We start from the raw sequence: 72089 nt of genomic DNA on the forward strand, positions 1-72089 counted from the left end.
GAGATAGTTTTTGTGTTTAATATTTGTATAGTGGTAATTTGTGGCGAGTGTAGGTAATCTGTAATGCCAACTAGTTGCTGAAGTAGTTAAAATGTAGTTAGAAAGTAAGCAATTTTTTCAAGGATTTAATAATTGTGCAATATTAGAGGAGCACAAATTAGCAATTAAGGGAAAAGAGAGAAATAACTCTAAATTTTTAAAATTTCTTTGAATCCAAATGCCATTAGAACTAAGCATTAGAGTGTTCCAAAAACTGAAAAAATAATGGTGACTCCATTGAAATTATTTAAAGCACAAATTCAATTTTAATGTAGCATACCTTACGATCCAAAATTTTGGACTTATATTATATTTAAATCAATTCAAAGAAAAAAAACTAAAAATAAACAAAAATGGTTAACATCAACCCCAAGCAGAATATGTGAAAAAAAATTTTATGCTACACAACTGTATATTACCAGGAGATCCCAGGCTTTGCTTACCTCAAAATCATTACATCAGAACTAAAAAAAAACCAAAAAAAAAATGGCAACCCAAATCAAATTGTTTGAAACATGAAATAATTTTAATGCAATATATATTAACATTTATAGGCATATTATAGTCCCTAATTCCTTTGAAATTATAAATTATAAACAAACAAAAAAATGGTAACTTTATTGAAACATTTTTAAATATAAAATAATTCTTAATGGAATATATCTTTGAAAGGAATATTCTAGACCCTAATTCCTTTCGAATTATAAATTTATAAATAAACAGAAAGATTAAGGGGCAACCCTATTAAACATATTTTGGATTAAAAAAAATATCTGTATACCTATTTTAATGTTTACAAAAGCCTTCTGGATCCTGATTTTCCTAAAACCATAAAATAGTATATGAAATGAAAAATTAAGAGGTAAACCTAGTAAAAATATTTGAAATGTGAAGTAATTTTCAATGCAATATAACATTTATAGGAATATTCTCAACCCTGGTTCCTTTCAAATTGTAAATTTAAAAACAAACCCACAAATTGAATGGCAACTCTATTGAAAATATTTGAAGCACACAATAATTATTAATGCAATATGATATTCAAAGGAATGTTGTAGATCCTAATTTTTTTCAAATTGATTTTTTTTTTAATTAAGAGGTAACCCTATTAAAAATATTTAAGATATAAAAATTGTTCAATGCTTTATAACTAATGCTATAGGATTCTTCTTATGGATCCTCTACTTTAATTAATTCTTCCAAAATCATAAAATAATATATAAAATGAAAAATTAAGAGGCGACCCTATTGATAATATTTTAGATATAAAAAATGTTAATGCGATAAAATCAGTTGTCGAGTAACAGAAAGCGATTTTTAATCTAATCCCTTGGAAATTTTAAATTTACAAATAAAGAAAAATTTTAAAGGCAACTCTATAAAAAATATTTTGGTCATAAAAGATATGTGCTCATTTTAATGTTTATTACAAGATTCTAGCTCCTGTTTCCCCCAAAACCATAAAATAGTATATAAAATGATCAAATAAGAGGCAACCCTATTCATAAAATTTTGTATATAAAAAAATGTTAGTGCGATATAAGCACAAGCAAAGTAGTAGAAAGCAATTTTTAATGCAATATAACAATTACAACAATATTATACCATAGACATTGGTCCTTTGAAAATTTTAAATTTGTAAATAAAGAAAAAAATTAATAGGCAATCCTATTGAAAGTATTTTGGGCACACAAAATATGTACCCATTTGAATGTTCACTACAAATTTCTAGATTCTGATTCTTCCAAAACCATAAAATAGTATATAAAATGAAAAATTAGGAGTTAACCCTAATGATAATATTTTTTGTATAAAAAATGCTAATGCATAATAACCAGTAGTAAAGTAACAGAAAGTAGTTTTTAATGCAAATTTGAATCTAAATTTTAAATTTATAAATAAAGACAAAAATAAGAGGCAACCCTATTAATAATATCATAAAATATTTTATATATTGTATAAATATATTAATATTTTAGTAAAATATATTATATTTAATAATAAGTTCTTTTTTTAAAGAAAGTTTAATAAAATCTATATAGATGGCAACCCTATTAATACTATCAACCCATACATTTACTTTTACTATAATATATCCAATACTACGCCTTTAAAAGCAATAAAATATAAAACTTAGTTAGATGGCAACCCTACTAGAAATATAAATCATAGTATACGTTTAAAAACTACTAATTTTGGAGATTTCTATGAATAGCAATATTAATCGATGAAAAATATCTAGAGATTTTACATTTCTTTTGCATTGCAATAAAAAATATTTTAGTCAAAAATTTATTTAGTTCTAAATACTAGAATTTTCACTGAACCACCTGATTGTCGGGTACCCAATGCATTTATTGTTTGAAGTGAAATTTTGAGTGGTTGCTAATTTTTTTTAATCTCTCTTCCGCCAAAGAGTTACGTTTGCGATCTTTTGCAGATTGAAGTTGAGGTTATGAACTGGGATAATCGGTTTCACACCCATAAGATTTTGACGATGTTAATTGACAGCTTTGAAGGTATGATGTGTTGTGGTGTTATGCAGTAAATGAATAATCCAGCAGCGATTCATTTAAGACAAACAGAGTTCCAACCAACCACTCCTTAGATAGAGTCAAAATTTGCCATCCGAAACTCGATTTAACATTAGACATAGCGACTATTCCAATGCCAGTGCGACAACACATTGCTCGAAATACCGAAAAAGTTGCAGCCGTAATTGCTTTCGTTCAGAATGAACCAAAACTCAGTCGATTCCTCTCTGCTCATAAAAATAGTGAAGGCTTCAGTCTTTTTTGAGCCAAATTTTGCGTGATGGACAAACTAGACGGCCAAGGAAGTAAGAGCGGCACAGTGGCAGAGGAAGTGTTAAATGCTCTCCATCACCCCTTCGTACGGGCAGCTGCGACCCCATACACTTCTCATGTGTTCACTTGAGAAGCGCCCGGTGATGATAGCAGTCTCTATACTAAAAGAAGGAAGGTGTAGATTGATGGGATTAAAGAGATCTAGGCTCTGTTCTCATTACTTCTAGTCTAGACTTATCTAATTACCTCACAAGTGGTTTCAATGGACCGTCTATTGTTGGCTTGCGCAATGTCGACCGATCTGATTCAGAGCTTGCTTGAGGCTAAAGGGATGCCAAATACTGGGCAAAATCGACTGATTTAAGATCACTTAATTTCATAGCCAGGTCATTTCTCAAGTAGTTTCCAGGAATGTCTCTGTGTCCAGCAACGCAGAAAACGTTTATTGGGCATCGCTTCACCAGCTCATCTAGAATAGCTCTACATTCGATTGACATTTTAGATGAAGTACCCTGGCACTGTACAGATTTTAGGCAGTTTTACTCTCTGAGTAAATAGTGATGAGTTTTACTGCGCTAAACAAGTCCCTAACCCACAACTCAGCCCATTTTATAGCTATTAACTCAGTCTGAAAGTCGATGCAGTGGTCAGGTAGCCGTAGACTTTGGTTCAGCTGCAGTACTACTGAGTGGACGCCATTCACGATCCTTTACTTAGTCTTGAGTCGTGAGTGAAGATAGCCACATACTCTGGTGTAAGGCCCTTAACGTTATCACGACTATAATTTGTTTTGCATTAATGGCGCTTATTCTACCTGCTCAGCATTTTTACTCTTATGAAGAAGTCAAAAAGTATTCTATTATTTTGTGAATTGATTTACAGATCTGCTCGAAAGGCGCGACGGAGCTTAGGGTGCACCATTCGTAGATTATACGAAAGATGAGAAAACGATGGACAGTAGGTGAAATGGTTGAACTGCCAGTCTGGCACTCCTCAAGTAGCGCTGAAGCGCCGTTTTGATACCAATATGAGACCTCCAACTGGCAGATATCTACAGCCAGCTGGAACTGTTGATATAATGAAAACAGGTTGATGGGGTTTAGGTTGGCGCACTGCCCCAGGCTGTCGAAGAAAGGAGCACCCAGTGACCTTAATCGTCTTGCTGTCAAGCCCGGACATTTACAGAGAAAGTGCTCAACAGTCTCCTTCCCTGAAAGGTCCCCACAGCTGTCCCCATGATGGACAGTGTTTCGAATGATTTGTGAATTTGTTATATTTTTGTTATATAATAAATGAAATATGACAGATTTAAAAACTTTTTAAAAAATTGTTTGCTGTACAATTTACTTAAAATTTTATAACCCGCTCCTACTCGGCCTCCATTGTGAGTCAGGAATTACGCTGTTCTAGTTTTATTTTCACGTAGCCACATTAATAATATATAGCATTTATGCCATGATTTTACGCAGAAAAATGTGCATTTTTTTGTAAAAATTAAACTAATACACACTCACATACACACAAGCACGCATGCACATACCTACATATTTCCATGTGTCACATTACATACCTTCACGAGCATATCGAGTATTATTTGTATATCCGTCCGCAGCATTACAATCAATTTCGCCTTGCTCCCATTTACAGTTATTGTTTTCTTGGTTTGATTTTATTTTATTTTTTATTTTTTTTCATTTTCATTCTTTATTTTCATACATTCTTTGGCGCAGTGTTTTTGTTATGTCGTGCGCTTTTGTTTTCTCAGTTGATGCTGGAAAAACATTTTATCCTTTAAAAATTTATTCAAACCCCACCGCTCCCCAGCGCTTTTTCGCTCACCCATTGAGAGTCCCATTTCATGTTATATTCCATTGCATTTCTTACTCGTATATCTTTAGTTATTTATTTACTGTGTGTAGCATTTTTGCTTTTATATTTTTCTTTTTAATTTTGAAAAATTCTTATTCCTCCGCTTCATCGGCGTTGTTTTCCTACTTCGTTCGGCACATCTATAGCCAGCAATACAATATCTTGGAGCACATACACACAAACACACATGCATACATACATACAAGCATACACTCACAATCGTAAATAAAAATTGTACATTCTTCTGTTTCTTTTCTTCCTATGCCCTCCATTGCCACTGCAGTTATACAACATAAATTCAACTATTACATTGCATTTGTTTTTTATTTTTCCTTTTTCTTCTTCTTCTTCTTATTTGTATTATATTTTTAGTGCTCGTATTTCCCTTATTCGCCTTATGGTTAGTTTGTTTGCACTCTGTTGGCGCTGTTGTTGGTTCCTTTGGCAACCATCAGTAGTGGCTACACGTATGTAACTTGGCAGCACTGACACTTAGGGGCGATGGCTGCCTGTGCTTGCTCTCGCTTGACTCGCTTTGACTGGGAATTATGTTGGACGTCAAGGCAAATGTTATTGATATATGTAAGTGCAAATTTGTATGCACATATGAATCGTAAGTGTGTGTTCGTGTGTGTGTGCTTACGTGCATAGTGTTTTTTCTTTTTATTATGATTTAGCAGAAATGACGCAAATATTATTTTTCCAGCGCAAATAGATTACTCCGAATGTTGTGTGTGGCGTGTGATGCATTTGTAAATGCAATTAAAATTTTAATTGTGTCAACGTGCGTGAAATTCTAGGAATTTTTCAGCTGTGATTTCGTTTTAATACAATCAACGTTGGTGACTTAAACTAGCAGTGAGTTGAAAATCATAATTTTTTGAGTTAAAAAAAAAAAATAGTCAGCGCTTGTGATAAGGATTATTAAAATTGTTAGAATTTGCAAAATGGATGACGAAATGGACGTTGATGATTGACAGATTTTCCAATAAAATTTTTCTAGCTTTTTGATAGTTCGTCAATAATTTTTATTTAACTGCTTGACAGTAGTAGTTGGCGTTTATTTTCAATCAATTTTGAAAAATCATTTAACTTTAGTCATTCATGGATCTTTCAAAAGAGACGCCTAGGAATTAGTAGTGAATAATTTCGGACGGCACCTTTTTTTAATGTCAACTTCAACATTTTTCAAGTAGGCAGGTGAACAATTTTACACGATAGAGCAACGCCATAAAATTATTGAGACTTATTATATAATTGGTCGAACTTTAGCAACAGAATAACGCAAAATTCCTGAATTTTTTGGTGGAAATAATAGTCTAAATGTTTTGAAAATTCAAAGGTTGGTGAAAAAATTCCAACAAACTGATTCTGTCGAGTATTGAAAAAGGACTGACGGACCATAAGCTGGACGTGCTCTCGATAATCTTGGATCGATATCTCGACGTTCTCAACTTGTGAACATTTAAATGATGCCATTTTTCAAATATAATTGTTAAGGGCTATATTTAAAGTAAAACTAGTGAAACCTGAAATAATCTATGCGTGTGTTTTCAGAGACCTTTTATAAGACCGCCAACTTTTTTGATTAAATAAAATACCACAAATCAAACGAAACATTTTTATATATACATATCCATTTTCCAGACTTCTACGACTGTGATGAAATGTTTAAATATACATACATATTAGTAGAAAATCATTGCAATGAATGGGAAATTTCCGCGCTTCTTTTCTAGCTACGAAGTACATCTTGCTACTGTTCCTCAAATGTAGAGCCAAGAGTTTTTTCCGCCTTCAAAAAAAGTATATTAAAAATTAACTTGCAACCCTATTCCAAAATATCTTTTTACATAATAGCCATTTTATAACATTTCAATTAAATTTTCATTAGCCTCTTCTTGATTGTGAAAAAGAAAAAATTATATGAAAATGTAGTTGGCAACCCTATTCTAAAAATATTTTCCATCTAATAACCATTTTGTAACATAATAATTAAATTTTTACTACAGACTCTATTTATTTGTAAAAAAAATGTTATTAAAAATTAGCTAGTAGCCCTATTACAAAAATACTTTTCATCTAAAAAGCTCTTTGTAACATTTTACTTACATTTTTACTACAGTCTCTACTTGATTGACAAAAAAAAAAACTATAATTAGCTGGTAACCCTATGTCAAAAAGACATTTCACCTAAAAACCATTTTGTAACATTATATTTGAATTTCTACTACAGTTTCTACTTGTATGTCAATAAAAAAAGTATATTACAAATTAGCTGGCAACCCTATTCCAAAAAACGTATCATCTAATAAGCCCTTTGTAACATTTTACTTACATTTTTACTACAGTCTCTACTTGATTGTCAATAAAAACAAAAATTATATGAAAAATTAGCAGGTAACCCCATGTCAAAAATACTTTTCTTCTAATAGCCATTTTGTAACACTTTAACTAAATTTTTAATACAGTCTCTATTTGATTGCCAAAACAAAAATGATGTAAAAAATTAGCTGGCAACCCTATTCCAAAAAACTTTTCATCTAATAACCATTTTGTATCATTATAATTAAATTTTTACTACAGTCTGTACTTGATTATCAAAAAAAATTATATTAAAAATTAGCTGGTCACCCTATTTCAAAAATATAATACTTTTCATCTAATAACCATTTTGTAACATTATAATTAAATTTTTACTAGAGTCTCTACTTGATTGTCAAAAAAAATTATATTAAAAATTAGCTGGCAACCCTATTCCAAAATACTATAAGCCATTTTGTAACATTTTAATTAACTTTTTACTACAGTCTCTACTTGATTGTCAAGAAAAAAAGTTATATTAAAAATTAGCTTGTAACCCTATGCCAAAAATACTTTTCATCTAATAGCCATTTTGTAACATTTTGATTAAATTTTTATTTTTATTATTTTTTATTTGAATTATATTAAAAATGTGCGGGCAACCCTATTAAGAAAAATACTTTTCATTTAATTCCCAAACGTTTCTCTATCAACCTGAATCTGCGCTTTACCTTTCATTACTTTCGCTTCTTTCTTTCTCACGCTGAATATTTATGTATATTTTTCATAGTATTGGAAGCTGCTCTAAAAATGTCGTTTATAATACTAGAAGCAGTCTAGTCTATGGAAGTATTCTTTAGTTTCTTGGTCTTTCTTTAACGAGTTATGCACTCAAATTATGCGTTCGAGACATGGGAGAATTTTATTTTTAAGTGCCTGGCGCTGACGTCTCTGTCTCTTTGAGGGACCACAAATTTCAGTTGCATTCCTTTAAGCCACTCGGCCTCTTGCAAGCACTCAAAAGCCTGCACAGGTGATCGACACTCATTGCTACATACTTCTTTCAATAAATTTTGTATTTTAGAAACGGATTTTATACGAAAAGTCAGCAAACCAACTTTAATGTGACGCGCCAACTTAAATGTGAAGTGGGAAGTACTGTGAACGAAATACCAGACTTCATGGGTGCTTGCTTACTTCTGCTATATCAGCGCCAGTTTCGTCATTTAATAGCCTACTGAGCCCTGTATCTTAATCACTAAAATTTTTAGCTCCCCAAACTTACTTCAAATGGTTGAGCCTTATTGTAATTTTGCCTTGGCCTATTTAGCGCACATAAATATCCGTTTGACACGTTTTTAAAGCATTTGAAAATCCTACAAACAATTTCATGCACCAATTACTTGGCTTTTTATTTTCTATTTGTTTTTTACAGGATTTGCATTGTAATTTTTTAAAATTTATAATTTCCTATTGTCATTAACTTGGCATATAAAATCAAAGCCTTTTTATGCTGCGGTCAAGGGCAAAATGATATGCAAAGAACACAAAAAAAACAACAAATCAAAACAAAGTTAAACAAGAAAATTGAGCCAGTAAACTGAGCCAGATTGTAAATTACTTTTTAGTAACCGTAAATTAGTATTTAGTAATTTAGTACTTTCTAAATTTACTACTACAAACCAAGCGTGATTCAGAGTAATTTTCTGTGCTGGCACAAAGTGTTATTAGAGCTTTTTGCTTTGGTGAAATTAGACAATTACTATTTGGTTATTTATAGCTGGTAAAGTAAATATATTTGTATGCATATGCACAATAAATACAGACATAGTATCTGTATGAGTGTGTTGGTATTTGTTTAAATGCACGGTGAATAAATAATGACCTTTGCAGCTGATGGCATACTTTTAGGCTTTCAATTCACATTGGGGCAGGCAGGCAATGTGCGGTCGAAGTGCAGAGTGCACACAACTGCAAACAGAGTATGTATTTTAGTATTACACAAACACACATGCGTGCACACATATCGACATGCGCGACTGCTACTCACCATCCATTCATCCATCCATCCATCAGTCACACACTCACATTTTAACTTACTCATTCACGCTCATCCATTCTCATTTGACTTTTGTGAGTGGCTGTTTGAAATTTTATAAGCGGACAGCCATGTCAGACTAATTTATTTGCTTTTCGGTTTGCAATTAGGCATTCAATTCCCTTAACAACTGCATTTTGAAAATAACCAGTGTAAAATAAATACAAAACAGGCATACATGCATGATCTCTCTGATACAGCTCGCGCTGACCAATACATACCTACAAATACACGGGGCTGAGTATTTGTGCAGTAGCAAAAATCTGCAGTCTGACCTGCACTGTTTGCTTCACTTTGAACGACCCTTCGCACTCGAAAACCCAACTTATTCATTGACCGAATGACTGACTGACTGACCGACCAACCAACCGAATAAGCGAGCGAGCGAGCGAGCGATCGACCGGTCTGCTGGTCAAGTCAGCAAATTATTCAACGTTAAATGCAAATAAATTATTAATGAAAGTACCAAAGGTTGTTGTTATGTTTGTTATTGTTGGCGTCGACAGTGAAACGTAGGTAAGTGTGCGCTCAAAAAGTGGGGCGAACACAAACAAAAAGAAGAACACAAAACGCCAGTTGAGGGGTGTTAAGCGTGGTGCAACGAGTACATAAAAGCGCGTTGCTGTGATGTTGCTGATGGGGAAAAGCTTTTGATAATAATCGGCCCCGTTGTAGTTACTTGTACTTACTTTTGTAATTTTTATTTTTAAAAATAGTTACTGTTATTTTTGTTTACCTTTTCCCGCTTTTTGTTAGCCTGTTTGTGGCTGCAATGTCAATGGTTTCATATTTATTAATTTCGCCTTGGTTCAAGAGCTGACCTACGAGCTGAGTAGCCAGGCGCTGGGAAGGAAAGGCGTGTAAGATACAAAATTAATGGGAAATGCATACAGTAAAATTTAAAATATTTATTAAATTTTACTATAATTTTCCACTAAAGTTTGTGGCAACCTGGCGAAGTGATGTATGAAAGGGAGCGCTGATGAAAAACAGTGCAGTTGTATTGCCGGATATTTGAAATTGCAGGTTCCAACTTCTGTGTGGACAGAGAGCAAAATTCAGGTCTTCGGAATGCAATTTAATAAGTCAGAGGAGGTGGAGAGAGGTGTTTGAACTTCAAATTCAAATCATTAAAGATGCTTCAAAATTCTTCATTAAAAAAAAAAATTTATTGAACTGATTAGGCTGGGGAGCACCTCAAAATTGGGTATCAAAATTAAGCACCAAAACTCAAACATTTTTTTTCACCAACATTTTTTGAGATTTAATTCGTTCTGTTTAAGAGTGCAGGAAGTTCAAGTTATTAAATCTTTTGGCTTATTGTTTTTTCGCAGAGTACGAAAGCAGATTTATATGTAAAAATCGTTAATCTCGAAAAAAAATTAATTATAAAAAACTAAACAAAAATGTATCGGTTTTTATTTCGCTTAAAATCGTCCCAAATTTAAATTATTAAAATTTGTAAGTTTTGCCAAGCAAAAAAAGCTTTTAAAATTGCTGCAAATTTAAACATCTAAAATTTTTAATTAAAAAAAAATTAAAAATAAAATAAAATATTAAAACCAATAGTTAAATTAAAAAAATTAAACGAATTTGATTTGACGATCGTTGCAAATTTAAAATATCAGAGTTTCTGCTTTTTCTGAAACAATAAATCGTTTAGGTTAGGAATTTTAATTTAAATTAAAAGAAATTTAATAAAAAATAGTCTATTTTTAGCTGACTTTTGCAAAAAAAAAAGTATTAAAAAAAAAATTGAAGTCGCTCCAAATTTAAGTCATAGAAATTTTTAAGATTTACAGAGAAGAAAAAACTGTTAAAATTGCATCAAATATCAATTTCTAAAATTTTTAAATTTTTCAAAAAAAAAAAAAGATTTTTTAAATCAATAATTAAATTGCAAAAAAAAATTATTCCAATTTGGTTTGGCGATCGTTGCAAATTTAAAATATCAGAGTTTCTGCTTTTTCTAAAACAGTAAATCTAAAAATTTAATAAAATAAAAATAGTCGATTTTTAGCTGACTTTATTAAAAATGTCCCAGTTTAAATTATTTAAGAAAAATTTTTCTGTTTGCAAAAAACAAAAACTTTAAATCGCTTTAAATTTAAATTATTAAAATTTTTTAAGTTTTGTAAAAAAATTAAAAAAAAAAAAATTACGAGATTGATTTGGCGCTCGTTGCCAATTTAAAATGGACTCTCCAATGGTAATCACGCACCAACCCAATCCGCTACCGCGGCTGCCAATTTAAAATATCAGTTTTTGCTTCTTATAGTCCCGAATTTTAATTTTAATTTTAATTAAAAGAAAATTAATGAAAAAAGTAACGTTAGCAAATTTTTTTTGATAAAAAAACTCTTAAATTTTATTTGTTTCCAAAAGCACAAAAGAAGCAAGTTATTATACATTCGCTCTATGCAACTGTTGCCAAACCACAAATGTAACAATACAAATACATCTGCACATATACACACATACGTAAAACACACATTCAAACTAAAAAAGTCGGCAAATAAGCAGCCTGAAGGCTATTTAAACAAATGCTGAAAATATGTTTTAACCAAATTAGCGCGAAATTAGCAAAAATAATTGTGGTCGCCAATGTTTGTCAATTTTCATGCCAATAAATCGTTTTTTCTACGTTGTGGCAATATTAGCCAATTTTGTGGCGGCAAGCAATTTTGAAAATGCCTTATTTTACGGTTTTATTGTTGTGGCAGAGATTTTAAGTAAAATTTATTTATTTACTTCCCGAAAGGTCAAACATGAATGAAAGTGGGAGGGGTAAGGGGGGGTTGCATAGGAAGTGTGGTTTTTGTATGCATGAAAAGATACATATAAATTGACTCATATATACATGTGAACACTCATACATATATATTAAGGTGTATCCCGCACAAAAGCAGGAGTTGGCTTTTAAAGCTAGTCACAGGATTTGTTATGTTTTATGAGTGCCACTAAAACATTTTGGCACGGCAGAAGTTGGAAAATCTTGAATATATGTATATCACCACGAGTTGAGTTTTTGAGGAAATCTGTTTTGTTTTTTGAGGAAGCTCAACCAAATTATTTTTAAAATTTTAGTGGAATTAGGAAATTATATTAAAAAATTTCATTCTGATTGATTTTAATTATTGACCAAAATTTTAGTTTAAAAAACAAGAGATTTACAGAATAGAGATTTACAAAAAAACAATTATAAAAACAAAACTGAGATTTAACTGATTTTACTTCAAATCTCTTAAAATTTGATTTAAAATTATTAAATTTTCCATTAAAATCTTGTAATTTTTAAATCAAAGTTTATATTTTTAACAAAATCAATCGGACTCAACTTATTTTCCATAACGTCACTCCAAATTTATAAAACAAAATTTTGAGCTAAAAAAGACACTAATAAAACAACTTAACGCGTTTGGCTTTAAATCAAAATTTTTGCGGTTTTTTTTTATAAATTGAAAAAAGCAATCTAATTAAAAAAGTTTTTTTCTAACTTTTTGTAGTTTAAAATTGCAACCATTCTTAAAAACTTGCTTTTTTCAATTTATAAAAAAAAACCGCAAAAATTTTGATTGTATAAAATCGATATTTCAAAATTCAAATTTTTAATTAAAAAAAAAGCGATATTTAATGCATCTTTTATTGAATAACCAATTTGAAATAAAAATGAATAACAAATAATAAATAAAATTAAATAAAAAAATTATTTAAAATCGCTCCAAATTTAAATTATTAAAATTTTGATTAAAAAAATATTTATATAAAAACTATTTATATAAAAAAATACGTATATAGATATTTAACGGATCTCATTTTAAGGAACCAATATAAAAAATTTACGGAAAAAAGTCTAGGGAGATTTGACTGATTTTGCTTAAAATCGTTCCAAATTTATCACCATTAAAAATTGTAATTTAAATACAGCAAATTTAACACATTTTATTTTAAATTATTAAAAAATGCAGACCTTTTTTTTAAATAATGGGTACATAAAAAAAAGTCAAACTAAAAAACAAGTTTGAAATTAAAGGTTTTAGAACTTAGAATTAAATATAATGTTAAAATTTTTAGCAAAAACAAAGAAAATAATAAAGATTTTAAAAAGAAATTTTTAATTAAAGAAAAAACACAAAACTAACGGATCTTATACTAAATTAATACTTTTTTTAATTAATAATTTTTTTATTAAAAAAAAATCTAATTTTTATTAAAAAAAAATATTTTATTAAAAACAAAATATTAATTTAATTTTATTTAAAAATAAAAAAAAATCTATCGGAATTCGACTGATTTTATTTAAATTCGCTTCTAATTTTAAATCTTACTGCCTTTTTTAAATAAATCAGTATTAATAAAAAAATTACATATACATACATATAAATTTTATTTAAAAATAAAAAAATCTATCGAGATTTTCCTGGTATCACTTAAAATCACTCCAAATTAAAATTATTAAATTTTTACTCAAAAAAAAAAATATTTACTACTGTGTCCAAAAAATAAGGTGACATTGTATTTATTTTGAAAATTCTTTATTTATTCTTCCAAATCAATTTCATCCCCTTCAAAGTAATCCCCTCCCGACACAATGCACTTATGCCAACGTTTTTTCCAATTTTCGAAACACTGGTTGTAGTCACTTTCCGGGATGGCCTTCAGTTCCGTCTTCGTTGCGGCTTGAATCTCCTCTATCGTGTCAAAACGGTGTCCCCGGAGCGGTCTTTTGAGCCTGCTGAACAGCCAGAAGTCGCACGGTGCCAGATCAGGTGAATACGGTGGTTGCGGAACGATATGGGTTGAGTTTTTGATGAAATGATCACGAATTACGAGTCCAAAAAATTCAATGTTTTCGGTACCAGTCGAGATTTGACGCGCTTGAGGCCCAAAACATCCTTCAAAATGGTATTGACTGAGCCTTTCGATATGCCAACATCATCAGCAAGGTCTCTAATCGTTAATCGACGGTTTTTCAACACCAAATCTTTGATTTGTTGGACGTGAGCTTCGTCAGTTGAGGTTGATGGTCGCCCAGGACGCTCTTCGTCTTCGACACGTTCACGACCGGCTTGGAACTCACTATACCACTTGTAAACATTTTTTTTAGACATAGCCTCATCACCAAAGGCTTTCTGCACCATCCTCAACGTATCCGAAAATTGATTCCGCAAACAAAATTTAATGCAAATTCTTTGCTCAACAAATTTCGACATTGCAAAAAACGAGAAACTCACTTTTAGCAGCTCACAAAACGACGCGTATCTCAAACAGTAAATGAATATTTCACATGAAATTTGACATAGATGTCACTCACAGTACTACCAACCTAAAAAAAAAAATTATTATTATTATTATTTATTTATTAAATTATAATTAAAATTATAAAGTAATATGTTTACTGCACTAGCTACCAGGGCTATCGGCTAAGTCATTACGTGAAATAATTAGTATTACTTATTGTATATTATATACTTATATTTATTTGCATACTATACTTATCTATTATAATATCTTAGATTAGATGCGCCATGTTCAAATGTTTTAAAAAGTTGAAAATGAGTTTTACGTTGGTTTCTGATGCATTGGAGAGAATTTCAATTGGGTTTTTATTTGCAAAATATTGCGTGCGTAGATGGGAAATAGCGGTACAACTTAGCAAAATATGACGTACACTTAGATCAGATTTGTTGCAGAAAGTACATGAAGGTGGTTGAGAATTCTTCAAAAGGTATTCATGTGTTAGAAGGCAGTGGCCTAACCTTAGGCGTATAAAACATTTATTCATCCAGGTTGATGTGTTTGTTGGTAAGATAATCCCATTCCCATGAAGATTCACTTCTTTGTATTGGTGTTTATAATTGGACCAACTACGTTCTTGCCGTGAACCCATAGCTTTGGAGAATATATTTTTGATGGATTTTTGTCCGAACGGCATGTGGTAGTGGAGACACAATTTTAAAGCAAGTTTTGCTGCTTTGTCAGCATATTCATTACCTGTAATACCTGCATGGCTAGGCACCCACATGAGTTTTACTTTTGGTGACAGACTAATTAGTAGTTGCTGTAAACGGTATAGAGGATCGACAGTAATACGAAATCTTTTTGCAGCTTTAAAGACAGATAGACTGTCAGTGCATATTACCGTTTTATTATTGATGACTTTAGTCACAGACAAAGCTGATAATATACCCTGCAGTTCCGCGTCAAATATGGTTGCATAGTTCGGGAGTAGTCCACAGGTTACAGTGTCGCCATTACTGTTTGTAACAGCAAATGAGACTCCATCATCTTGTTTTGAGCCATCCGTGTATATGAAATTCCAGCCATTCTCTTGCAATGGATTTGCTACGCTATAAAAATGTGACTGGTAAGTTGAGTTATTTGTTATTTCTTTACGCAGGAGAGTTAATTCATTCACAAACACGTTACTTTTAAGCGCCCATGGTGGAAATTTGGTGGCGGGGATCTTCATTGGGTGTGCGTCCATATTCAAATCAGACGCTAATTCTTTTATTTCGTATAGTGCTGACTTATGTGACATGCAAGTTTTCCTTTGTTTAAGAAGCTGAATTTCTTGATGTAGAATATGTTCACTGGTGCAAAATAGTTTGTAGACAATACGACTGCGTAGATATTGTATGCGGTCTTCAATTGATAGAAAGCCACCTTCAGCTAGAAGATTTTTTACTGGTGTCGACCTGAACGCTCTAAGGCTTCGCCTTACTGCCATGTTAAAAGGCGCCTTGATCTTATTAAGGGTGTCTTTGCTGCATTTACCATATATTTGTAGTCCGTAATCGATTTTGCTCTGTAACGTTAGCCTGGTGACACTAAGAAGAGTATTTGTGTGTGCGAAGCTTTTGTTTGAGCTTAGATATTTAATTATATTAAGCCTGGTAGCTAGTACATATCTTAAATTAGTACAGTGGGCCTTAAAACTATGTTTGTTGTCAAATATAACACCGAGTATGTTTAGAGTAGTTACATTTGGAATTTTAAAATTTATACAGCTTATATTAAAGGTCTTACAACTATGTTTTTTGCATATATGTAGGTGCTTGCATTTCTCTGATGAAATGCCAGCACCGGAGTATTCACTCCAACTTTCAATGGCATTTAGAGCGCTATTGAAAGCATCTTGCATTTTTGTTGTGTTTTTGTGACTGCAAAATATGTATAAGTCATCGGCATATAGGCAATGCTTTACGTTATGTTGTTGGCTAAGCAATCGACTTACGTCATCGAATGCTATCAGAAATAGTGTAACTGAGAGAGGTGACCCCTGGGGGATGCCATTTTCTAACGGAAATATTGGTGATAAAGCATTATTAATTTTACACCGGAATTTTCTGTTGCTGAGGAAGGACTTAATGAAGTTGAATATCTTCGGGCCAAGCTTCCATTCTTGTAACTTTTTTAGTACAACGTGACAACCAATTTTGTCGAAAGCCTTAGTGAAATCAATGGAAAGAATAGAAGTGTGGTTTCTCGAGGATATATTTTTAGAGATGTGGTGGTCGAGGAAGAGTAAGACATCTAGAGTGCTTATTCCAGGTTTAAATCCAGTTTGAAATGGAGATATTTTATGTTTTTCCTTCAGAAACCACATTAGCCTTGTCGATATTATCTTTTCCATAGTTTTACTGACACACGAAATAAGGGAAATCGGCCTGTAGTTAGCAATTGAGCCAGGATCTTTATTAGGCTTTGCTATTGGAACAACGAGAGCTGTTTTAAAGCTTTGGGGAATAATGCTAGAACTCAATATAGCGTTGTAAAATTTAATCAAACGTTCTTTGAAAATCACAGGAGTAAAACGCAGCATTTGATAATTTATATCATCAAGTCCTGGTGTAGTTCCTTTCATTGTTTTAAGAATTGATTCTAATTCATAGAAGGTAATATCATGTTCAAGGTGAATGGCCAAACTGTCTATGCAGTCGGCAGGGCGCGCGTGCGAAGTATTTTTTGATTGGTCAATGAATTGTGAAGGAAAGTTCGATGTGAGCGATGCCTCGGAAATGTATCTGGCGAATTCTAAGGAGATGTCCGATGGGTCGGAAAAAATCTGGCTATTGGAAGTTATGGATTTAGGGATTTTCGGTGTATATGTACCTGTAAGCGTCTTTATTCTTTTCCAAATGCTTCCTGTTGAAGAATTTGGGCTTAAATTTTTTGTGAATTCTTCAAAACTCTTACGTTTAGCAAGTCTTTTTTCTTTGTTGAATCTGGCATTACATTTTTTATATGTTATAAGTGTGAAAGTACAGGGTGACTTTTTGTATGTTCTCCACGCCGAAACTTTTTCGGTTCGCAGAGCGTTGAGCTCGGGTGTCCACCAAGGGACTCTCCTTGAAGCTGTGCGGGAGTGAGCTACTGGAATAGAAAAGTTTGCAGCTTCGCGTAAAGATTTTTGAATCGTGGCTGCTTCTTTGTTGATATTTTGGGCATCAAATGCTGGTAGACGCTTCGTAAGCAAAATTTCTTGATACTTATTCCAGTTAGCCTTTGATGTGTCATATTTTTTGGTTTTGTTGAAGCAAGAGAAGTTTGTGGGACATAGAGTGATAGAGCATATTATGGGGAAATGATCGCTGTTGTGCAGATCATCTAAGGTGAACCATGAGGCGAGCGGAAGTAGTTGCGGGGAACATATTGTTAGATCTATGTGCGTAAAGGTTTTGTGTGTAGAAAAGTGAGTTGGGCTATTGTTGTTTAGAATTGCTAAATTGGAATGTAGTATGAAGTCTTCGACTATAGTGCCTCTGCGATTGGCCATTGGTGAGCCCCATAGTGGACTCCAGCTATTTAAATCCCCACAGAGAATAACAGGAGTGGTAATGTTAGATAATAACTGAATTAAATCTGAATCTGAAAAGGCTTGGGCTGGAGGAATATATAGAGAAAAAATAGTTATAGGAGTTTTTAGATTAATTTCAACTGCCACTACTGACAGATTAGAATTAATGGATTTGAATTTATGTGGGATGCTTTTATGGACTAGTAGTCCACAACCTTGCTTAGCATGATTGAAGTGGGAGAAGTTGTGAAAATAAGTTGAGTATTGTTTAGGAGGGTATGGTGTAGAGTTATGTCTCAAGTGTGTTTCTTGGATACAAATTAAGTGGGGGCTACGATCTTTAATCAAAGTTTCTAATTCTATGTAATTGTTAAAATATCCCTTCATATTCCATTGAAGAATATTAAGAATCATTAACGATATTTATAATGGTTACCTATTGTACTATTCAGATTATTTCAGAGCAAAATAACCTATAGTACGGGTTCTTCGTGGTCGCTGTTGAGGATGTCTGTATAAGTTTCTTTAGTCACTTTGTTGCTTAGATGTGAATCTACACATTCCAAGTGCTCATAAGAGATGGTTGTAAGAGATTGTTTTTCTGTTGGATTTAGGTTGGATGAAAGAGATGTAGCGTTATTTGAAGAGCATGTGGTAGCAATGTTATGTTCGTTATTGAGTAAAGAGGAGTTGGGTGTTGAATTAATAGAGTTACGTATCGAAAGAGAATGGGGAGTTACCGTGTGTGTAGTAACTATATTTTGTTGAGTAGAAAAAGATGAGAGGTTTGAATTTACATTAGAGTCGTGAGTAGTAAGAGGAAGAGAGTTGTGTGAAGTAATGAAGGAAGAGAAGAGAGCTTGCAGATCTGTTGTGTTGTAGTTGTTATTGGTATTTTTTATCAAATCGAATGATTTATTGGGTCCGTTAGAGTAAGAGTTATTATTGGTTTGTGATGGAATCGATGGGTCGTTAGAGCTGTTTGAACAGTTAGAAAGAGAGATGGAGTTTGAATTGAGTGTACTTGATTGCGGTTGTGTGGAGTTAGCAACCGATGCATAAGATTGCTTTGAGTTAACGGGTGTGGGATTATGGATTTTGTACAGACGTTTAGCTTCTTTATAATTACACTTGTTCTGTGTTTTTATTTTCAATATTTCTTTTTGTTGCAAATATAAAGGGCAGTATTTGTCAGAAGCTGAATGAGAGCCAAGACAATTTGCACACATGGTACGTTGACATAATTCGGGGTTGTGTGGGGGCATATTGCAATTCTCACAAGTGGGGTTGTTGTTGCATCTTTTGATAGTGTGCCCGAGTAGTTGGCAATTTCTGCATCGCATTGGTGTTGGGAAATATTCTTCTACTCTTACTGAGTACCAAGCGATATCAATGTCATGTGGGACCTTGTAAAGGTTAAATGTCAGAACGATTCGGCCTGTTGGGACTTTTTCTCCGTTACAAATTTTTGTAAATTTATATACAGCAACAACACCCTGGGATTTAAGACCTTCAAGAATCTCTTGTTCTTCTGTGTTCGCAAGATTTAGATCAAAGATAGTACCTTTGCATGTATTTAATGAAGCGTGTAATTCAATTGAAACTGGACATAAACCACCGAAATTTTTGCATTTTAGAAATTTTTCCGCCACTTTATTTGATTTAGTTAGTACGAGTAGGCTCCCATCGCGAAGTATGTCCACTGAGCTATATTCTGTACTAATGCTATCCAGTGCCTTCTTTTTAGCAAAAACGCTGTATTTAGCAATAGGGTTGGAGGTATCAGTTGATTTAATTAAAATAAATTTCGGATCATTTGCGTTGATTGTTTTCACTGGTTCCGGTAATACCGGGAAAGAGTCTTCAGTGATGATGGGTTTTTTGCGTTTAGCTTTTGGGGGTTTAGGTATACTGTCGGACAGTATACTATACCGATTCCCCGAAGGGATCGGGGAAGCTTTCCCCATTTCAAATACTCACTACACGTTTGTTTTTGTAAACTTCTGATTTGAAGAAATGAAAGAAAAAAGTAACTTACTTATGCGAAGTAAAATAAGAGAATAAAAATAGCACACTTGGAAATGTCACTACGAAAATTGAAAGTCAACGAGAGAACGATTGTGCGCACAACTGCTCGGTACGAAGGTTAATCGGTGACTGAAAAAAAAAAAAAAAAAAAAAAAAAAAAAAAAAAAAAAAAAAAAAAAAAGAATTCTCCTAATCCTTCAAAGCGCGCAGTTTAAAATCAAATGTCACCTTATTTTTTGGACACAGTAGTATATGAAATCGAGATTTGAAAACCAAGTTTTTTAACTAAAAAAAAATTGCGGCATTTGGGATCAAATTAAAAAACTTCAAATCGTTGAAAATGTAAATTATTACAAATTTTAGTTAAAAGAAGTAAGTAAAAATAAAAATAAATAAAAAAAAGAAGTAAAGAAGAAGTAAAAATAAAATAATTTTAATTTAAATTAAGAAAAAATGTATTTTAAATTATCAAAAATTGAAATGCTTCTTTAAAAATAAATGATTTGTGATTTTGAATACAGATTTTAGTTAGAAGTAAATATTAAAATTTTTACAAAAATAATAAAAAACTAACCAAAAATGAAATTAATTCAAAATAAAAGTAACACGAAACTAAAGGATTTTATAATAAAAAAAATATTTTTGAATTTAGTAACTAAAGACTTAAAATAATTTTAATTTAAATAAAAAAATATTAAATTAACTGCGAAGATCGAAATTTGACTGGTTTTACTTAAACTCGCTTCAAATATAAAGTTTTAAAATTGTAATGAAAAAATACAGATTTGAAAATCAGGTTTTTTAATTATTGAATTAAATAAATGAATTATTTTTTCGTTCAAAATGAATTTTTCTGAATAAAGAAAAAAACACGAAATTAACGGATTTTATATAAAATTAATAAAAATTTTAGTGCCTTTTTTTAAATAAATCGATACTAAAAAAATTGATTATTAAATTTTATGTAAAAATATAGAAGTTTACCGAAATTTTACTGAATTTACTATGATTCGCTTCAAATTTAAAGTCTTAAAATTTTGATGAAAAAAAAATTTTAGATAAGAAAATCAGATTTTTTAATTAATGAATTAAATGAATTATTTTTTATTCAAAATGATTTTTTTTAATTAAACAAAAAGTATACTAAAAAAATTAATTTTTAAAGTTTATTTAAAAATAAATTAAAAATCTCTAGAAATTTCACCGGTTTTACTTAAATCCACTTGAAATTTAAAGTCTTAAAATTGTGATGAGAAAAGTCGAGAGTAAAAAATCAGATATTTTAATTAAAAAATTGCGATATTTAAGCGATCCTGTTTAAATTATCAACATTTCTAGTGCTTGGTTTTAAAATAGAGTCGGAGCGTTTTGAACCATTCGGACGACATGACGCAGTCAACGTATCCGCTGAATCTCTATGCTCTTGCTGCTGAACCTTTATGGTCCTACTGTATGTCCATGCTGTCGTAAAGCTGATACTGTTCATTGTTCCATCGCCTGCGATACTCGCAATACAAAAACTCTTCGGCAGAATCTTTGTGTGTGTTTTATTTGGAAATAGAAAAAAAAAATCATTGCAGAGTCTTTTAGAATAGTAATCCTGTACGCTGATATTTCTGCCAGTCCATAATATAACTTGAAGGGCACACCAAGGTAATTCTAGACATTTTTTTCTTTGCTGGTTCACCCTAATCTATAAAAATATCTGCGTAGACCGGCAGTGTTAAATGGTTAAATATGTTTTGTGTATCCCCACTTCCGTAATTTAGTTAATTTATGTTTATTCTCCATTTTCATATGGTGTCACTTTTATATTGAAATATTTTTTCATTTTCGAAAACCAATTATCTGCTCTTGTTCTTGTTATTACTAGCCCATTTATCATGTAAAATAAATTGCAATAGATTTTAATTTTATGTGCCATAAATAAAGTGGAGTACACACATAACCACATAAATTTGAAATATACACACAAACACCTACACACTCACATACATACATAAGTTATATACATGTATATGTATTTATGGCTACTCTAATCTTTTTTACCTTAGTTTTTGTGCGTTAAAAAACAGCTGCTATAAATTGCGCTGATAAAATTATGTGGAAAATCAAGTGTAGGAGTGCTGATGCGCTGCGTACGCTGTTGTGCGTTATTCAGTTTTTAGATTTAGCAGTTAGAAATCTGTTTGCAAAAAAAAAAGACAACAAAAAACTGCCGCCAGAGACTCTTTTTTTATGACGACAAAACTAAGCTCTTCAATGGCCATGATTTAAGGTTATGCGCCTGAATTGCTCGGCCTATTAATAATGAAAATTTTTCTGCCCGGCTGGGTGGTGCTTTCAGCAAAAACAATGGCTGGCGATAATAGCATTAAGTGGATGTGATTGATAAGGTAGAGCAGGATGAAATTTTGCTATTGCGAGGGCTGTTGAAGTTTTCATGGGAAGAAAAGCGAGTTTCATTTGAGATACGTGGCAGGTGTCAGACTATGTTGGCAAACATAGGTGGTTTATTTCTTTTTCTTCTTGATCGGCGCTATAATCGTTTAAGTGACTTTGGCCGAGTTTAATAAAGCGCGCCAGTCGTTTCTTTCTTGTGCTAACCGGCGCCAGTTGGGCACACTAAGTGAAGCCAAGTCCTTCTCCACCTGATCCTTCCAACGCAGAAGAGGTTTTTCTCTTTCTCTGTTACCACCAGGTGGTACTGCATTGAATACTGCCAGAACCGCATCGTTTGTGTGCATTCGGATGACATGCCCCAGTCAACGAATGGGCTGGATCTTTATTCCTTGCGATATGTCTATGTCGACGTAAGGCTCATATAGCTCATTGTTCCATCGTCTGATCGTCCAAGCTTCTGCGCCATACGATAGGACTGGTATGATGAGAGTCTTTAAAGTGTTAGTGTTTTCGTCGAGAGACGGTTCATTCCAGTGGCCAAAATCAATCTCTCAAGATATTGGTTATATGGGGAAATACCTGATGTTTCGGTATGACGATCCAATTAAAGACAGCTGTCCACGTCGGGATACGCAAAAAGTCTTTCGTCAGCGGGTATAGGAAAGCATGAAAATTAAGGTTTTACCCCACCGATTTCCGACTGAGTGAATCCTTTAGAAGCAGGAAATGGGCAGTCGGGAGCTTCAAATTCCATGTATTCTAAACAGAGTCTTCTAGATTAAGACACGCAAAATCAAATTCTCTGATGTTGGGACTACATGAGAAAATCTACATTCTAATGACAGCGTTAATTTTAGCAGTGAAGTTTTAGGAATCGAGAAAGCAAGCGTGCGGGCAAAGGCAGGATCTTGAGAAATCAAATACTAACATATAGCTTCATACGGGTTTTCTGCACGGTGGAGATTATAGATTACATTTACCAACCTTTCACTTTCTGTTCTCAGAAGTTGAAGGAGAAGGCTTGAACAGCGATTAATAGTCCGCTGGTACATAAGTCGGAATATCTGCAGAGTATCGTTTCATTTTAGCTAACCCATATCCCCATAGTTGATGAGTAGGCTAAAGCAGCCAAGAAACGATGAGAAAGAACACGGAGCTCGGCCGAGCTAAACCGAACATACGGTTTCCCAGGGAAATTTGAATGTTGCTCTCTACTATTGGCTATTTAGTCGTGGACTATTGGCCACTCAAAACTTCAGCTGTTGTTAACATAATAGACTTTGAAAAGCCGTTCTTGTGTAAGTAGAAAGTGTATCGGGGCTGCTTTGCGGAGGAAAGGAGTATTAAACTTGTAGCTCTTAACGAGGAAAGCTACAGAGAAGCTTTTTGTCACATCCTACATAAAGGAACGCTTTCATGTGCTGACTGGTGTACAGCAGGACGTTCTTAACGCTTTGTTGCTAACGAAAACCATCAAAGTGGTATTCAGTGGCAGATCAATGTCAACGGTACTTGTCTGCTATCGTATGGGATGTGTGACACAAGGCGTCTCTAAATGTTTCTTAATCGCTGCTTGTGCCGCATAAAGCGAATTTTCTGGTCCCAAAATTCGCAGAAGGAAAATGGTAATGGATCGGCCAGACCCTGAGAACGGGCGACGAAACTATCGCCAAACAGGCGCTTCGAAGAATACCCTTCCAACAGACATCACGAGCCTTTAGAGCCTTAGAGCCCTTGTACAAGACCGTGTTCGATGGCGAAGAGGAGTTATTGACGCTCTATGGTCCAACTAGGAGTCGAGGATCCCAAATACAAGCTCTTTGCACCAGTAGTTCGCTGGACCAAAGCCAACCTTACGAGTTGCCGCTTTAAATGCATCGAATGACACTTGTGATTTGGCCTTTCAGGAGTTCCTCATATGGAGCTCATGAGCGCGCTTATTTAAGGGACGAGCAAGCTGGATTTTGTCCTCATCGAAGCTTTGTTAACCAAGCTAACACTCTTCGCATTATACAATAGTAGAACATTCAGCTGAGTGGTGCTCCCTACCTTAGATGCTGTTCGTTGACTTTAAGAAGACATTCGACGCAATCAAACGAGATTCAATATGGCTGGCGTTGAAAGTGAGCTCCCGCTAAGAGAACCCGTCTCTTCAGAGCCATTTACGAGAACTCTGAACTAGCAGTGCGTCACAACGGCAACATCAGCGACCTATTGCCCACCAACGCAGATGTAAGGCAGGGTTGTATCCTAATCCCTTCTCTTCGCAATCGTCTTAGATGACGGTATGAGCCAATTGACTTGGCACAAGTGAGGTATCGTATGAAGTTTCACCAGACATCTTGAGGAGCTAGACTTCACCGATGACATCTGTCTCCTGTCTTACAAACCTTCTGACAAGCAAGCGGAGGCGGACAGACTAGTCACGCTGGCATGCATTACCGGACTGGAGGTCAACATCGTCAAGCCAAAGGCTTTGAGAGTCAACCACAACAAAGCAAGACCAATCATGGTTGACGGTAGTGCAGTGGAATTTGTCGAAAGCTTCTGCTACCTCGGCTGTACTATTATGACAGACGGCGAAGCAGATGAAGATGTCAACTGCAGGCCAAACAGAGCAGGGGCGGCATTCAAGCGAATGCATACAGTACGGGCGAGTTCGCAAATCTACAGGCGCACTATACTGCGAATATTCAGCTTACTTGTGAAGTTTGTAATGTTGTATGGCAATGAAACATGGCTGGTCTCCAACACCATCACACAGAGGCTACGATCCTTCGTCAACAAATGCAGTCGCAGTCGGCTAAAAATCACTTGGCGGAGGCGCAACATCGGCGAGCTAGCAGATGCTGACATTACATTAGACGGCACAAAAACAACAGCTCATTGCTGTGTGCGATGAAAGAGTCTTGTCGACGCCCTATGTTCTCGAGCGGAGCGAACTGGGATATAAAAAAAATATGTGGAAAATCTACTAAATCAAATCAATCTCACTCACATACGTAATAGCCTCCATCCCAGTACGAGCGTACATTTTAATTTTGTTTCGAAAATTGCATTTAATATCGCTCGTTAGCATTTTGGAATTCAAGGAATTCAAGCTTTCTTCTAATCACTTAATAGCACACCAGTGAACTGTTATGTAAGAGGAAGCACAAAATTTGTTGAAACCTCAAGAGAAAGCATTGATGTGTTTAATTAAAGCTGCACAAATTGCCTTTGTCAAATCGTTTCCGAAAAATAAACGACAAATGGCTGGGCTATTATTTACTTAGCTTCAGTTATGTGGTTAATAATTTATTTATTTTTCCATTTTTGTTTACTTTTTGGTTTGTTTTTGTTTTTGTTATTTGCTTTTCAGTGTCTCCCTCTTGTCATGGCCTGCTCAAATTTCGTTTATAATCCAATTAGCACTCAGAAGATTGCATTTGCCTGGTAGTAGAAAATTACAGAGCATAAATGTATGCAAATACATAAATACACATACATACATGCATACATACATACATATGTAAAAAAAATATGTAAAATGGGTATGTAAAAAAAATTCAAAAGCCTCGCTTTGCTTAAAATTTTAAATAAATCAACGCAAGTGAATTATGTTCATCGAACTGTATGTGCATGTGTTAGTAAGCGTGTGTGCAGCTACTAGAATTTGTTTATATATATAAATAAATTTGTATATGTATTTATTTTACATTTTCTAACGGCAATTCCTTTCCCCAGCCTGTCGTTCGCCTGTAAGTGAGTGACAGTCTTTTCTCTGTTACACATACACAGCAGCGCTCTTTGTCTCTCTTTGTCCAGCCGCTTTTTCTCTGCTTGCTTGCTGCGTCAACAGCAGACTAAACTGTGCCCGCTGTTCATGCTTGACAAATTTTTAACAAATTTACAATATTCAAGTTAGCAAATTCATGCACACACAAACACACATACACCCACACACATACAATGCATATGTGGGTATTATTTTCATGTAGTTAAAGATATAATTTTAATGTAATTTATTTTGCTTGCCAAATATTTGCATGCCCTTTTCTTTCATGTGCTCTCGGGTAATGCTCTCCTCATATTCGTTTAATTTCATGTTTTTTGTTTATTATTATTATTTTTCTTTGTTCTTTTAGTCTCAAATAGGCACATATATACATGGAAGAGCTCAGTTCTTCTTTGATTAGTCTGATATTTGTGATTTCTGAACTGTGAAATATTTTTATTGGAAATTCATGGAAGTCTACTTTAATTTTGTTAACATTTTTTGCTGTCTTTATTAGATTCATTTAATGCACCAGGAAGATCAAACATTGCTCGACATCTTTCGGGTATGCTATGGGAATTGGAAAGCCAGGAAGAACTGTTTGTATTCTTGCCCCTTTTTTTTTAACTGCACACAAATAACCCCCAAAAGACGTTTCAATAATAATATCTAAAATAGTTGGTGAGGTGTCTCAGAAATTCAACAGCTGTGTGTATTTATATGAATAAATTTATATAAAAATTCCTCATAACCAAATGCCTATTAAGCGAACAGAACGCATCTAAAAGACCTTTCTTAAGGGGGGAGCCTGGTTTATAAGGTCAAAAAAATTATTTTTTTTTTCGTTTTAAGCGATTCCTAATATATTTCAGAATATTCACACAAAGTTACAGAGCCTAATTCTCAATATTTCCGTAGATACAAAGCCAAAGGTACGCGAGCGTTAGGTAGTTACGCTGTGACCGGACAGCTATAGTACAAACTTTATCTTCTTTTCTCGACTTTTTATTTTTATGATTTCTTTGAATTGGCGTACATGAATGAAAAAAACTAATGAACCTTTTTAAATGAATCATAGCTTGTGTTCCCTTCACTATTAAATTCTCTTCTATTTGAACTAACAAAATAAATAAAAAAAAATTTTCAAGATTTTTATACCAAGTTGAAGTGATTTTTTTTTTTATAGAAAGACATTTTTTTCTTTAAAACCTCAAAGAAGTTGAAATTTTGGAATTTCTCTCAGTTTTCTTAGTTCGTCTAGAATAAAAAATCATGATAATTAGAAATCCATTTGAATTTTTTGCTTTAGATAATAATTACGAGCTGTATCTTGTACGCCAGTTGGAAACTCGAGCGTTGCATCGCTCTTCTATTGTAATTTCTATGTTAAACATTTTTTTCAACTTATTTTAACCAGTACAAAAATTTTTTGTACTTTTTAAATGTTCATTAAAAGGTAGAAAAAACTTTGCGGTGCTAAATTAATTTTTTCCTTAAAAAAAAAAAAAATCGCAAAGAGATCCAATTTTTAGACCTCATAAACCAGGCTCCCCCCTTAAACTTGCTCTACAACCCCTCAAATTTGAGAGCTCTATCCCTTCCTTTTCCGTGTGAAGTTTCTAGTCTCCTATCGGACGCGCCACCAGTTGGCGGATAGGGTAAAGCTCAACAGTTATGCAGTGTAGGTGGAGAATAAAATATCCCTCGCAGACCAAAACTAGAAAACCAAGCAAAGACTGTCTCGAATCCAGGGTAGGCGGGTAGGCGGGTAGGCGGGAAATAAAATACCACTCGCAGACTAAAACCACTAAAAAGCCAAACAACGTCTGTCTTAAATCGAGCGGCTGCCTTCAAGCCACGTTGAGATGCCAATTCCATGGCAAGGATAGGAGCCTTAGGCCAACAACCGACTGCCTTCGAATTTGACTGGTTTCAGAAACCAAAAGTAAAATCGAAGGAATCACGATAAAAAAACTGGAAACGAACTTTAGCACGAAGAAACGGTCAAGCATAGGAACCTGGCATGTTTTATCACTTGCGCAAACAGGAAAATGAGAGGAATTTGCGAAAGAAGCTTGCCGACTTAATATCAAAATTGTGGGCCTGAGCGAAGTGAGGTGACCAAATTGAGGTGAGCACTACAAAAACCTGATGTGGCTGCAAGTAAAAGTAAATGCATGGAACAGAACGATGTGGAAAAGCTTTCTTGGCCCTATGCTCCGCAGCGAGCTCGAGGAACTATGATGATTATAATGATGATCCCTTCCTATGAATTTCGATTTAGGCTAACTTTGACTATTATAACAAACCTTTACCTTCAGCGCTATGCGATAATTTATTTGGTTGTTCGGAAAGTAATTTCATTTTGACGTGATAACGTCTTATAATTCGATTTAACAGGCTGCACGCACGAAAAAATGTGTCGTTACCTTGCTCATTAGTGTTACCTTGCTCATTGCCGTTACCTTGCTCATTGCCGTTACCTTGAATGAACTGCAAGCGAAAGCGCGGAACGAACGACAAAGCAAACAAAGCAAACGAACGGCAACGTTCGACATCTTGCTCTCTCCTACTTAAGTGAGCGTATATGTGTATGTATATGCGCATATGTACAATACATATATAAATTCACTTATTTGTATTGGCATATGCCTTCTTATTGATTATTATTAATTTGATTTACTTGAAGAATTTAAAATAAAACCAAGTTTGTTAATAATACCTGTTGTTTTAATGTTATTATTATTTTTTGACGTGATAACGTCTTATAATTCTATGCAGCCAGCTGCACGCACCAAAAAATGCGTCGTTATCTTGCTTGAACAGTATGTTATGTTATGTTATGTTATGTTATGTTATGTTATGTTATGTTATGTTATGTTATGTTATGTTATGTTATGTTATGTTATGTTATGTTATGTTATGTTATGTTATGTTATGTTATGTTATGTTATGTTATGTTATGTTATGTTATGTTATGTTATGTTATGTTATGTTATGTTATGTTATGTTATGTTATGTTAAAGTATATTATGTTAATATATGTTAATGTTAACTCATTCTCTATATCCATACAAAATATCTATCAAACAAATAAAAAAAAAATTTTCTTTTGAAAAATGCAACCATTCAATTAGTATTTTCTTATGACGTTATCACGTTAAACTATCGTCAGTAAACCGACTTTACAGACAACCTCTTTTTTTTGTGGTGAAAGTGAAAGACAATCTTAAGCCCAGGCCTTTCAAGTGGTCATAAATAGTTGAATTCGATAAATTTAACCTCTCACCGATCTCTCGTGTGATTATTCGCCGCTTTGCATCAACTAATGCCTTTATCGTGTCTTTATCAGCTTGAACCAGCCTTTCAGAGCGTGGTACATCTTCGACATCAAAATTGCTGTATCGAAATTCTGGAAACCAGTTCTGGCACTAGCGTATTGTCAACATATCTCCTCCATACACATCGGTTAGCTTCTTTCTGGCTTGAACAGCATTTTTACCTTTTCTTTAGTAAAAAAGTAAAATATATACGATAATGCTGCGTAACTACTGCGTAAAATCAATTGAACTTACTCACACACAAGCCTTGCAATATCAGCTGTCAAAACATATAATGACAATGCGACTTAAGTGTGAAGTTAGCTGTGAAAAAATACAAATAAATCGTCTGTCGGGGAAAACGAAATTATTTTCAGAACAATCCAATAATATTTTATCCAAAAGTAGCGTCATTGATTTTTGCACGACAAAGCATGTGCTTTTAAATCGTTGTAGGGTGAAGAAAGGTAATGAAGCAGTGCCAAGTTGTAAGGAAAATATTTTTATTATTAGAGTAGAATGGGGTAAGATAGGTATGGGGGCACAATAGGTAGGTGGGGTGTTCGTCGCACTGTTTTTGCAGAGGTCACTCGTCTTATGTGAATTGAATACGTGGTGGGGAACAACGTTCGCGACTGTCATTTCGGCCGTCACCATTGATTAGTTATCCTAGTTCTGGCGTCGTTTAGATTTTTGTGAGCTTTTCTCCGACATAGCATTTTTTTATTCTACGGTGCAGTGCATTTAATGTATGTAAATATTTGTCAGGTGAGTTTTATTTTACGTAGAAAATAATGCTGAACACGAATAATGTGTTAGTTTTTTGATATTTTTGTTTTTAAAAAAATATCGACACTAACATAAAACATGTGCTTGGGGGCACTATAGGTCAGCCGTCTGGGGGCATTATAGGTCACTACTTTTAATTGAATAAAATAAATTTGAATTGTTTTTGCAGCAAAGTGGTGCGTAATTATGTGCGAAAAACGCCGAAACGAAGTGAAGAGGACATAAAAAACGCAATCGCGGCAGTCCGAGATGGCGCTAGTGTTCGATCAGCCTCTAAACAATTTAAAATTCCGTTCGAAACATTACGTGCTCGCGTGATGAATTAAAGAAGAATTCCTAACTTTTATAACATGTGCAGTGTTCATACTCTATAAATAAAAGTTAAAACGTTAATTTCCAATTGTTCTTTTCCCCTCACATATAGTGATCGATCGTGCCCCCGATTTTGAAAATATCGAAAAAAAGTACCTTTGTCTTATTGAATGCAGCTTCCAAAATATTTAGCCAAACATAAATCAGTATAACCAAAATGTTAGCAGATAAATAACGTTTCAAAATCTTGCTTATTTTTCAAAATCAATGCAAAAACACCATAGCAAGAGCTCTCAAAAAAAAAAGACCTATCTTACCCCATTCTACTCTACTAATAAAACTATCTCTTTACAAAACCTTTCCGGAGAGTAGTTGAGAAAGCGTCCAATGTATTTGAGAATAGTCAGTTGTACTTCAGAAACTGTAAAATGTAACCCCGAATAGTCAATTGAAATTAAGAAACCGTAAAATGCATTTCAGAATAGTCAATTGTACTTCAGAAATCGTAAAATGCACTTCATACTACACAGATGTACTTTAGAAAGCGTAAAATATATTTAAGAATAATCAGTTGTACTTCTGAATAGCCAATTGTAATTAACAAATCGTTAAATGTGCTTCAAAATAGTCAACTGAACTTCAGAAACCACAGAATTTCGCTTATTGCTGCAATGTTTTATTAAATAGTTTCTTCGAAGATTACTGTAGCTCGAGCGACTTCTAAAATTCGCAAACAGTACGCGCATCTTGAGTGATGGATATTTTCGCTAAATATAACTCTGATCTGGTATTGCTATGGACCGAAATTGTCTCTGCGTCTACAGGCTTCGGCCAGCCTGTATAACCTAACATAACCTTTTTTGAAGTTTACTTTTAGGTGCGAGAATTTGTGGCTCGTGCATAGCAAAGCAACAAGAGAGGCTAAATATTAAAAAATAAATTATTTTGATTTTCCCAGTTTTTAATTTTCCACATTTGTTCGCCCGCACGCGATTAATAAATTGACTATAGCAAAATAATTTACATTATATCACAGCAAGCGCTCGAAAACATGCATGTTGTCGAATATTTGAAAAAAAAAATTTTTCACCTTTCAGTCTATAAGCGGGCGTGCACTGAACTGCTGCAACTAAAAGCTAAAACTTCGAGTAATGGCTAATATGTCAAAGAAGTTGAAAAAAAAACAAACAACGGCTAATGCGCATAAATATAAATATTAAAAATAAATATTTTAATTAAATAATCCAGTGAAAGCAGTCGAGTTTTAGTTGCATTAAAAGTTTAGGAAAGGCGCTGGAGTAGTTATTAATGGAGCAAGAGCTTTGAAAGCCTAAAAAATTCGCATAGTTTATGGTATGAAGGCTTCAGCTTTTTTCAATTAAAAATTATTTGCATGAAGAATTAATTAGCATCTAGCGAATTACAAATAAGTTTTATTATTTCCGTTTTTTAGGTTTAAAATCCTATGAAATATTTTTAAAACTTTTCATTTTTTGCTTACACGCGCATCTGTGGAATGTTGCTTTGCCTGAAGTCAATGGTAATATTCGCTTAAGCACAATACAATGCGGAAAAATACATTTTACAACAAAATGTATGGAAGCAAATAAAAAACAAAAAATATGATAATGTGAGCGCGGCGAAAAATATTGCAACGCCTATAAGAGTCCATGAAAAAGCCTGAGGGCAGCAAACTTGTAGTTGAAAATGTTGCTACTGAAAATTTCGCAATTTATTAAGCTATTAAAGTAATTCGGCGTAGGTTTCACTTCTTCAGCTTACTTCAAAATTAAGGCAACATAAAAAGCCATAAAGTATGCAATCAATATCAGCGAGTAGAATGCAAAGAATTTACGGAACAAATTGAACCGCTGTGAATAATTTTTAGCAGAATTTTTATTTATTTCGAGCAGAAAAAGAGCAAAACTAATAGCTATTTTTCATAAAACCGAAATGGGTTAAGCCTTTTTCTTGGATCAACGCTGAAAATATGCAATCATTTGAATGAAGCTAAGACTTGTGGAATGAATTTAAATAGCAAGCGTATCGCTAGTAGAGAAATATTAATCCGAAAGTGTTTTCTTGATAGTGGGAAAACAATTTTTGTGTCAAATATTGCATATTTTACATAACATAAGCCTATAAATATGCAACACAGGGCTTAATTTTTGATTGAAATTCACTGGTACATATAAAATAGCTTCTTATTCTTAGAAGAAGAGCAGAGTGTTTAGATAAGAAACCTAAAAAAAAGAATGAAATAAAAAATTGAAATGGCTTAAGAGTTGTCAAAAATTGCCTGAAAGTATGCTACAGCATATTTATAATTAATTTTATTGAGGCTGTGTAGTATCAAAAGCTTTGAATAATTCCATTTAGATTTTACTGAGAGTCTAACATTTGCACGTTTTAAGCCTAAAAGTATGCAACACAAATTTGATGAACTTTTTCAATGACTTTTATTATTTCATAAATATTTTATATAGTTTATGGTTACGATTGTAGCTTAACACAAAAAAAATGCAATGGAATTTTCAGCAATATAACATAGCAGAAAATTTTAGTGAAACATCCTAAAAATATGCAATTTATTATTTTAAAATATTTTCAATGCATGTATAGCTACAGTGTGGAAGGTACATTTCAACACTGTAAGCTAATGTTTTAAGCGCTTTGCATTTTATAACACCTAAAAGTATGTAATTAGTATAACTTTAAAAACTATTGCAATGTGTATTTATGCAAATTAATTAAATTATTTGTTACTCGAAAAAATGCGTCAATAGAAAACACTGTTAGGATGTGTAATCAGCTAAATACGTTATGGTTTATTAGTTTCACGTATTTTAAACGCCGGAAAATATGCCAAATAAATTTTAATTGTGTTAGATCTAATATTTCCCACTTCAGAAAATTTTAAGAGAACATTTTTATAAAGAAATTTTATAATTTTACGCCAATTTCAATACGAAACGCCTATAGGTATGCTACAAAAATTGTAAATTAAGTGAAATTCAAATTTCATAGCCAATTGTGTGGGGTATGTGCTTAAAAGTTTCTTAAAATTAAATATGTTTCGAAGCGGAACAAAATTTTTCAAGCTCTTTTACATAAATATAATTAATTGGCGAAGCATTGGATAAGAGTGTTGATATTTTTTTTTTAAACTAAAGGGAAATATCCTTAAAGTATGCTAAAAAGATGTTATTCAGTTGAAATGCATGGTATAGAAGATTTTGAAAGAGGTTGTTTTGAAATTATTTTTTGTCAATCCAAAAAATATGCTACACAAATAGTATGGACAAATGCTTTTGATTTGTGTAAGTAGTGGGAAGAGTTTTCTTAAATCAAAGGAACACATCCTAAAAGTATGCTTCTGCGATATTAGTAATGCACTGGATAGCGAGTTTTATAAGTATTTTTAAAATAAAACAGCAACACCCTTAAAGTAGGCTATAAGGAAAGTATTGAAATATAAGGGATTTTAAATTTGCGAAGAAATTGGAATGCAAGAGATAGAAAATTTTAGAAGTGCATAGTTCGAAATAAAAGAAATCCTTAAAGTATGCTTCAAAGATAGTACTCATATACCGGATAGAAATTTAAAGAGTTTTCTTGAATGTAATGAGAAAATCCTAAAAGTATGCTAAAAATATAGTTTTCACATGTAATTTCACATGATTTTAAATTGTGGAAGCAGTTGGAACTCTCCGAATAAAAGATGTGAAGAGTTCGCTGGAATATAAAGTAAAATATTCTAAAAGTATGCTACAAAAATAGTATTCAGTTGTTAGTAATTTTAAATTGCAGGTAAAACGCATAAGATAAGAGTCTTCAAAAGTTTTTTGAACTTAAAGGAAAATATCCTAAAAATATGCTATAAAGATAGGCGCTTTAGAAATATTTTTAAAAGAAAATAATAATGCGAGGCATTAAGTTATTAATGTATGCGAATTTAGAATAATTTCTGTACAATAATAGTTTTTAGCTGATTTTTATTGACATTTTGAGCAAAATTTCGTTTAATGAATTTAAACTCAACATCCTGGGATCCATTAAAGGTACCTAAAAATATGCTGGCAAATATTTAGTTAATCAATAATTGAAAATCCATTTGCAAACGAGTTTGGTTGCGCTTGAAATATTGAAAATAAAAATAGTAATAATTTCTTTCGTCGCCTAAAAGTCGACTTGCTATCTGCAGGCTACTGACGCGTCCTTGAGACAATGTTTGTAACTACAAAATGTGCACGAGCCACAACACAGACAATTCATTTTTCGCTATCTTCGTAAAAGCGAATTTTCTTGTCAATAGATACAGTTGACAAACAATTTTGATGACCTCTTAGCATAAATAAAAGCACTTACATACATACCACACACATTAGCATACATTTAGGCATAAGCAAAGTGAAGTGTTTAAAAAGCGAATTGACTTCAATCCATGCGGGCATGTAAATGAATTACGCGACGCGAAGCTGAGGGAAAGAGAGCGATAAAGAAGGGCAGAGTTATGCGGTAGATAAATAAAGGGAAAGAGGGCTTGATAATGTGTGAATAGAGAAAGCAGGGCTGGGAGCGATGTCTGCTTGAGTTAAGTTGACACGGATCAGCTATAGAGCCTGATAAGTGGCTGAATAACTTTGAAGCAAGTGAATAAAAAAGACTAAATTTATGTAGCGAATGTGTGCCTACCGAACAAGTTGAGACCGTTCATGTGGCTGAGCTCTAGTGGAGGGCTACGTATGCATGTATGTGTTTTTGTTGCCTACGTCGAAAATTTACATGATAAACAGCATATTTGCGCCTTAAAGTATGCTTTATCGAAGTTTCAGCACTGCTTGCAAATGACGAGGAAATTATATTTTCCATTGCCTACAACTAGGCGCGCAACTGTAACGATGACGGCAACCGGGATGGAATTCCCGGATGCTGAGGCATGAGAATCGAGTTATGTTGTGTTTTCAGAGTGCGCTTAAGTGCAGGCGAACTGGCGCGACAGATAGACTACAACAAACAACAATCAAAAAATAACAATAAACAATTTAGAAAAAATAAAATGAAATAAAAATGAAAATATTGCCACAGGAAGTAGTAGGAAAAACATTGTCTGCAGACATTGCCAACTACGCCACTTTGCGCGCTGCTTTCTGGGCTGCTATACAATGGAACATCGCTGGCAGTACTAAGCGCAGCGGTTGTTAAAGTGCGAAAAAATTTCAATGCAATGTTGGCAACTAGCAAATGAAAAAAAACCATGAATAGCGAAAAATATTCTGTGCGCGAAATGTGTAAAAGTGGAGGGCAATGACAAGTTACTTTTCGACACCGTCGACGTTGCCATCGCCGCTGCAAACATGCCACCACTTGCTGTTGTTTTACGGCATAATAAAAGCCTTTTCCCCACCACTTTGCATATTTTCGTGACTCTCTTTTAGTGCCCCTCAAAAAAATGGACTCTGTTGTGCAACTTTTCCGTCGCATTTTTTTTTAGGTAAAAAATTAACAAAAATTAAATAAACGAAAATAAGCGAGAAAGTGTAAAAAACTGGCTCAAAGCATTAGCACACACAATTTTACCCGCTGTCTAAGCTTGTGTAGTTGTGTGTGTGTGTGTGTGTACTTACGTTTATTGTGCAAGCAGTGCCACCTGAGTGCGTCATGCGAATTTTTGCATATTTGCCCCTACAAATGGGCCGCATTTTATGATATTCACCGATTTTTTTTCGTGTCGCACTGCCATGCGTATGAGCATTATTGTGCACTATTGTTGTTATTGCTTTGTTGTTTGCCACATTTACCTTAGCCAGACAGCTGCCTACCAGTTGTACAGGATTTTCCGCTTTTTTCGTAACTTTTTCTGGGATTTTGAAAGCTTTTCTGCCAAACTGTCTCTCTCCATGTTTCTAGCTGCTTGCCTGCCTTATTGGCTGATTTAGTTTGCATTTCGTATGCAAAATACTATTGTGATTATTGTTATTGTGCCGTTGGATTGTTGTGCAAAGTTAGTCGAAATTAAATTTATGTCAAATAAGTTAATCTTATTTGCATTTCGCTTTTGAAGTGATTTTAAATTTGGTAAGTAGTTGAAACTTACAGGATAGCGGATTTGAGATGTATTTTAAAAGTAATATCAAATTCCCTAAAAGTATGCTACAAAAGTGGTGCTTGGTTTTAAATTTGAAAAGAAAGTGGAATGTAAAGGATGGAGAATTTTAAAAGTATTTCTAAAATAAAGAAAAATATACTAAAATTATGCTGCAAAAATCGTGGAGATTTGAAGAGTTTTCTTGAAATTAAAGGAAAATGGCCTAAAAGTATGCTACAAATATAGTGTACGTAAACAAGTGATTTTCAGTTGTACAAGTAGTAGATGTGGAAGATGGAAGATTTTGTTTTGAAATTAAGGGAAGGTATCCTAAAAATATGCTACAAACATATTATTCATGTTCAAGTGATTTTTAATTGACAAGTAGTTGGAATACTTGGAATAAAAGATTTGGAGATTTTCGCTTTTAAATGAAAGGAGAATATCCCAAATGTATGCTACAAAACTAGGGTCCAGTTGCAAATAATTTTAAATTAACAAGTTTTTGGAATCCACGGAATACAAGATTTTGAGTGTTTTTTGAAACTGAATCAAAATATCCTAAAAGTATGCTACACAAATTGTGTTTGGTTAAAAGTGATTTTAAATTGGCAACTTATTCGAACGCATTAGATAAGAATCTTGAAAATTTTTTTGAAATTAATGGCAAATATCCTAAAAGTATGCTACAGAGATATTTTCCATATAGTAAAATTGTGCTATCAAGATATTGTTAAGCTGAAATGCTTGGTGTAGAAGATTTTGAAAGATTTTGTTTTGAAATGGTTTTCCTTTAATCCTAAAAATATGCTACAAAAACAGTGTTTGTGCAGAAGTGATCTTAAATTGGGCAAGTGTTAGGAATATTCGAAAGTTTTCTTTAATTAAAGGGAAATATCCTAAAATAATGGATAATGGATAAGGATTTTTAAAAGCTTTTTTTTTTAATAAAACAATAATATCCTTAATGTGGTGTTGAAATACAAGTGTTGATAAATTTGCACAGAAGTTGTGATGCAAGAATATAAAATTTTAGAAGTACCTTCAAATGAAAAAAATAGTACTAAAAGTATGCTAACAAGATTTTATTAATTTACAAATGATTTTAAATTGGGCAAGCAGTCGGAACTTAAAAGAAGAAGATGGGAAGAGTTTTGGTGAAATTAAAGAAAATATCCTAGTTTACAGTTGTAAGTGGTTTTTAATTGTTAAGTAGTTGCAATGCATGAAATAAGTGCTTTAAAAAGGCTTTTTTTTTTAAATAAAAGGAAGTATCCTGCAAGTATCCCTGTTGCAATGCCTTGGAAAGGTAGTTTTACACGTATTTTTAAAATGAAATATTAATACCCTTAATGTAGTGTTCAAAAACAAGTGATTTCAAGTGTGCAAGGAATTTGGAATGCAGGAAATATTGGAAGTGTTTTGAACTAAAATAAAATTTTCCCAAATTAAATGAAATAGTGCAAGTATTTGGAACTCACCGGAGAAAAAATTTGAAGAATTTTTTTTTAAATTAAAGGAAAATCTCCTTATAGTATGCTACGAAAATATTGTACAGATTTAAGTGATTTTAAATTTGCAAGTAGTTAGAATCCAGGAAATAAAAGACTTTGAAAGATTTTGTTTTGAAATGAAAATATCTTAAAAGTACGCTACAGAAATAGAGTTCAGTTGCAAGTGTAGGAAAGTATGCAATTAGGCGGAAAGTATGATATAAAAGCATTGAAAAGTTGTTTGTGAAACAAAAGTAAAATATCCTAAAAGTATGCTAAAAACACTTACTTTTATTTCTTCTACAAAAGTCAACCTATAAACGACAACCGATCGAAAGATTTTTTATGATTGATGTATATCGGAGAATGTATTCCAGGTGTATTCCGGTAGGCACCTTTGATAATTTTGGTGTATAAAAAATATTTGAAAATAACGGACTGTGCTATCATTGCAGCTATGCATGAGATATGCACTCATAGCTTACAACTATTTGTGCAAGAATTAGTGCTTAGGTTAGAAGTTTTGATCTAATAAAGTAGTGGTTTCGTTGACTATAAGCACTAAAAGTAGTAACAAATAATAATAAGCGTTGAGTGTTATATAAAGACTAAAAAGTATTAATGCGCCTAAAATTATGCTATTTTATTTTAACTCATTTCCCATTCTTTTATTTAATTTTCGCATTTTTTAAATACGGATTTGCAAATATATAAAAAATCTACATATCTCATTTCAAAATTTTTGACAAAATAGTTTTTCTGACTTTGGCCAGTTCTACTTCGGAGATATTAAAATACAACTTTTAATAACAGATTTTAATAATTTTAAGCAAAATTGAAATGAAATCAATTCCTTAGTTTAATTTGTGTATCACTAAAAATTCTATTATTAGGAGATTGGAAATGATAAGGAGATCTGAGGTTAAAAAACTTCTCCACGTTTGGAACCGTCGCCCACAATATTGCTTTAGAAATGCGCAGTTTGGTGCTTTAAAGCGTGGAAAGTGCTGAGTCGATTTAAGTTGTTTTCACAAAAGTTACAGACATATATTTAAACGTTTGCCTGTTAGTAGGCAGTTCATATGTTATAGTGGTTTGTTTTGAGTCTGCTTGCGTTAATTTACAAGTTTGATTGAATAAAAAGACTAGTTCATGCTGATGTTGAGATAGGACCATACATTTTATTTAGAATTCGATATTGGACATAAGAGTTAGTTATTTTTTCTCGATCTCAAATTCAATTTTTGATTTCAGTCTGAATCTGAACCTTAATTTCAGTCTCAATTTCAATTTCAATCTGATTTTCAATCCCTGTCTCTGGCTCTATTTCTGTCTCTACCACTAACTCTGCCTGCAACGAAGTCTCAGCTTCGGTCAAAGTCTCTGCCTAATGTACATTTATTTATACTGTGTCGGTTTTCATTTCTGAAATTCTTAGCTTCCATCAAACCCAAATTTGGATCAATAAATATTACCCTTGAATCTGCATAGAGCATCGTTATTCGTATTTGCTTCCCTTCGAGCAAAGCTGTGTATCAGCTAGTGAATATAAAAATATACAAATTTATTTATTTACAATCCATTAAAATTCACGGCATTATCTGCAGTCAGACGTATTTGCACACAACCCCGTGGGGGTCGCTTTACATTTGCATATACGCAGCCAACCTCACAGACAAGCGACTGCATCGTTACACACACACACCATTGTGAACTGCCTTCAAGCATAAATGTCTGTATCAGTGCGTTCGGTGCTGCTCATTAGCGAGCTGTGACAATTGTTCGTGACCTGTGCGCGTCAAACCTCATTTGAATATTTCTATTTGATCCGGTGCAAATATCCGGGCGCAATTGTCAAGGATACAATGCAAATCAGGCGAAAGAAAGACATTGACTTAGAAATAGGAGGAGCTGTAATGCGACTTGATATCAAGCTGTTTAAAGTGTAGAACAGGCAATGTTTGTTTATTTTTAGCTACCTGAGAGAGAGAGAGAAAAAATAAATAAATAAAAAAAGTTGATAAAATTTGGGAAAGAGAGAAAGTGGTTTGCTGTAAGCATACACAAAATAAACATCGGTTTGCTTTTGGATGTAATGCGAGATAACGGACGCAGGTATTGCATACTTTACGGTGCTTACACAGCAATAATCTACTTTGCCATGCCCACTCAAACTAAGCTTAATTAAATTTACTATTAAAATTATTTTTGAAAGCGCAACTTTGTATGAGCCAAAGAAAATTTTAATGACGGTTGCCTATCTACAGGAGTGCCGCATTGGTTTTACCTAGTAAAACCAAGTTTTGCACAAAAAGCATGGCGCAATTAGCAAAACTCTCCTTGTGTGCCAAGGAAGAGCAGACAGTTTCATTTCATTGCCATTACTGCATACTTCTAGGCGCTTAAAGTGATTTTATTTACATTCAATCATACATATATTCGTTTATAAAAATTTGGCAAGTTGTGATAATTTAAGCAGAAGAATAACGACTTTAGTGCTATGACTTTAGAAGCATATTGCATACTTTTGGGCATTTGGATTTTACCCAACAGTTTTTGAAATAAGCAAAAAGCGTGAAACTAACGAAATATTTGTTAGTATCCAGTATAAGGCAGGAAAAATTTAATTTTATCAAGTTTGTTGCATACTTTGCGGCCGTGCTTTTTCTTGTTACCCTCGCTGCAGGGTTTCAGAGCACCTTAAAACGATAAGGGATTGATTTTCTTCTCAATGAGAAACTCATATTAAGTTGAGAGAATTGATTAAGTGAGATCATTTTCATTTAATTTTCTTGCACAAGTTTAGGCGTGCTAAAAAATTTTGTATATAATTATGCACAGCCAACTGCAGAGTTAAGTGCATTAAGATGTTGCATGAATTCACAAAACTTTACAAGCTTTAATTTTTATGTTTAGTTCTCGTTGCATATTTCAAGGCGCGCTGGGTGTATTTTGACATAAGATTTTATTAAAAAAAACATGAGTGTGAGCGATGCATAGTTCTTTTTCACAGGCACGCCACTGAGGCTTGCGTGTTAAAAGTTTGTTGCCTATTTTGAGGCGTTCTAAATTCTTTTTGTATATATATTCAACTTTTCAGCAGTTTGGAATAAAAATATTTCAATTTGATATGTATTTGGCTGCAAACATGTAAATTGCTTTGGTAGTTGTTGCTTTATTTATAATGCGGATGGAGCGGAATTATTTTAGTTGGAAGTTTATTTAAAGGAAGTTAGGTGTAGCGCTTGTTTTAACTACTTTAGTGGCATACACCAGCATCACAAATGAATTTCAAGTATATTCTATTTCAAATTGTTTTCATCTCGTTCTACTTCCAGGCATACCCACACAGCTCTCATAGAACTCAGGCATATCTTGCCTGCCACACAGCTACGTCCCAACCTCCTACCTAGACACACACACACACATACACCCACTCACATGCGCAGTGCCTTAAATACCCGCCTAACCAAATAAAATTAACTATGGTCCTTTGAATTGCAAAACCGCTCGAAATTATGCAACAGAAATTCGTAACAAAACTTTAAATGAAGTGCAAATCAATGCGGCTACCCAACCAACAACAATACACTATGGATATTTTACCTTAGTTGTGGAAGGCAAAACAAAACAAAAAAAGCGAACAGGAGGAGAAAACTTCCAAACATTTGGCAAAGGCAAACTTTTTAACTTCATCAGCCACAGTGTCCAACCCAGTGCCCAAAACGCCCACCAGGTCTTACTTTAACTTTGCTTGATACTCATTTTTCTCTCTGATTATTTTTTTATGTATATACGAGCTTAATTAAAATCACATGGCAGACTAAAATGAGTATCGCCGTCCAGCCGGAAACTGTTCTGATAATGTTCTGCTCACTGGTCCATACTCAACTACAGTTGTAGTACTTTATACAGCTATCTCGCTCTCACACTTCATTACGCCGGCTTTGTATTTGGTCCTTCGGTTGAAAATAGTTAACGAAAAGTTCAAAATACTAAACTTTGCCATTTGTTGCTACAGAGTGAAACTTTATTTTCGGTTTTCCTTTTCTGCTCCAAAACAAGAGGATAGAAATACTTAGGTGCGACGCAGTATGCAGATAATTAAGCGTCTCCAGGGAGGTGGATTGGATGTTGTTACAATTTAAGCAGCTTACATGAGCAGGTGGATACGTAGTATTTTAGTTGGAAAAAGGATTTACTTCATTAGGTGACTATTGAAAAATGCATTTGCTTGCTTTTTTTTCTTGCATAAAAGGGTTTATAAAATGTACTTTAATGTGTTCGATGTCTATTTAAAGGCATAACACGAAAACAAGCAAAAAATTAAAAAAATTTGAACTACTTTTAGGTAGTAAAATTAAGTTTTCGACACACATAAATGAGGCAACCGACGGGAATGCATTTAATTGGGAATGAAAATTAAAGTTAGGTGAAGCCTGTAACAAAAATACACAATTAAAATAAATATTTTGCATATTTTTGGGCGTGATGATGGAAAATTTTAAAATTGCGTTAATATTAATTGCAGGAAATGCACTAAAAACAGTAACCTTATACTAAAAGTTGAAGAAATAAGCTGACAGAAATTTAAGTACATTTAGAAGCGCAAATAAATGAAACAGAAATCGATGCATACACTTAGGAATCAAACAACTAAAAATTTGCCTAAATGGTTTGCAGTACGAAAAGTGCTGAGAAAACAGAAATTAAGTAAGAGAAAGCCAAATTTATGCACTTATTTTAATACTAAAAATTAACATAATTTTAGGCGAAAAGTTATAAAGAAGTACATGGAAATATAAAATGGAATAAATGCAAAATATTGCATTTAGTAAAATCAAATATGTTGACATAAAATGTGATAAAATATGTTTATACCTAAACACAATCTTAAAACATATTAAATAAACAGAAAAAATTTGCATGCTTTCAGGCGCTAAAACGACAGCCAAGTTTTATTTACTAAGTTATAAGTGCCTGCCGATTTTTGCTTGAATACGAGGTAGACGTGGGAAAAATATGCGCATGAAGCAAATAATTTCTAAATATATAATATTATTGCATACTTTTTGGCGTTGAAAATTTTAAGTTGGGGGGGAAGCTAGTTAAAAAATTAGATAAAATTAATTCAAATTTATATAAATTGTTTCACAAAAATACAGAAAATAAGAAATTATAAAAATGCTACTATATTTTTAAGCACACTGCATACATATAGGCGCATAAGCAGGTACAATATGCTAAAAACACAGTTAAAAAATATATATTTATAACGATATAATAAACTTTTCGCACTTTGAGCAACTATTAAACAGTATATTATGAAATACACAATCTGTAGAATATTTTTGGGCGCATCTGTATAAATATAATGCTCTAATCTTACAAAGGCCAACTATGACGCGTTATCTTGCAAAAGACAATTAAATTCTGTTTCATGTATGACGCGTAAAAATTTTCATTAGCTGGTGTATATTTTAAGGCGCTCAGATTTTTGTTATGCAATCAAAATTTGACATCCAAGCTCAAAGGAAAAGTACGTAGTGCTTAAAAAATAGAGGTACTGGAAAGAGTACTGCATGATTTCAAGCATTCAAGCTTCAATTTTCTCCGTATGTGTAAGCGCTTAAATTACTATATTGCTAGAGCGCCTAAAAGCTAACTAGTTTAATATTTAATTTCCACTAAGTCCACTTCATCATTTAATCCATTTAAGCACATCTTTGGGTCATTCTCCTCGTTCCATTAATCGCAAATCTTTAACTAAATTACTGGATTTGCCTTTTAGTTGCGCCTCTCAAATTTTATATCCGACCTTCGCATGCTCGCATGTACCCAATTGATCCATGATACTCAACTATTCTTAAATTAAACGATTGCTAAACAATTATGGCCTCTTTGCAACTATAATACATTTTTGATTGCCTAAAAGTAGACTAAGGTCGCTGTTAAGCCAGACAAATGGCGTTCAAATCCTTGAACTTCGCAATTTCTACAATGAAGATTAGTTCCCAAGAGCTCAACCGCATTTTTTATAGTATTTATAGTGTTCAATGTGAAGTCTACCACCTAAAAGTATGCAATAACTTACGCTCTAAATATTTTCGCTAGAGGTTTCACACCTATTATTTTGCATAGCCACGCTGTTTGGACTAAAAATAGGTATTTCTTCGTTCGGTATTTTCGCCATTGACTCTAATGTAGACACACATTTTTTTGCTTAAAAATTTACTTTTTCGTCTTCTATTTCTATTGTCTAATCTATTGTCTCATCAAATAAATGTTTGTAATGCAAATCTATTAGGTTGCTTAAATTTACCAGAAAACAATGCAAAAGCACAATGCGCAGCTTAAAAAAATTTGTTTTAAGTTGAAAATATGTATTTACTGGACACTCATATCTGTAGCCACTTTCTAAAGCCAATTGCGCTAAAAGCGCTGCTTAAAAGGTACTCTGAAGTCGTTTTATTTGCTACAACTTTTAACGATATTAAAACTCTTTGAATATTTGATGAGCACCTGAAAGTATGCAATGTTTACTTACGCTGCAGTTTTAAATACATAAACAGAAATATAAGTATTTTTTGATATACTTTATATGTATGCACATAATTTCGTTGTTTATACTTTTACATTTTTCGAGCACCTAAAAGCATGCAAGTTTTCAAGTACGAAAAGTGTGGCAGTGTTTGTGTTGTACAGTTTTATGAAAATTCTAAGTAGCTTGCGCATTTTATTTAAATTGGCTTGTGCTTGCATAATGCCTGCTCATGACTATAAACTGCCTGAAAGTATGCAGTAGGCATTAATATTAGTGATTGCACTACAAAAACTATTTCAATGAAATATTTAAAGAGTTTAGTCATGCTTTTATTCACATGTTTTAAATGATTTTATTTTACTACCTAAAAATATGCTTCTTTTTCAATATAAATATTTGTGTGCTTTTTATTTTATTTGTGAAACTATTAGGTTTTATTTACATAAAATTTATGCAGTTTTCCCACAAATATCAACACAAGAGTATTCCATTTAATTTAAGCATCATAAAGTGGCGCTTTGTGTTTAATTGATTGAAAATATAATGACATTTTATTTAAAACAATTTTTGGTTCTAAAGCAAAAACAAAGCGCCAACAAATATGCTAAAAACTAATGAAAGTTGATTTATAGAGCCGCTGTTGCTTCTGGTAAGCTCTTGGACATGCTTTAATATGCCATATTTAAAAAGAAAAAGGTCAACAAATTTAAAATCTGATTTCTACATGTAGCTTATAAAGCAAAGCACCGCAAAGTATGTAATGATGTATTTCAAGTTATAGGGAAGCATACAATTTCTTTAGTTCACCTTCATTTCTTGTTGCTGCTGATGTAGTAACTTTTAAATACAACCATTGGGAATAAGAAAACTCTCAAAATAATTCAATGATAATTCTTCTAGCATAACTTTTTATACTTCAAGGGGTAGTCATCGTTTTTGTGAACAATTTTATGATGCTACTATTTCACGAGTGCGCTGCTTTCAGTGAACTCAAAAGCAATTTTAATTTCAAGCGCCTAAAAGCGTGCTTTACTTTCGAGTTTTTCTGGTGAATTTGATGCTAAAATGAAACTTTTTGCACATGTAATATAAGCATTTTGGTTTTACCGTTATGTCGTATGAATTTTAAGGAGTTTTACTTACTTTCGTGCGCCTTGAAGTACGCCTATGACCCTTTTAAGAAATCAACGCATTCAATTTTTATATATATCTAGTTTTTTTTGTTTCTTTTGGCGTATATTGGAGAAAGATTAAGCATTTTTAGCCTTCTTCAATGTTTTTCTTGTCAAAAATTTTAGAATATTTAAATTTTTAGAAAAACTGTAAAAATTCACAAAGGTTAAGCGTTTTTAGCTTCCTTAGATTTGTTTTGTGAAAAATTAAAAAAAAAACAATTAAAGTTTTTCTAAAACTCTCCAAAGAATAAGCATTTTTCGCCTCCTTTATTTTTTTTTTGTAAAATTTTCGAAAAATTAAATTTTTAAAAAAACTTTAAAAATTCACCAAAGTTTAAGCATTTTTAGCTTCCTTCGATTTTTTTGTGAAAAATTTTAGAAAAATTCCCTTTTTAGAAAAATTTGAAAAATTCACCAAAGATTAAACATTTGTCGCACCCTTCGATTTTTTTGTGTAAATAATTTTAGAAAAATTTGTAAAACTCACCAAAGATAAAGTTTTTTTAGCTCCCCTCGAGTTTTTTTTGTGAAACATTTAAGAAAAATCAAATTTTTTGAAAAACTTTAAAAATTCACCAAAGATTAAGCACTTTTTGGCACCTTTGGAATTTTTTGAAAATTTTAGAATAATTAAATTTTTAGACAAATTTGAAAAATTCACAAATATTAAGCATTTTTCGTTATCGAAGATTTTTTTTTGTGAAAAATTTTAGAAAAATTAAATTTTAAAAACTCTTAAATTCACCAAAGATTAAGCAATTTTCGACGCCTTCAAATATTTTTGTGAAAAATCAAATCAATCAAATCAATTCAATTCTTAGAAAAACTTTAAAAACGCATCAAAGATTAAGCATGTTTCGTCTTCTTTAACTTTGTTGTGAAAAATTTTAGAAGAATTAAATTTTTAGAAAAATTTAAAAATTTATTTTCCTCTCTTATAATTTTTTTGTGAAAAATTTGAAAAATTCACCAAAGTTGAAACATTTTTAGCATCCTTCGATTTTTTGTGTAAAAAAAAGTAAATTTTTAGAAAAACTTTAAAAATTCACAAGGACAATCATTTTTCCTCTTGTAATTTTTTTGCGAAAAATTTTAGAAAAATTTAATTAGTTATTGGAATAATTTTCAAAATTTGTAATATAATTTGTGGCTATAATTATTTAGTTCTTGACACATCAGTAATCAAAATCAGCTAAGCGTTGCTTAAGATATGTAGATATGCACCTACAATGGGTAAATTTGCAAGGAACGATTTTTGTCGAAATCGTTCCCAGTAGATCCGGTTTATGCATTAAATTCTGAGAAAAAAAGTTCATTAAAGCAGATCCCTAAAGCCAATTTCGAGCGTCCTAAATTAAAAAAGAAAGACATTTTTAGTAGAATCGGAACCTGTCAGGAATGATGTAGAAAAAAATTGTCCCGCGCTAATGTAAAGGGTGGTTAAATTTCAAGGGCCGATGTTGAATGTGAACCACACCTAAACGTCAAGTTTTTCTGCATTTGATTTGACATTTTTCAATTTCAGGCTAGCTCAATTTGAACCATGGAAAGATACACAATCGAGCAACGCGTTAAAGTTATTCAGGCTTATTATGAAAACATGCGTTCAAATCAAAATGTATATCGCGCACTTTCGAAGAAAATCATCTTCAGTGATGAGGCACTTTTTCACCTCAGTGGATTCGTCCATAAGCAGAATTGCCGCATTTGGGCGAACGATAATCCAAGAGTGATAGCCGAAAAATCAATGCACCCACAAAGAGTGATTGTTTGGTGCGGTTTATGGGCCTGCGGCATAATTGGGCCGTAATTAATGTGAATAGTGTTCGCTATCGTGAGATGATAACGAACTTTTTATGGCTCAAATTAGAAGATATGGATGAAGCCGATATGTTCTTTCATCAGGATGGTGCTACTTGTCACACAGCTAACGAAACAATGGCTCTTTTGCGCGAAAAATTTGATGGCCGAATAATCTCACGTCCCGACGATGTCAATTGGCCGTCAAGATCATGTGATTTGACACCGTTGGACTTCTTTCTTTAGAGTTATATGAAAGAAAAGGTGTACGTCGATAAGCCAGTAACAATTCAAGAGCTAAAGGATGAGATAATTCGGCACATTAACGGCATAGAACCTCAATTATGCCTCAGCCTCATCGAAAATTTGAACCATCGGATGGAGGTATGCCGCCGAGGCCATTTGGCCGATATTTTATTCCATACGTAATTGAAGTATACCAATATTATCATAATAAAGAGAAACGATAATAATTTTCTAAAAAAATTGTATTTTATTCAAAATCAACACCGGCCCTTGAAACTTAACCACCTTTTACTTACTTGGCGGCCTACTTAAAAAATGTGCGAAATAATAAATAAAAAGCTTTATGAATTCTACTATTTAAAATATTTTTTCATTGACTTATCTGGTGCAAAGGTAGAGCTGAATAAAAAAATAGATTTGTTTGTAATGGAATTTTTTTTGAATTTTGTTGCCTAGTATAACTAATGGTAATAATGGTGAAGTTTCTAATTATTTTAAGGAAATGCTTCCTTAAAAGGTGGAAAGAATAAAAAAGAAACTTTTGAGAGAAATTTTGCTATTTTACTTGCTAAAATATTTTTTCATTGATTTATCTGGTGCAGAGGCTTGGGATGGACTTTTTTTTAATTTTATCTGCCTCCTTAAAATGTGCGAAAAATAGTAAATAAGAAGGATAGAGAAAAATGTTGCTAATATATTTTATTGGCTAAAATATTTTTTTATTGATTTATTTGGTGTAGTGGTCGAACTGCATAAAAAATTGTAATTGTTCGGGATGGACCTTTTCTTTAATTTTGTTGCCCAGTGTTACTGATATTAGCAACGGCGAAGTTCCTAATTATTTAAAAGAAAATTCCACAAATTACTTAATAGCATCCAATTAGTGGCAGCTTTAATGCAATTACAAAACTTTATTATGAACGCCTAAATGTATGCATTATTTAACAGAAGCACGCAAAGAGACACAGCAATAACTGCGTAAATGTTGCAAGGTGAATTAGAAGTGAATGAAATCAAATAAATTATTTAGTTTTTAATTGTAATTTACAAAGTATTGTTTTTTTAAATAATTTTGCTGCAAAAACAAAAAAATATTTCCCAGTCAAACTCTCATTTCACTTGACACTCTTTGACATTCTCTCGCAGTGCGCAGAATTTCATTAAAATTTTAATCTTGCGCTGCTACAGAAGCAGACCATGCCCTTGCCTGTAGTGAAATGTTTCTGTGCGTTTCTTGTTTTGTTTTTGCTTTTTCTCATCTTTCGTTTTGAAGAATTGCAATCAAGTTCTTTTAAGAATTTACATGTAAGTGTATTTTTGTTTCATTTTTCTGCAAATGGCTTACATTTGCTGTCTTTTACTTGTCAAGTGTACAAGAGTGTGCAATTATTCATGTGCTAAGACATTGACATACAGTCAAATGTGGTGGATATATGCATGCATATATACATATATATATACACATACATACATACACAAATACATACAAACTCACTCAAATATGTAAGTTTTTTAAGCGCTGCTAATGGGGCTAGCAGGAAATTTTGTAACTAAATTTACTACTTTGCTTTTTCACTACAGAGAAAACTGAGTATTTGCTCTGCTATAATCAGTTGGCATCAACGGAATGCTTTTGAAACTGCAGAGCTTCTAGCCGCTTGGGTCATATGACATTACGAGTTGTGATGCTGGGCCTGAATTCGTGATACTGTGAGAGTAAGACTCAAATGACTCATATTTTTCCAGTTTATCGGTAGCTCATAATTCTTCGATTAGTTTTTATGCAGAAGAAGTTCTCTACTACCTTTTCTCTGCTGCCTTCAGCAGATACTCAACATTTTTTCTTCTACGAAAAAAATGTCCCACTTACAATTAAGACCAAGATAAGACTTATTGGGAGTACTGAATATTTCCTGGATTTTAGAGCTTTAGATTTTATTTATTGATAAACTGGATATAGAGTTTTGAGTTCCCAATCTGCTTCCTATGGAATATATGAATGATCTAGACTATGCTGATCTAGACTAAGCTGATCTATACTATGCTGATGACAAAGCTCTGCTGTCTAAAAATCAGGTTAGCATACAGAAGCAGCTCGATGAACTGATGGCGCTGTGCAAGGAACACTGGACTAAAAATAAGAAAAAAAAATCTATTAGTGTCCAGCAGCCCAGAGGCTTCCCAATATCTGAGCAACCAGTTAGAAAAAGTACTTGAGTTTTTCTACCTAGAAAGCCAGATCCCGCAAAACAGCGCTGCAAATCAAGATGTTGGGAGTCGAATAAGAAAAACAAAGCGCACTTTAGCCTCCCTAAAGAAAATATGATACGCTAGGCATATTTCGGAACCGACCAGTTGTAATATTTTCAATTCAACTGTGAACTCGCCTTTGCTTTATGCGACTGAAATATGGCACATGCCAGCGGAAAACAACAGAAAACTTCCAACATTCATCAATCGATGTCTGAGAGTCCTTCTTCGTATATGGTGACCAGATATTTGGGTGTCAAAACATGACTTGCTCAGGCGCAGTAAACAACAATCGATGCATTTGGAAGTCCGTGAGCGCAAATGGAGATGAAAAGGAAGATGAGAACCTGCAACCGAAATTGAAGCGGCTCCCGCAAAAGTGGATGACCTCGCGGCTTACGGAGGCACAGTGTTAATGATGAAATCAGCAGCGCCACCGGACTTAACCCTTTGGGGACAGAGCTGTTCGACGGGCGAGCGTCGCTGCGGACGAAAGGACATTAAACGTTATAAAGACTAAGGCTTTATTTAACACAAGAAACATTTTTCATAAAATCGAAAAATAATTGTAAACAAATTGCTATCACTGCTAACATTTAAATGCCTGAGTGGATTCCTTAGTGCACACATTTCGCTTCCACTTGACGAAGTAATGCCTTTATCTTCCGTCTTATCAGATTCACAGTAATATTAGTCAGAACTGTTACTATCTAACGTATAATCTCTAGATCGCTCAGCCTTCGTACGTAGGATAAAATGAATAAAAAGCCTTTTGGTTACACTGCCAGAATGACACTTAGAGACTGAATCGAAGAACAGAAATACGATCTGACTTTACCGTCGTCTCACATCGTAAGTTAACATTATAAGAAAGATAAGACTTCATCGCTAATGACCCCTAATGTATTTGAATGAAAACGTTACTCTTTTACTATACCTATGCGTATCTTATCGCTCAGAACGACAGGCGTCACGAGCCATGCAGCTACGAACTAATTTGGGCGGCTATATGCCGACACGCGTCCGGAAGTGTAAAACGGCTTGGGCGGCTATTTGCTGACATTCGTCCCCAAAGGGTTAATACGATGTGATCTCAAGTCCAGGTAAAGGCTGGAAACCGAAGCGCTTTTAAAACATTTATGAAGGCACTATGCCAATCACGAATCGACAGTCCCGTATGGCTTATGTGCTCGGCTCAGACGAGTACAGTCTTAGGATGAAAAAATAAAAAAGGAATTTTGTAGATTTCCATTCCGCCATTTGAAGTTTAGTTAAAAATAAAACAAGGCTCTATGCGCCCAATAAGCGGCGGTATAGTAAGTAATTATTATTATTATTAACCTGCTTCCTAAAGTAACGAAATTGTTTCTCTAACTTAGGATTGAAGCAGTCAAGCCTAAAGTGATATCTTAGGAAGAGAGACATGCACTGAGTTTTCAAAAAATTATTATTTCTGAAGAAATTATTTTTCTATTTCGGCGGCTCCATTAACAAGCGAAGCATAGTTGTAGAGAGGTCAATGTATTCTTAGGCTCACAATCTCGAACTATTGCACATTCTCCGATGTTTCATTGCCCCTACAACCACTTTCGAAGTAAGTGGGAAGAGCGGATACTATCGATGGCGTAAACTCTCCATAAGCCCGCGGGTGCGAAACCTGAATGCAAGAACCTGTTGTGTTAATAGACGTAAAGGCAACTTCATCTTGAAGAAATGCTGATGTGGTTTCAGGGAGGAAATCAGCCGAGGAGGAGGAGTGTTGTAGTGTTAGTGGGGCCATGCTCCACATACCATTGGTGTGATGGCACCTCTGATAATGTTTCTGATAGTTTGTTTTCCATCTTCCAAAAATTAAAAAAAAAGAAACAAGGAAAGATCAGCAACATGCGTATGATCTTTCCACGTAAAGGAGGTTTGCCGCTTACTCTGGCATCACCAGCAAATTCTGCATCAAACACTTTCAGAGCAGGAACGTGAAGAGCAGCGACATTAGTGATACATTTTGCTTTGAAAAGGAGGAAAGCAAATACTTCGCAGTCCACAGAGAGTGCGACTGAGGTATGCCAACCAGTTTTTGTTAGTACCAAAGTGAAGAAAGTTGTGTGTGCCTTTTGTGTAGGTCTTTGGTTGGTTGGTTTAAGGGTAGCCCCGCATCGGAGTGCCACATAGACCGTAAGTTGGGTCCGTTGTGTTGCCCTAGAGCTCATTATTTTATATGATTTCCCCACCTAACCGAGATTTTTATTATAGATTTTGGTCCAAAATATTAATTCGTTTCGAGAATTTTGCACACTAAAGTCGAGAAGAGAGTAATCAGCCATTCATATGGACAAAACTGATGTTACCTGCCATGTCCGATCGACTGTCGATTTGCAATCCTCCTGCCATTAAGCTCAAAGGACTGTAGGCAGCTGGTTGGACTGATGACGAGCCACTTTCTATGGGCGAAGCACACGGAAAAGGTAAGCGTCTCAGATAGTGCACTTTGATCAGCATGTGGAGAGTAGGATGAGATGGCGGACCATTTTCTGTGCGTATGCGCGGCTTTCGCTGGAATCAGGCTTGAGGTCTCGTGCGGCATTGGCACTGATGTGTTAAGAAGCGACTAACTTGGCTCCTTGGCATCACAAGATCTACTCAGATTTCTTTGGAGTTTGGGTGGATTTGAAGAAAGTTAAAGAGGGGACCCGAGTGCAGTACAATGGACTTAATGTTGTCTGAGTGCTGTACCTGCTACTGTGCGATCTTAGTTGGACTTGATAGAGCTTAGATTTGCTACATTTACTTTACTTTTTATAAATTGCCTTAAGCGACTGATGTCGATCGTCAACTCAGAAACAATTCAGTCATTTTACAACAACAACCCTTGCACTTTTGCTGAAGTAGTAACCAAATCAATGAAATATTGCTGAGAAACTAGGTTGATAGGATGGCCAAGCCCATTGGTGGACCAATCGAAATGACCTACTTAATTGAAATTGCATTCCACAACTCCCTTTTTTCACACCAATCATTTTTCCCTTTATTGTTGTTTTATTACTTTTATATAAACCAAAAACCACTAAAATATATAGCAGGATATATTTTTTATACTAATTTTAAAAACATACCAATCACTTGCCCACCCTTTATAGTGTATTCATGTATATATGCACATAAATGCCACACTTGCTTGTAGTAGATGAATGCATTTTTAATGAACTTGAGCTCATTTTGCGATTTTTCATTGCTGATTTCATTCATTCACTGTTCACTGCCACACACAAACATACACACACACACAAATCCGTACTCGCGCGTACAAATTCACACACTCCCTAGCATCCAACTGTTCGACTGTTTGGCAGACAGCTGCGAGTGATGAACAACGGCCTGAATTACCTTGCCTGCTGGCTGAATTATTCTGCTGTTGTTACTATAGCAGCTCCTGCTAATTTTTTACTCTTCTTGCTTTGGCATTTTTCTTCGACTTTTTTCTTCGACAACTTCTCAAGTTGGTTTTGTGCGATTTTTGCTTTTTCTTGGCTTGTCGAAAAAGGCATTTTAAATGAGTTTCAGTTTTATCACATCGCTTTTATTACTCGCTGTGCTGCACTCGACTGCCTTTTGGGCGCACAGAATGGCCTGCTGACGCTCGCGCCACCTTCCTATGTCTTTCTCTCTCTCTTTCGCTCTATCTCGCTCTCTATTTGTTGTAACCGTTGTTGCTGTGCCATACATAGTCGGCACTCAGTTTCTTGAGCAATCATATCTGCAGATACCCGACAGCAGTTCTAAAATGCTGCACAAACACACGCACATAAACGAGGAAGGGCTACATTCGTTACTGGGACCTGTGCAACTATGTGGCCATAACGTTAAGCTGCGCTTTTATGTGGCCATGTGTTGGTATTTAAAGCGCGAAACGTATGAGCAACCGAATGGCATTGCAGATGAGTAAACTTAATCACCATGGCATGCCGGTATGTGTGCTTCAATGTGCGCCTTAAGATATGTTACAATTGCCTTTTGTGACGTTCTACTCCCAGTTATGCGCCAAACTGAGCGCAAGACTGTGTGCCAATGTATGCGCTTATGTTGCATCAATGTTTGCTATGTTTTCAAAAATGATAAATTGCTGACATTGCGGTGGCAGAGCAATATGCAATTGCAGTTATTTGACACACACACACACACAGACATAAGTTGACATATGTGAATATACCCTTAGTCAAATGAAAGAACATAAAATTCGCAAAAAAAGTTAAAAATAAAAAAAGTTCTAGTGTAATTGATGAGAAAAATATGAGACGTAACCAGCCAGACGGTCCCTGGAGTGCGATTCGAGACTGTGAAGTAGAAAAGGATTCTATGTGACGTCGAGTTGATGGTCGTTCAAAGAGTTATTGCCAAGCTTAGAGGGGTAAATGCCATATTTAATGAAGACATATATGGTGTTTGGGGGTACGAAATAATAAAGTAGAACGAAATGGAAACGAAGCAAAAAAACATTGCAGTTACTGAGCAGGTCGGGAAAAATTAAGAAAGCGGCTTAAAGTAAGGTAAAAAAACGGAGTTGACGTTTCTTTAAGTTTTTGAAAGTTTCAAAGTCTTCTTAAAAATCCTTCTTCTGTTATGCGTATTAGGCATAGGACTTCAGGACTTCAGGCCTCATTTATCCTACAGGTGTTTGTAAGATTCATCTATATATTATCACATTCGAGAGCACATCGAATCCAAATTATCTCCAGCGCTGCATGCTTACCTGAAGTGGAAATCCAGAGAAATAGCCTTACACGAGGTGGTAGGGACTGTGAAAAAATCTCTGGAGGTCAAAAAATTCAAAACTCACTTAGGCGGCCTTCATAGGACGTTAGGACGTTAGATAGACTACAGCTGGAACGACCTTTCTGTCTCTGGATCTTGTCCCTGATTGGCGGGAGAGAAGTTATTGCGGTAGTAGCAGAACTAAAGTCACCAGATTCGTCCACAAGAGGATGCCGCCGGGTTGTGTCCTGTCGCCTCTCCTTTGGCTAATTGCTATTGACAAAGTTCTGACAATGTTAAATAAAGGCGGATTTAAGGTAAAAGCATACGCCAATGACTTGGTCCTAATTTTATCGGAACCTCTTCCCTCAGCTATGGCTGAGATTTTGGAAAGGTTATTGGCTGTACTCAGTCTCTGGTCCGCTATTTGCCACCTCAGAGTCAAGTCTGATAAAACGTTAGGACAACCACATAGTTTGAGAGCTGAGATTTTGTCATCCTCAGAAGATCCCTCGAACGCCTCCGATCCACATGCGACCAGAAAGATTTCCCGATCTTACAAATTTGTGTACTTTCCCAGCGCTCGCTGAGTTGCCACGAAGCCCATCGCTCCAGGAGCAGAGCGCAAGTTGTCAAGGAAATCTGAATCCTCTCCTGTCGCGGCAAAACTACCTCACATATCTCTTGTCGTTCACTTCGCAGTTTCCCCGCAATATCGCTATGACAAGGTACCCAGATTGGCCTTATGTAAAAGAATTCGAATGTGATCGAAAGTGAAACCAGGCATTCTCTGACTAGGTCGAATGTACCGCAATTTAGCCCAGAACCCTAATTGCCGCTTGGCTATCGGAGTAAATATTTACTTTCCTAACGGTTATTCCGCAAGTGGGGAGGCAATCAGCTGCTTTTTTGCTTGCGGTTACCTTTACTTGGCACACACTGCAGTGGTTTGATAAACTGAATTTGAGTCTGATAGGGAGCCTTTCGCAGAATACTTCTCCGCCAACTCTTCCGACCAACTTCGAGCCGTCCATGAACAAGTTCACCAAGCCTTGTCTCCAGGTGTTGCACGCAGTCCACTCCTCCCTTCTTGGAATGTGGGTGGAGAATGTTCCGCTTGGACTAAGCAAGGGTATACACTGATTCGATGTTAGTGGGATGAGCCCATAGTTTCTAAGGATACTTGAGTGTCCATAAGTGAGGTCGAGCCTGCAACCCGAATCTCTCAACCTGCTTGCGGTACGGGCAGCGACAGTTTTGCCTTCAATGTCTACAGGTATCAAATTTAATATTACATTAAGCGCTAGAGTAGGAGTGGTTCGAAGCGCCCAACTGATTCCAATGAGTGCAGACCTTTGAACTCTCTCCGGTTTCTTCACCGATTCCATCCTCTCTAGTGAGATCCACCAGACAATGATTCCATATAACCAAATTGACTTAATAATTGTGTTGACGAGCCAAAATACAACTCAAGGTGAGAGGTATGAGGTTTTTGCTAATAGCCCCCTTGCATCCACACCGGGCTATTGTTGCCTTCCTTATCCTCTTCTCAATGGTAGGCCTCTCCGTTAGCTTACTTTCTAAGATTAGACTTAGGTACTTCAGAACGCACTAACCGGGCGCCGCCTATTGAAGGGAGTTGAGCTCTTGGTATTTTATATTTCCTCGTGAATAAGACGAGCTCCGGCTTAAGACGATTCACGGACAAGCCGTAATCCTTGCATCAAATCTTACAGGAAATCCACAAACTTTCCTCTAACAATTAGTGTCACTTGCGGAGTGCCCCTACTCATTTGTCGGCGGAGAGAGGCGCCGCCCCACTCTGCCATTCGAACTCAGCAACTCCAAAAACTTTTATATAAATTTTGTTTACATTTTTCCGGCGAATATTCTGTGTTTGATCTTTAAATGACCTTCAATTTGACCCCGCAAGGACAAACAGACAACGAATTCGGACTGAGCAGGTCCAAAAACATTTTTATCGATTTTTTTTTTTTGAAATAGCCTATGAATATTTTGTGTTTGACTTTGAACTGACCTTCAATTTGACTCGGCAAGAACAAATGGATAACGAATTCGGACTTAGCAACTCCAAAAACATTTTTATCAATTTTTTTTTTAATATTCCGTTGAATATTTTGTGTTTGACCTTGAAATGATCTTCAATTTGACCCCGCAAGAATAAACTGACAATGAACTCGGACTCAGCAGCTTCAAAAACATTTGTATCAATTTTTTTTTTTAATTTCCTATGAATATTTTGTGTTTGACTTTGAACTGACCTTCAATTTGACTCAGCAAGAACAAATGGATAACGAACTCGGACTCAGCAACTCAAAAAACATTTTCGCCATTTGGTTTTTAAATTTTCGTATGAATATTCTGTGTTTGACCTTGAGATGACCTTCAGTTTGGTAACGCAAGGACAAATGGATCACGAGTTCGGACTCAGCAGCTCCAAAAATAATGTTATCATTTTTTTTTAATTTTCTGGTGAATATTCTGTATTTGACCTTGAAAAAAATTAGTTTTTAGGAAGTTGGGGGATGATTTCATTTCTTAAGGGGCGCTGAAAATTTGCGTACTTGCCTGGATGTACATATTACCGTTGATTGGTACTATAATATAAAAATACCAAACTGAATTTCAATAAATAAATTTTTTTTTTTAATATTTCCAAATTATTCAAAAAGCTTTGATAAAATAAAAAAATGTTTGAAATTGGAAATTTTGATACAAAAATTACTAAAATCGGTCTATAATTGCCTTCTCTGGGATTTATGAACAAAATGTGTCGAAAAATCCCATTTTAGGTCGGCTCCAACCCCCAGTTTATCCAGAGATTTAGTGATTGAAGAGTCCTAGGTATTAAGCATTGTGGCAGTGTAGAATCAGTAAACACCGCTAGTTGCTATATAAAAAAGTAATATTTTTGTTGGAATAGAGTGTGTGCACATTGCGGGTGAGAAGAAGCCTTAAGTATCACAGATCAACCGAAAGCTAATTCACCTACATAAATCGTATAACAATCGGCGGGTCAACCAAGCATTTTAATAAAGGCAAACAGATTAATTGCACTTATTTTTCAGTTTCAAAATAATCTGGTAGCAATTTGGGCAAATTTACAGAGACAAGGGTTGCACGAAAGGCCACATATGCGGAAATATACCAAAGGGATGTCTGCAGGCATGCGGATTGCCAACCAAAAGCAAAAAAAAAAAACCAAAGTTACGCTTGTATGGGTGTTAGTGGCAGTTCAATTTGTGCTCTGGCAGTGGCAATACCAGTAGCAGCAGCAGCAGCAAACGATGCATGCACATAACATTTAAGTTGCTTCCTTTTCTCGCTTGCCAAACGGAAATTTATAAATTTTTTTGGCAGCAATGCTGGGCGCAGCAATTGGAAAGACAACACATTTTTGGCCTCATAACACGTAAAAGAGATCTGAAATATCTGTGTTTATATATACGTGTGTGTGTGTGAGTGTGTTCAAGCGACTATGTAGTTTCACATGCTACGCCTTTGCTGTAACTTGGCATGACCGCGGGTGCAAAGGATTAACTAATATATGAGGCTAACGTGCAGTGGTCTGAAATTTATTTGTTTTATTTTTTTTTTATTTTTACTATTCGCCTTACTCTAGCTTTTGAAACTACAAAAGTTTCCCTAGGAAGTGGTAAAAAGCAAAGAGAGTGCAAGAAAAAAAAAATCGAAAGAAATTGCTGCTGGTGTCGAATAAAAATTGGTGGCTAGCGGTGTTTGCCTTTGTATGGCTTTGTGCCACAAAGTGCTATGCTGCCTACAATAACAAAAGGCACATGCACACACACATACACATATGTTCCATTCCGCCATAATACAGCTACATGTGTTGCCATGTGCAAAACCTTTTTCTCGCTTGTTTTTTCGTTTTTGGTTTTTGGCCTCCAACACTTCGCAAATTGTGGCCCTTTGCTCGAAAATTGTTCGCCACGCCACTTTCAAAGTGATGTGCGATGCGATGAGTTTGATTGCGCCAAAGTAACTAAGTGAGGGATTTAGAAAATTGGTAAAGCAAATATATAACTCCCTTGGGTTGCATTAGGCAGCATCAGAATACATACATGCACACATACACACACGCGCACACACATACACACTTATGCGCATACGTGCTACTCATATTTCGTTATTTGTTTCTTTTTAGCTGGTAAAGTTGGCAAAACACGAATTTCCTTTGTCTGTGGTTTGACCTCTTTTCGCTGGTGTTTTTTGTTTTTTTTAAATTTTTTTTTTTATTTTATTTTATTTTTTATTTTTGCGCCGTGGCGCAATTTCTCTTTATTTTTCTTCAAAGTGCAAGAATTATGAGTAGTTCTATGTTCGCTATGGGTATGCATGCATGTATGCGTTGCTGTGGAACAGATACACAGGGTCTTTGAAGCTCAAGATATACATTTATTTATTTATTAAGCCAATGAATATAAGAAATACTTATCGGTTAAGTAGACATATTTTAAGGTTAACAGGCATAGGAAGAAAAATCTGCATATAGTGTTTGTCGATCTAGAGAAGGCTTTCGATAGGGTACCTCGGCAATTATCATGACTGTATTTAGGAGCCAAATAAATTCCAGCACAATACATAAACCAAATTCAAGGCATACACCCTGAAACCTTTACGTAAGTATGTACACCTGGCGGACTAACGCAAATCTCTCACTGATGCCCAATGTACTGTGGACCATCTGACAGCTAACGTTCAAGACAAATCGCCGTGGAATATACTTTGCACGGACGATATAGTCTTAATTAATGCGAACTTCGCTTGCCTGGAGAGTAAGCTAAACAATTGGAATGAAATATTTACAAACAACGGAATGCGTCCTAGCTCTAGCCCTAGCTCTTCACTCCTAAGACTCTCTTTGAAGGCCTCGGGTTCTATTATAGGCGAGGTCACAGTCTCTCGCGCCAATGCGTCCTCTATTCGCCTAGTTATACCCTTGTGTCCTCAGACCCGAAATAGCCTGATGCGAATATGCGTTCCTAGTCGATTCAGTTTCTCGATACACTCAAGGACCAGTAATCTCACACGACGATAGAGATTTGAGTGCCAACTGACTGCTCCTCAGAATGGCAATTCGCTCTTTCAGGAAATTTCTGTCTAATCTTCTCTTTCTGTCTAATCTCTCTGCACATAGACAGAAGCATACAACTCCGCTTGGAAGTTACTTGGAAAACTATCCAACGACGTAGAGCGCTCGGTTCTGGGGCCAAATATTCCAGCGCCTATTCCTTTTGTGGTCTTCGAGCAGTCTGTGCACCAGTACAGGACATACTCCTGGAGTTCCCTTTCAAATGCAGGTCTACTCCAGCTTAACTTATTGTCCAGTTCAATTCTGAACTTGTTTTCGAGAATGATGTCCTTAGTGACATCATCTCTGAGTAGCTGAGTAAGTGAGAGCTGCAGCCTTAGTAATTCCATGAGTTTAGGTGACATCACTTTTCCTCTCTCGGAGTCTTCTTCGATAATATTCAGCGGGGTACGCTTGGCTGATTGCTGAATAACTATGTGAAGCGATGTCTGGTCAAGCATCATCTTCATTGCAGGTGTAAGGTAGGTTCGCGACTGCTCCAAATGTTAGAATTGGTCTTATTATCATGATGTACATTCATCTCAACATTCTTGGGCTACAATCCCAAGATTTTCCTGTAAGATGTTAGCAGATCATAAGAGCCTTTGTTGCTTTGGACAAGGTTCCGTCAGCGCGCCCCTTTCAGCTAAGCTTGGCATCCAGGATAAGACCAAGATACTTAACTCCCCTGACCAAACCAATAGCAACCCCGTCCATGCTGATCTCTCTCATTCCTGGTAAAACTCTTTTCCTGGTAAAAGGAATGATGACTGTTTTGGATGGGTTTATATTCAGTCTCACTACAGCACATCATCTTTTAGTCATGTTTAAAGCTCTTTGCAGTATGTCGCAAAGAGTGCGTTCGAACCTACCTCTTACTATAATTACAACGTCGTTCGCGTATCCCTGATAGCGGATTCCGTTGTTTGTCAGCAAGTGAACCAGGTCGTCAACTACTAGGTTCCACAGGAGGGGTGATAAAACCTCCTTCTCTCCCTGCGGATACTCTTTACTTGTTTGCAGCTGGTTAGTACTGTGCTGCGGTTTCAGCTTTCCTTGTCTGTAGCAGGGACTCTATCCACCAGCGTCTCTTCCCGTTTCCCTTCCCTAGGGCGCGCATACTCCCGAGTGAGAGGCGTCTTTGAAAGCTCCCTCTATATCGAGGAAGGAACCGAGAACTGTTGCCTCACAGTCAAATACATTCTAAATCTCTGTGCATAGCTGATACAGCGCTGTGCCCGTACATCTTCCTGCCTTGTGCGCATGCTGGTTTTGATGGAGAGGTGTTATACGCAGAGTGTTTGATCTGATCTCATTATCAATAATCTTCTCCATTACTTTCAATACAAAGGAGGTGAGACTAATCTGAAGGTTTGAAGGACTTAGCCAGTGCGTAATTCTTTTTTCCTACTTTTGGTATTAAAACTACTTGTGCTCTTCTCCACATTATTCGTATGTATTTCGGTGAAAAACTATCTCGCATTATTACAACTAGATTTGGTGTGATCAACTCCCCGCCTTGCTGTAGTATTACCGGGCGGTTTCCACCAGCCCTCTGGGTTTCGTATGGGTTGAAAGAGTTAATGGCCTATCTTATGGATTGTTGGGCAAACAATTGTTTAGCCAGTTTCTAGTCCGCATGGGTTGGCCTCGAAGACACCAAACCGCCAGACTCCGGGGTCTGAGTTATGGCCCCCGATAAATGTATATATGGCAAGGCATATGCTTTTTCCGCCTCATTACATGTATATATGCCATCTATCTTTTTGATACCTAGTTTAATATAAACTTTCTCTTAGTCACTTAAAGTTGACTTTTACTCAATAAAGCCGACTTTGAACTTAAATTACCAAAAGCGGGTACTAAATCAGTTATTTCCGCCATGGCAAAATCTGCAATTTTAAGTAACCAGTGAAAACAAGCGGTTTTTAATAGGAGCTTTTTCATGGCAGAAATGTAATCTTCTGAGGTCTTTCACTGCCTACGACCTCTAGTAGAAAAAACTTTTTAATTTGGTCTTCCAAGCCCACAGTGAGTTTCTACCCTGAGCGCTGACGAATTGTAGTCACGCACGAACCCTTTCAGCTAAAGCGACCTCAGGATGCATAAATTCTACGTTTCTTTATGTGAATACACTAACGAAACTCGTGCGTAATTTCGAAATTGTTGACGGTGCAACTTTACGGACTTACTAAATAGTAGTCGGTCCAAAATTGTGAACAAGAAAATTCAATCCATCCAAGTCCAAACGAATAGAGTTTGTGATTTGAATAAGTCACAAAAAAAAAAACACAAAAAAATTAATAGTAAATTGCTTTTTCTTACGCTGTAATTTTTTACCTAACATCAATTACTTTTTAAATTTCCACAGCGCCTCTAAATATGCTTCAGTATTTAACGTGCATTATATTCGTTATAAATTTACTTTTGGTAAATTTTTGACATTAACATTTTGAACGGCACAGAAACGAAGAGCGGTAGAGATGAAAGCGCAATAGCGAGAAATGCTGCATTTATTTCGCTATTCCCTGGTGCGCTGAAACGCCAGAAAATATGCAATCAAACTTTATTGCTAGCAATAAAATGCATGAAAAGGCTTTTCTATAATAATTTGTAGCTATCGCGTTGATGATAAAATATTTTTAAAGTTTTTGTGTCAGTGATGGAAAAATGTATGTACATAAGTATGTAAGCAGTAAAAAAAATGATTTTTTTTTCGAAACACTTGTTTGAAAAATTAAACGAAGGCCGCTGCTGCAGTCAGCAGAAAATTATTCGCAATAAAAAAATTTTAAAATTTTTTAAATTTATTTTGATGAGATGCATTTTAAAAATCCCGAATAAACTGAGGGCTTAAAAATTTATTATCAATAAATATGGCGGATACAAGAAATCGCCATGGCATATTTTATGTGCGCTTTGTTGGCAGCAATTCTACATGACACAGCTGTGCGCGCATTTTAGATAAATTTTTCTCTATAATTCTCTATATTTTTAGGTTTTTCAGTTTTATACTTTTGCGGTTGTTCATGTTTGTTGTTGTTGCCGCACGCTTAGTTATTAGAGTGATGGTTTGTGTGAAAGCTCACAAAACACGAAAATAATTATTTTGTTTCCTCTACTTCGAAGAAATTTTTGGCTCGAAAGTTGATGTTTAACGTAATTCTCCAATTGAGCTCAAAGTTTTGAGAAAATTATAAGCCTCCACTTTAAATCTAGCATCGTTCTGAAGTTGACATCAACTCTTGAGAAATGTGTAATTCTCAAGCCTTTGAGAAGTTCTTTGTATTCAAGTTGATATCAAACTCAATCTGGATTTAATCCCAAAACTTTGAGAAATTTGTAGTTCTCAGGCCTTTGAGAAATTTTTCATATTCAAATTGATAAAAATATCAATTTCGATTTAATCTAAAACCTTTGAGAAATCTTTAGTTTCAAAGTTGACATCAACATTCGAGAAATTTGGAATTCTCAAGCCTTTGAAAAATTTTTCATACTCAAGCTCAAATCAAAAATCAGTCTCGATTTAATATCAAACCTTTGAAAAATATTTAGTTTCAAAGTTAACATCAACCTTTGATACATTTTTTATATTCCAATTGAAATGAAAAATCATCTCGATTTAATCTCAAACCTTTGAGAAATTTGTAATTCTGAAGTCTTTGAGAAATTTTTCATATTTAAGTTGATATAAAACATCAGCTTCGATTTAATCTCATACCTTTCAGAACATCAACCTTCGAGAAATGTGTTATCATTCTCCAATATGTTTCAAAGCATTGAGAAACTTGATTTCTGGAATTACTTTCTTACGGAAATAAATCAAGTGTTAGTCAGGCGATCGGAGAATTTCAGGCAGAGGAGACTTGTAGATTCTATTAATTTTATATATTTCTGTAAGTAGGAGGAATTCCAAGAAGAAATAAAAAAATGTAATATGGAAATTATTTACGACATTTGAAATTTAAAATATAAAATTTGATTATTAATTTTCTATAAATTTATATAAAGAAAATATAAATATTTCTTCTACGCATAAAAATCCTCTATCAGTTCAATCAGTTAACTTGGTTTTTTCAACTGGTGAGCCAATTGTTTATACAGTGATTGCGCCAAAAAATATGCTTCTTTGCCAGAAAGTTGAGATTCTTTATTGGCAAATGCATTAATTGCGAATTATTTTATTTTGCTTTGCAATACGCGCCAGTTCTCCACTTAACTTCAAGTTAACCTCGAGCACCAATATTGATTGGAAATAAAATTGCATACTTTTATAATATAAGCAATAAGGGTGTACATGTGTGCGCATATTTTCAAATACGCTACCAATCAGTTGGCTATGTGATCGCTTTAAGTCTACAAACAGCTGCTGCAGCACCTAAAAATATGCTTTGTTTTACATTGCTCGACATAATTTGTTGGCGCAGTCATTCATTTACTGCACTCTTTGTTTTTTTGTTTTTTCCGCTTCTGCTTGCATCAGCAACTCTCAAAAATGCTAAAAAATGCATTTGCTTGCTCTATTACTTTATATTCATGTATGTATGTGTGTGTGTATGTATGTATGTATATATGAATGTATGAATGTATGAATGTATTTTTGTATGTTTGTGTGCATGCATTTGCGCTGCGCCCCATAACCTTTTCGGTGCTGCATAATTTTTAGTGCAGCTGCTTACTGCTGCTTCTGCTCGCCACTATATTACAACTGGCATTCACATTTCGCCAAGCCATGCTTGAATTTTTATTGCCTTTGGCAACATTCTAAGTGTATTAAAATTGCAGTGAAAAAAGGGAATGAAAGAAAAATTTTAAATTGAAAAAATTGCATATGAAATCAGTAAAAAAAAATACGAAAACCAAAAAAAGTCGTTGAAAATGAAGATTGGAAAAAGATCGGAAAAAGAAATGTACTAACCAATATTTTGTAGCAATTTCTTTGGCACTTACCTGCAACTGCTGCAGTTCTAGCTGCTGCTGTTCTTGTTTTACTTGTTGTTTTAATTTTCTATACCATTCCAGCTGCCCTAAGCAGTCAGCACAAAGTTTGATATGAATTCGTTTCGCTGATTTTCCAATAGCTGGTGGATTACTTTGCTTTCTATTTCAATCACCGGGATTTGTGCTCGTTTCTGTAATGAATTCATAGAAAAATGAACATTTAATGCATGGAAAATCGCTTAGAATGTTGTGATTAAATTCTTCTTGTTTAGTTTTGATTTCATGAAGAAAATTAATTCTGTTCGGTTTGCAATTGAATTGCGTTGAATGGAGATTAATTTGTGCAAGTTGTGTTGTGAGAGAATAAAGAAAAATCAATTTCGTATTGATGGACTTAAAATAGAAATCTAAAGAAATCAAGAAAAATGAAGGCGAGATATTGTTAAGCCATTGTTGGAGCGAGTTTACAGACAGTTTCTGTACAGTAAGAATCACATTTTTAAAAGTAGGTACGAGGGTGTTAAAGGAAGAGATATGAGTGCACGAGCTTTCGATGATCAGCACTTCTGATGAATTTATTCGAACGCAACTAACTGTCGGCCCTATCAAATGGATTGGATGGACTGATATCCAGTTGAGCTACTTATGAAGCCTGTCTCACATCCTCTCATGCTGTGAAATGAGGTCCGATACATAGTGAGATAGGAAAAGCTTGTAACGCGGCAAGGTATCAGCAACCACCAATACCTGCGAATCAAAGTGAATCTTAGTGAATTACAGTTAAGATTTGGTGCCTACTCCCCCGTACACCAGCTCGGATGCAGATCCATTCGAGATAAGCTAGCTAAGTCGCGAACTACTAATGTTTTCTGGACTTCTGGACAAAGAGACGTTCCGAAAATTTCATCTGTACTGGCTGGAGGGGAACTAATGTGAGCATCCTTTATTCTCATTAAAGTTCTTGGACATGTCGGTCTACAAGCGCACGCCAGCCAACAGTAGACGCACCACGGAGTTCGGGAGGTTATAGCCACATATTTGCATGTCCTCAACTATTGCATGCATTTAGACGGGAACGTATGGAGTTTTCTCTATGACTTCTGTTGAAGCTACAGAAACGAGGAACAGGCGGACAGCATCGAACACTTTCTCAACCACTCTAGCCAGCACACGAAATCGCTGTCAAAACTTTTACTTCTGTGAATGTCTGGCAGAATTAGAGTCCGCAGCCATCGCACAGTAATTCCTAGTTTATTAGAGAGACGAAGTCGTTTCACTACATCAGAGAGTAGAAAGGTAACTTTGGCACAAACTAGTGATATCACCATCTTCCTATATGGCCCGACAATCTGGCGTGATGCATTCAAGTACGCTACATACGCTTAGATGCCGCTTTTCCTTCAGAACGGTCGCAGAAGACGCGGCACTCATCGTACGCTCATTCGACTTGATATCGCAGGATAGGTATGAAGTAAGAACGTTGAAGCGCAATTAAGCCCAAAGTGATTCGTTGGCACTTAGAAAAGCCATAAATTAATTCTGCATAGACCAGTGATAGACGCCATGAGACAGTGCAAAAAAAAGCAGGTTGACCCAAAGCTGACGCTTGGATCTTGAGAACGCAGTTTTGGTTGCTTTGAAGCTCCTTTACCGCTATGGGCAAGAAGATACTCTACATCGCAAGCAGTGCACAGCAGCATTCAAGGAAGATGCGGAACATTTGCCTTACGTATGTCTCCCCCTCAGAAGTCGAACAGCTAAACTATAAGATACTCAGTAGATGGCTGCCGAAGTGTATTCTATAGTGTGGACAGTAAGGTGGGAGAGTTCAGACGAGCTTGGCTCCCTTCTGAAATTATTTTACAGGGGGTGGTAACAGGTCCTCCCACCGAATTACTTGACGATTGTACCAGGGGTATCGGTACTTTGGCGGTAGGAGGTTTAGTTCGGGTTAAAGTCCACACTCCAGAGGTTAGGCTTTCGATGAGTCCTAAGTAAAATAGACAGTGAACTAATTTTTTTTGTAATCATTGATCATCAAGTGCAAAGTGTCCAAGTGCCCAAGTGGGCTAAAGTGCATTGCGACCTTTGATGTGGTAGATTGTGCTTGGTCGCGAGCTTCCACTTGGAGGCTTCTAATGAGTTTGAGAGCTTCCTCAGGCTCTTTGTTTCATACCACCAATAGATAAAGATGCGCAGAATCTTCGGCTCGGAAGAGCTACACATTCGCAGATGATGCGTTCAGGTATTTCATCATTCAGCTCGCAAAAGCAGCGGATGCTGATTTTTGCTAGCCAAAGTTTCCGGCAAGGATAAGGAATACTACAATTTTCCATATATGTAGTATCCAGTAAGAATTTGTAAGAGCTCTCCGTCCATGTTTAGTAGCCTATTAGAAGTTCCTCTAGAAGGAATTATAAACTGCTTGCCTCTGTCCTCAACTTTCTAGCCAGTGTGGTATGAGTTCTTTGCCTTTCCATTTGTTGATAATTTCCTTTATGTGGACTTAAGGTAGCTCTAAAAATGGTTCTGACTCAGGAAATGTTGTTATAGTAGCACTGAAGTCACTACTACTGGTATCGATTTCGATCTCTAGTATAAGTTAGTTCGATATAAAGAGCTGATTCAGGAATTTGTAACTCTTATATGAGCTTTAGCTTATGTTGGCCCAATATATTAAGGGGGTCAAAAGGTTCCACGCATTTTTTCCTTTACTATGATAATGAAATTAGCAGAGCTACGATTGGAAGATTGCTCTACCAAAACGTGCTTCTTTTTTAACGTTCGTAGGAAGGAATCATAGGAATGCCTCCAACTCTGGAGAAAAATGAACGAGGAGCCCATCTCACGTTAGTTAATGGATTTAGATATGCCTTTCTCTTAGAAAATCCTCCCACAACGATAGCACTAGATTTGAAGGGAAGCAGAAACCGTGGCCGGCCAAAGAACACCTGGAGAGATCTTTCCTGGATGACCTACTTTCCATAAACACAAGCTGGCACAATGCTAAGTCGATAGCATCTAACTTTGGATAAGCCTTGCAGACGCTCCTCAAGGAAGTAATTAGAAAAAAAAATTACACTGAAGATACTAACAAAAAGATTCATAAGCACGGCAGAGGCCTTCTGGTTGGTCCGAGCTTGAGTGTTTGTTAGAGGAAGGGCACTTGGTTCCCCTGCTTTAAGCTTTTCCATCAAAGGCTATCTATTCCGACGCCTTACACAATTTCACATTACATTGAAAGTAGAGAGCATAAGAGCAGAGTAACAACTGAGCTCATGTATGCGATAAACTACATCAGATATTGCGACCTTCCAGAGTTTTGTACGACAACCTTAAGTTTTCTTGCCTTTCACTTGGAAACCACAGGAGGCTCATAACAAACTTGAAATACTTTAATCAGCCATCAACGTCAAAAGCGAAAAATTTCCTCTTTCGTATGTATATAACATCACATCACTCTCACTTTTCCATCCTCTAACCAGCCTTGCTCAAAAATATGTGCCACTTTCTGACGCTCAAAGCAATAATTTCAAAAATTACAATCCACACAAATTTCCCAACCGCAACTTAATGCCTGTGTGCAGGTAAAAAAGAATTGTCAGCTGTCAAGTGTGTGCGAAGTAAAGGGAAAACAGCAAAACTAAACTTCAGTGTATGCGCCTAAAAGTATACAAATAACAATGTATTTAATATTAAAATAGACAGGTTTAATGCGCTGCGGCTTAACGGCGAAAACATTTCACCACAAAATGAAAAAATGCAAAGTGATACAAAAACCAGTAAAAGTTTAAGTGAAAATACCGGGTAAACTTGTGTACGAGCATAGGTGTATTGTAAGCGTGTGCATGTGTCCGTATACATTTGGTATATGTATATGCGCTAGTATCTACATAGAAAATTGCTGCCAAAGTGCCACTTTGTGTCTTGTATGAGCTGACATAATCTCTAGTAATCCACGTAGATAAACGAAGGCATGTGGCAGAAGCAAACGAGAATATATACTTAGGCGGTTGTATGCGAGTATGTGTGTGTGCAGACAAATGTGTTAAAGTCTATATAGCATAAATATTTATAAACGCATACGCTCATTATGAAGCTATATAAATATACTATGCAGCATTCAGCCATAAGTACCTGTGCATACTGGCAGCTTAGGGGAGTAGGATCTTGATTGTTAAATCCTCGAGAGTTGCGGAGTACAAAAGTAATAAAGTCCAATTTAGAACGTACACGCACTTATGTCGTTTTTTAAGCTCTTTGAAAATAATACCACCTTCGCCATTTGGCGTCTAGTTAGGTATGCGATTTAAGTTATGCCTGGCAATACTGAGAAAGGCGTATAGAGAAATAGCGATTTAGTGCTGCCCCAAAGCTGAAGTACAAAGTGTGAGGGTATTTTTAGGTTTGATACTGCAATCGTCATTCCACTGAACAAAAAGTTGCATGTCCTTATAACAACAATTCAAAAGTCTTCTCGGAAAATGAACCAGTTCTAACAGAGATTCTCCAGGTAAAATTATAAAAGTAAATTAAAACAATGGCGGCCGCCGTAGCCGAATGGGTTGCTGCGTGACTGCCATTCGGAATTCACAGGGAGAACGTAGGTTCGAATCTCGGTGAAACACCAAAATTAAGAAAAACATTTTTCTAAAGCGGTCGCCCCTCGGTAGGCAATGGCAAACCTCCGAGTGTATTTCTGCCATAAAAAAGCTCCTCATAAAAATATCTGCCGTTCGGAGTTGGCTTGAAACTGTAGGCCCCTCCATTTGTGGAACAACATCAAGACGCACACCACAAATAGGAGGAGGAGCTCGGCCAAACACCCAAAAAGGTGTACCCGCCAATTATATATATATGTATATACATACATTAGGCCGGGTCGATTTGTGGGGAGGCAAAAAAAATCGCCCATTGCTCTGTGAAAATCATATTCTAGGGATCAAAATCAGAAACTTTGCCGAAGGAACCATACCTCTAAAACGAATTCTGATGCCGCCCTAATTTGGATCGAACTTTTTAGTTTCTTTTCCCATGTAAAGGCCGAAAATGGTGATATTTTGAAATGATTGTATGGGGAACCCCCCAGGGGAGTTTCAGGGAGTGTGCCACTGGCATGGGTAGAAGCGGCCGTCCAAAGTTAGTGGGGGTCGGTCATACATTTGGACTCGATTGGAGCAATCTAAATGGTTTTTTTTGTGGGATTTTTCGTTCGACCCAAATTGGGAGACATCAGAACTCGTTTTAGAGGTATGGTTCCTTCGGCAAAGTTTCTTATTTTGATCCCTAGAATACGATTTTCACAGAGCAATGAGCGATTTTTAAATCGACCCGCCCTAATATACACATATATTATAATTGGCAGGAAGGTTGGACCATGCATCTTGGATATGAGGAGCATCTAAGAATATTTGAACGCAAAATGTTGCGTATTGCATTTGATCCAATACGCGTAGAAGATGGCGAGTATAAAATCAGGCACAATAAGGAGCTGCTAAGTCTTTGCAATGGCGAATATATTGTAAGATTTATCAAGTCTCAACGCATCAGATCAGTATTCAAAACACTGTGCTCTAGCAAGCCCCAAACAAAAAACGACTTAAATTAAAATTACTAAACATAGATGGACCTGGCTTGGCTACTCCTTACGCAGATCAAACAACGACATCATAAGAAAGGTAGCTGAGTGGAACCCGCACGGCAGCCACCGCAGAGGAAGATCATCAAGGACATGGAGAAGGATGATAGAGAGGAGATGGGAAGATGGAAAGGACGAAAAAAACATGGAACGAAATTAAATTACTGGCGTAAAATCGGGGCCAGTGGAAGCAATTTGTTGAGGCCGTCTGTTTCATATAGAATTAAAAGGATCAAATATATACGCATCAGATGGACAGGTCATAGCCTCCGCATGGGTGACGGTAGATCACAAAAGATTCTGCTTGACTACAATCCTTGTGCTCAAAACCCCGTGGCAGACTAAAAACCTTGGCTGCATAACGTCACTGAGGACATAAAAAAATTAGATGTCAAAAACTGGAAATCTCAAGCGTTGGATTATATTGATAGAAAGCAAGGTATAAGCTTGTATCGAATTTTTCAAAATAAAATATCTACTTCTGATTTGGAACTGAAAATTTTATTTTTTCAAAAATTGCTTTTCTGTTTGAAAAACGCAGAAATTTTCCTTACAATCTTAATGTTTAATATCAAAAGAAAAAAATTGTTCGAAATCCAGTTTAGTACTTCTAATTATTATAAATATGACTGAAGATTCTTAAAAAAAAATAAAACTGGTCGAAGTTGCCAAACATATGGTTGAAAAGAAAAATGTATAAAAAAAATTTGGTAAGAAAAATTTTAAAAATTAATTTCTTGGTAAAAAAAGTTTTTTTGGAGAACTGGTTTCGTTGTTCAAAAAACAAAGGCAAATTTTAATACCTATCGCTAAGTTTAATGTTTTTTTTTTAATTTTTTTTTAATTTTTTTTACAGATCCCACTGGCGGATATGACCGACATATTGTGATAATAGCATGGGAACAATTTTTTTTGTAATATTAATTTTGGTTTTAAAAGCGCAGAAATATTTCTACATCTGGGTTCAAATAAAGTCACAGTTGCTCGACTGCAATGGTTAAAATACTGGACGACATTAGAATTAGTTTTGACAACGGAGACTTGACTCTACTTTGCTTACTTGACTTTTCTAATGCATTTGATTCAGTGAATCACAAATTGTTATGTTTGAAGCTTAAACACTATTTCGGCTTCAAAGACAGTGCGGTGCAGCTCATGGCCAGCTACCTTGGAGACAGAACGCAGAAGGTCAAGACCAGTAAATCAACATCTCAGTCTAGATACGTACACACTGGTGTTCCGCAAGGGTCTATCCTTGGTCTGCTTTTATTCAGTCTTTTTGTCAATGATGTTTTTAACGTTTGTCAGTATGTGAATGTCCATGCGTATGCTGATGATATACAATTGTACTTGTCCAGTCGTATTGGTCTCGTTGAAGATTTATGTTTCAAAATAAACAGTGATTTGTCTACTATTTCTGTATGGGCTAATGAAAACTCTTTATGTCTGAACGCGTCAAAGTCATATGTCTTACCTATATGTAATAGTGTCGTGCATGTTGACAATATCCCTACATTGTGGATAGGAAT

General features: G+C 34.9%; 1 protein-coding gene across 1 annotated transcript; it reads right to left on the reverse strand.

The window, feature by feature from the left end:
• Positions 1-18390: 18390 nt before the first annotated feature.
• Positions 18391-19884, reverse strand: LOC129238389 (protein PF3D7_1417600-like). The gene has a single exon (XM_054873414.1). The coding sequence runs from the start codon at positions 19882-19884 to the stop codon at positions 18391-18393; it is 1494 nt and encodes a 497-aa protein (XP_054729389.1).
• Between the last annotated feature and the right edge of the window lie 52205 nt (positions 19885-72089).

The sequence above is a fragment of the Anastrepha obliqua genome, chromosome 2 (assembly GCF_027943255.1).
Source record: "Anastrepha obliqua isolate idAnaObli1 chromosome 2, idAnaObli1_1.0, whole genome shotgun sequence".
Lineage (NCBI taxonomy): Eukaryota > Metazoa > Arthropoda > Insecta > Diptera > Tephritidae > Anastrepha > Anastrepha obliqua.

Excerpts from the sequence above, each read along its gene's own strand:
- LOC129238389 (XM_054873414.1), bottom strand. The coding sequence starts at position 19,884 with ATGGGGAAAGCTTCCCCGATCCCTTCGGGGAATCGGTATAGTATACTG.